Below are 72089 nucleotides of genomic sequence, written 5' to 3'. Positions count from 1 at the left end.
TGATTTAATCATCATTTCATTCTAAGAGAGCTGCATGGTCACCGATGGTATCTGTTCTTTCGGACATGGCCGAAAGAACAGATACCATCTTCATATAGTTACGGCTAACCGGCCATTGACCTTCTTCTTCTGCGCAGGATGCACACGCATTGCCCCAACTCTTACTGGACTCGGTAAGATTGTCTGGCGCGAGTAATGGGTGTAGTGGGCAGGGGCACTACGAATGTAGTGTGTGGGCATTAAGTTGGGAATGTGGGTCTCATGGGCAGCCTGCAAAGGATAAATCCCTGGAGTCTCACTATCCTCTGCGTCCTCGGTAGCTCAGAACAGTCGGCTTTCAGCCGTGATACCGTGCGGACGGGCTCGGCGCGCCGGGCAGTGCTCCGCAGGTGTTGTTGTTTACCCGCTAGCGCGCGGTCGCGTCGTTGTATTGCCGTATAGTACCTGCACCGACCCGATATGGCGTTCTCATATCGAAAAGCTACAATCAAACTAACGTTCAACGCATCGTATACGAGACCGAAGGCCCATGAAATTGAACGGTTTCTACGAGACATCATGCACATAGAACCACGAGAACTGATAGGAATTCATCTGTCTATTGTAACCAGCACAGTGTACCTCAAACTGATTGACGAAGCGGCCTGCGACAGATTACTCCAACGATCTGCAAACGGCTTTCGCTTCTGTCACGCGGACGGTAACGTGAGCGTGGTAGGAGTTGACCATGCTGGTCTGGGGGTGCGTACCGTGCGCATCTTTGAACTACCGTTCGAAGTTCCTGCCAACCTAGTCGTTGATGGGCTAAGGCCATACGGCACAGTTCTGAGCCACACAGAGGAGAAATGGAACACATTCGAAACGTACCCTGTCCTTAACGGGGTACGACAAGTGCGCATAGAACTTAAGAAGCACGTTCCATCGTATGTTTCTGTTGGTGGCTGCCGCGCAATTGTTATATATGATGGACATCCGAGGACCCGCTCGGGCTGCGGCCAGGAGGGCCATGTTAGAACTGAGTGTCTGCAGCGCCGCCTCGTTCAGGTGCCCCGCAATGAACTTCCCCAACGATCCACTATGACCTCTTTCCCGCTAACATATGTGGAGGCGGCACGACATGATGTGATGGATGATCAAAACCTGCTACCTCCTCAAGCCGCTGCCAGCTCCGTTGGAGAGTCAGCGCCGTCGACGACGCCGCAGCCCAACGGTGCAGAGGTTCCTACAGCCTCTGCCCACCGCAGCGTCGTGGGCACCCAGCCACCGTCACTGTCGGGATCGGACACAGGGGTTCCTAGCGACCGAGACTGTGTCGAGCCCCGCCCTCCAGTGGATGTCGAATCTCGGACCCGAAAGCAAAAATCACCCAAGCGACACAAGAAGAGGCGCTTGTCAGCTGACGAACAGGACAGGGATGTGAAGCCGGCGGAAGACATCGCTGACTCGCCCACAATTGCAACGGACTCCAGCGGCATCATTCACCAGAAGGTGCCTGAAGACAAGGAACACTCTCCTAAATCTGGTGGCCCAGAAACCGAGGCGCATTGCGTCGACTCCCAAAATGTGGGCTCCTGTGAAAGCGACCAGCCCCCAATGACATCACAATCGTCTCTTGGTGATTGGGCAGACGATATGGAGGCAGATGATGCACAGAAAACATCGATATCTCCACCAAAGCCCATGGCTGACATTGAGCCCGGAGGGCTCTCCCAGTCAGGGACTCATACGGCACAGTAATGCACAGCATGCAGATGGATGGCTGTGTGGTGTGTGAGATCACTGTGGGCTTGCACCGGCACACTGCCTCCGCCACTTGATATGTCTCAGTCATACCGTGTGGGAACAGTCAATGTAAATGGTGTCCACACCACTGTCAAGACCCGCATGTTACACGACATGATCATAGCGGCAGACATTGCCCTTCTCCAGGAGGTCCGTCCCGAGCTGCGTTTAGACCTATACGGCTACACCACGTACAGCCTACCCGTAGGTGATGGCGCAGGAGGAACGGCCATCCTTCTCCGAGATGGCATAGACGCGACGGACGCGACGTACTTGCCGAACGGGCGAGGCATCGCACTCACACTTGGCGCAGTGCGCCTCATTAACGTCTACGCTCCCTCCGGTAATTCGCACCGTGGTGACAGGCATGTCTTCTATTCGGAGGAGGTAGTCCCACTTTTTTAAGGAAATATGGACCATTACATAGTGGGCGGCGATTTTGACAGTGTTCTGCGGCCCGAGGACCAGATACCGCATTACGTCCCATGCCCAGCTCTACAAGCATTGATACGTGACCTCGCGCTCCACGACACATGGCTCTTACATCATGGGACCCAGAGTGGATATACGCACTTTACCAGCCATTCTGCCAGTCGTCTGGACCGGATATACGTCTCGCGTGCCCTCCGCACAGCAACCCGTGATGCAGAACTCTGGCCGACGGCCTTCACGGACCATCTCGCGTACATCTGCACTGTCACCTTGCCCCGACAACTCACAAGACGCAGCAGGGGCCCGTGGACGCTGAACGTCTCCCTCCTTCGCGAGGAAGCGTGTCGGCTAGCAGTCACTGACACGTGGCGTCGATGTATCAGGCGCCTGCCCATGTATGCTTCCACGTTGCTGTGGTGGCTGGGATGTGTCAAACCTGCACTTCGAAAGACCTTGATGGCCTACGGGCGTGACAGATCGAACTGGCAAAGGGCAACATCGGAATTTTACTATACAGCGTTACGTGAGCTGGCGACGCAACCGCCGTCTCCCGAACGTCAGATGTCCGTACAACGCATCAAAGCTCGTCTACTTCGCATCAGGACAGAGCAGCTAGAAGGTGTCCGCATCCGTGCGCGAGTGCAAGACTGTATCCCCAACGAAACAGCGTCAGTGTATCACATTGTGCGCGAGAGGCGCCACCGCAAACGTCAGCTCATTACGGCGGTAAATACGGAGGAGGGCGGCCGCGCAGTGACACGAACGGACATCGCGCACACGTTCGCCAGACACTATGGGACCTTGTACATGGAAGATCCGCGAAATGTACGTGATTATGACGAGCTGTTGCACGATTTTCCCGCCCCTCGGGACGTGGCACCCGATGATAGTCTGCTGTTGCCCATTACACCCGACGAGCTGACATCGGCCTTGGCGCGTGGAGCACCGAACAAGTCGCCTGGACCGGACGGTTTACCCCTGGAATTCTACCGCACTTTTTACCACCTTATGGGTGACAAGTGGCTCCAAATGTTTCAAGACCTGATCGGTCCTGATTTCACTGTCCCCACAGAATTCACAGAGGGCATCTTGATCCCAGTACCGAAACCGAATGGTGGTTGTAGGTGGCAGGATTTTCGCCCACTCACACTCCTCAACAACGACTACAAGATCTTCGCCCGTATCCTCCGCGCGCGTCTCCACACCGCTATCGGGAATGCCATCCACACGGATCAGACATGTTTAGGTGGTGTCAGCAACATTCATACGGCGTTAGGAGCATACCGCGACGTAATTGCTTTGACGGCGGCCTGCAAAATACGAGGCGCCCTTGTCGCCGTAGATTTTGACCACGCATTCGACCGCGTCGACCACGCCTTCTTACGCGCAGTTTTGCAACACATGGGCCTCTCTCCGGAGTCTGCACAGGTGGTCCTTCAACTGGTCCACGGAGCGCGCTCCCGCATGATGGTCAACGGTTATCAGTCTGGTCACATTGTTGTTGGACGGTCAGTACGACAAGGGTGCCCCCTGTCGGGCATATTATTTGCTGCAGCGCTTGAACCAGCTTTGCATGGTCTACGGCAGCGATTAACTGGTATCTCCTTGCGGGACGTGACCTTTCGTTGTGGTGCTTTCGCCGATGACGTGGTGTTCCTGGCCAGATCAGAGGATGAAATGCATATGGCGCTACAGTGGCTACGCCAGTACGGGGCGGTCGCTGGGAGCGTCATCAACGTGAAGAAGACAAAATACATGGATGTCGGACGGGGCCTTTCCCACACAACGGCGGTGCCCTTTGACAAGGTGCCCGTACTCAAGTGTTTAGGAGTGCAATTCTATAGCAATATCCGCCACACGGCGGCGGCTACGTACCGTCGGCTCCTACACCAGACATGTGCTCTGCTGCAGGACAACAAACTGCGTCGCTTGGATATGCTCGTCAGAACATGTTATGTCAACACCTATCTTGTCTCAAAGCTGAACTATTTTGCGCATATCCTTCCCTTGACGGCTACGATGGCCGACAGATTTCAAGCAGCATATGGACATTTCGTAAGCACCGGTCTGGTTTTTAAAGTCCGATACGCCACCCTGACACTGCCGCAGCGGGCGGGCGGCATCGGTTCAATTAATGTATATAACCGTGCGCGATCGCTTTATCTCAACACAATGCGTCGCAAGTGGACCTCTGCCCACGCCACTCTGACGGGCACCCTGATAGCGGAAGTGGCACCACACTCTCTGCATCCCCCGGTTTCTGTAGGACACATTTCATCGGCACTCACCCACATCAGAGAGTTCTTGATTGACTTTAGCTACTTACGGTCAGAACTTCCGACGACACGTAAGCCCAGCACAAAAGACTATTATCGCCTCTATCAACAGCAGCAACCTGTAAATACAGTCTCCCACAAACATCCTGAAGTTGCCTGGAACACGGTGTGGCGAGCGGTACACACGCCTTTTCTACCTACGACGGTGCGTTCATTGTGGTACGTGGTTGTGAATGGGAAGTTCGCTACTCGTCAGAGGCTACATTCCATACATCTGACGGACGACCCCTTGTGTCCGACATGCTCAGTCGGAGTAGACTGCGATTTAAGAGATTAGTCAGGAATGATCAATACGCTAAGAATTGGGATACGGAAGTACAAAGGAATATCGAGATACGCTTGAAGTTCCCTAAGGCTATAGATACAGCAATAAGGAATAAGTCAGTAGGTAGTACAGTTGAAGAGGAATGGACATCTGGACATCTCTAAAAAGGGCAGTCACAGAAGTTGGAAAGAAAAACATGGGTACAAAGAAGGTAACTGCGAAGAAACCATGGCTAACAAAATAAGTGCTTCAGCTGATCGATGAAAGAAGGAAATACAAAAATATTCAGGGAAATTTAGGACTACAGAAATAAAAGTCACTGGGACATAAAATAAACAAGAAGCGCATGGAAGTTAAGACGAAATAGCTGCATGAAAAATGTGAAGAAATCGAAAAAGAAATCCTTGTCGGAAAGAGTGACTCAACTTAGAGCAAAGTCACAACAACGTTAGGTGAAATTAAACTTAAGGGAGGTAACATCAAGAGCAAAACGGGAATTCCACTGTTATGTGCGCAGGAGAGAGCGAATAGGCGGAAATAATACACTGAGGGCTTCTAAGCGTTCTATGAGACGAAAGCTTTTCTGATGTGACACAAGAGGAAACAGAGTCGATTTAGAAAAGGCAGGGGATTCAGTATTAGAATCAGAATTTGAGAGAGCTTTGGAGGACCTAAAATCAAATAAGGCAGAAGGCATAATAAAATTCCATCAGAATTTCTAAAATCATTGGGAGAAGTGGCAACAAAAGACTATTCACGTTGATGTGTAGAATGTATGAGTCCGGCGACATACCAGCTGACTTTCGGAAAAGCATCGTCCACACAATTCCGAAGATTGTAAGAGGTGACAAGTGCGAGAATTATCGCATAATAAGGTTTACAGCTCGTGTATCCAAGTTGCTGATAAGAATAATATACAAAAGAATGGCCGAGAAAATTGAGGATGTGCTAGATGACGATCAGTTTGGCTTTAGGGAATGTAAAGGCATCAGTGGGGCAACTCTGACATTGTAATTGATAATGGAAGCAAGACAAAAGAAAAGTCCAGGCACGACAATTTAAAGTGGTGTGAGATGTTAGAAATTCTGAAAAAACAAGGATAAGATCTAGAGAAAGACGGCTAATGTACAAGATGCACAAGAGCCAAAAGGGAATAATAAAATTGGACCCCCGAGAACGAAGTGCTCCGATTAAATAGGGTGTAAGGCAGGATGTAGACTTTCGCCCCTACTGTTCAATCCGTACATCGAAGAAGCAATGATGGAAATAGAAGAAAGGTCCAGGAGTGGAATTTAAATTCAAGGTGAAAGGATATAAATTATACGATTGGCTAATGAAATTGCTTTTCTGAGTATAAGTGAAGAAGAAGTACACGATCTACTGCGTGGAATAAACAGTCTAATGAGTCCAGAATTTAGGTTGAGAGTAAATCGAAGAAAGACGAAAGTATTGAGACGTAACAGAAATGAAAACAACGAGAAACTTAACATCAGGCTTGATGTCACGAAGTAGATGAGGTTAAGGAATTCTACTACCTAGGCAGCAAAATAAGCGAAGTCGGACGGAGCAAAGACATCAAAAGCAGACCAGCACTAGCAAAAAGGGCATTCCTGGCCAAGGAAGTCTACTGATACCAACGTAGGCGTTGATATGAGAAAGACATTTCTGAGAATGTACGTTTGGAGCACAGAATTGTATGGTAGTGAAATATGGACTGTGGGAAAACCGGAACGGAAGAGAATCGAAGCATTTGAGATGCGGTGGTACAGAGGAATTTTGTAAATTAGGTGGACTGATAAGATAAGGAATGAGGAGAGGAAAGGAATATGTGGGAAACACTGACAAGGAGAAGGAGCAGGATGATGGAACATCTGTTTAGACATTAGTTAGTGACTTCCATGGTACTATAGGGAGCTGTAGAGAGCAAAAACTGTAGAAGAACGCAGAGGTTGGAATATATCTAGTAAATAACTGAGGACGTAGGTTGCAAGTAATATTCCGAGATGAAGAGGTGTGCACAGGAGAGGAATTCGCATCAAACCAGTCAGAAGACTGAAGACTCGAGGAAAAGAAGTTAATTCAATCAAAAGGTACGCCCATTTATGTTATATATTTTGATACAAATTTAGGATACTTCTCGCTGAAGTAGAATCATGAAACTGGCAAGAAGCAAGGGTTTACAGAACAAGTAAAGTCTAAAAATATCAAAAAATTATCAAACTGTAGTTAAGTCACATAAAAATATCTTCTTGCCATTAGAACATACATTGCATTCATCATCATCCGTGAAAAGCATAACAGACAAACATTACTGCATGCAAACATAAAAAGTAGATCGTAGTAAATTTTTATCAAATATTCTATATCTACATAAATCAACTAAATTTCCCTGCTCACGTCTTTGTGTGTGTCGAGGCTAGTCTGAGAAGATACCGTAGAAATTTTGATGCGGTCTTGGATTTCATATACCGCCAGTATCCATGTATAAAATTAAATTTGCGTGGAACCTTCAGTGCGAGAGCCCTCTTCGCACTTGGCCAGTTTTTAAAATATTTGTGGTATTCTAAGTTCAGAACTCAGACGTCAGTTCTCAAACCAGTTCAATGCTACTAAGAAAAATTCTTGAGAAACTCGAGTTTGAATTATTACGAGCCTATTTAATTTCCCAAATTAAGGTCAAGTTTTCCATGGCAATGTGGCTATGTGGCTAGAACGCTTGCCTGTCACACTGGTGGCCTGGGTTTGATTCCTGTGTGATGTACGTTTATACACAAAGTTGTATTTTCTACAAGGATTTTAGTGAAACATAAAAAATACCGACTTCGGGAAAATTAAAATTTTCCTCGCGAATTAAATGTTCGAAGAGATTTCGGGATTGCAGCCGGTCGTCGTTAACTCCACTCCACGATATTTCATCGGGATACCTGCGAGTCATCTTCAGGTGAGCCAAGGAAAGCTGCCTTTGGTGGCTCATCTGAAAATCACTGGCTGGTGTCCAGCTGAGATACCGTGGAGTGAAGTTTACGACGACCGTAATGCAATCCCGAAATCACTTCGAACATACCGACTAAGCTTAGCAAGTCGACGCCGCGCAGGCGAAGACTAAGGCGTGGACTCTGGGCGTCACGGAGACCCCGAACTCCGGACTTCGACGTACGAGTGGCGGAATGATGGTGATGACGACCAACGTCCAGCGGATGCTGGAGGCTCCAGCAGTACGGTGGCCGTCTGGTTGTTGTCGCTGTCTCGAATGTTCCTCGTGGCTCGATCGGCGCGAATAAGTAACGCCACCGTGACTGTTTGTTTGGCTGTCTGTAAGCGAAGGCAGGCACCGCCGAAGGGCACAATGCTGCGTCGACAGGTTGTAACGTGCCCGGGAGTACTCATGGGGGTGGGGGACCCTTTAAACTGGTTGTCGTTTCTGCTTTTCTTGACCGTACGCCCTGTCCACACCACGTACCTGGTAATCCCGATGGGGTCACACTGTTCTGCTCCACACTGCTGCTGGCTTACCTGAAATTATTTATCGAAATATGCAAGTGAATAAGGGCGGTCACCCAACGTTAAGCACAACACTGTTCTACGTCTGGTATGAATATCTATATTCTGAGACGATATGGAAATCACAGGTTGCACTGTTTACATTTTAATTCAGAAGAGTTATCCCAAATGACAGTCTTGATGATTATCTCTCCATCTGAACGAGCGTACGCGTACCGAACACGGCGCGGATGATTGTTGATGATGCGGAAACCGAATGGTCGCACTTAAGTTCTTACGCTCGTCACGCATGCACAGATATTTGGTACCAGTCCTCCTTGACACTAGTAATAAATTTTATCACTGTTCACAAAGTTAAATTTACAGTTCAGAGTTCTTCAGTTGTACGAGCGTGCGTGTAACCGTCGCGGCGCGGCTGATTGTTGATGATGCGGAACGCGATGATCGAACGCACGTTCTCACTGGCACTTGACTGCACTCTTTTGTAAAAAAATAGTATTACTGATTCACACCAGTTCATTCTGGGAGACCGAACACGGCGCGGATGATTGATACTGTACGGTAGGACACGCATGGAGAGGATACACAAACCCGTTATCAGCAGCTCTGCTCATTTTTATATTACTTCTTGATGCACTTTCCTCTGAATCATTTACTCATTTTATCACTTTACTGTACCAACACTTGTAGCGACACTTCAACTTCCATGCTAACAATGCCTCTCATATGCAGAGCTACCCACAACACAACACAACATAACATTTCTGTGTCCCGCGCTCCACTCTCTAGACGTGACTGCCCGCGAAGATACTCGGCAACCAAGGCAGCGATATGACAACACGCTTACAAGGTCTTTACGAGCAACTTGCCACACGTTGATGTAACACGTGAAGCGTCTTTCAGAATGGCTGTGTCATAAACCAGATGTGGTCTGAATTCAGAGAAATAGTGTCTACGGCTATCGAGAAATACACTCCTGGAAATTGAAATAAGAACACCGTGAATTCATTGTCCCAGGAAGGGGAAACTTTATTGACACATTCCTGGGGTCAGATACATCACATGATCACACTGACAGAACCACAGGCACATAGACACAGGCAACAGAGCATGCACAATGTCGGCACTAGTACAGTGTATATCCACCTTTCGCAGCAATGCAGGCTGCTATTCTCCCATGGAGACGATCGTAGAGATGCTGGATGTAGTCCTGTGGAACGGCTTGCCATGCCATTTCCACCTGGCGCCTCAGTTGGACCAGCGTTCGTGCTGGACGTGCAGACCGCGTGAGACGACGCTTCATCCAGTCCCAAACATGCTCAATGGGGGACAGATCCGGAGATCTTGCTGGCCAGGGTAATTGACTTACACCTTCTAGAGCACGTTGGGTGGCACGGGATACATGCGGACGTGCATTGTCGTGTTGGAACAGCAAGTTCCCTTGCCGGTCTAGGAATGGTAGAACGATGGGTTCGACGACGGTTTGGATGTACCGTGCACTATTCAGTGTCCCCTCGACGATCACCAGTGGTGTACGGCCAATGTAGGAGATCGCTCCCCACACCATGATGCCGGGTGTTGGCCCTGTGTGCCTCGGTCGTATGCAGTCCTGATTGTGGCGCTCACCTGCACGGCGCCAAACACGCATACGACCATCATTGGCACCAAGGCAGAAGCGACTCTCATCGCTGAAGACGACACGTCTCCATTCGTCCCTCCATTCACGCCTGTCGCGACACCACTGGAGACGGGCTGCACGATGTTGGGGCGTGAGCGAAAGACGGCCTAACGGTGTGCGGGACCGTAGCCCAGCTTCATGGAGACGGTTGCGAATGGTCCTCGCCGATACCCCAGGAGCAACAGTGTCCCTAATTTGCTGGGAAGTGGCGGTGCGGTCCCCTACGGCACTGCGTAGGATCCTACGGTCTTGGCGTGCATCCGTGCGTCGCTGCGGTCCGGTCCCAGGCCGACGGGCACGTGCACCTTCCGCCGACCACTGGCGACAACATCGATGTACTGTGGAGACCTCACGCCCCACGTGTTGAGCAATTCGGCGGTACGTCCACCCGGCCTCCCGCATGCCCACTATACGCCCTCGCTCAATGTCCGTCAACTGCACATACGGTTCACGTCCACGCTGTCGCGGCATGCTACCAGTGTTAAAGACTGCGATGGAACTCCGTATGCCACGGCAAACTGGCTGACACTGACGGCGGCGGTGCACAAATGCTGCGCAGCTAGCGCCATTCGACGGCCAACACCGCGGTTCCTGGTGTGTCCGCTGTGCCGTGCGTGTGATCATTGCTTGTACAGCCCTCTCGCAGTGTCCGGAGCAAGTATGGTGGGTCTGACACACCGGTGTCAATGTGTTCTTTTTTCCATTTCCAGGAGTGTATATACCACATAAATTAATGAGCGATGGTACTGATTACCACGGTACACAAAACAGCTCAGAACACTCTTGTAGAGGCAACAAAAAAGCGTTCCAAATTTCAAAGAACGCAAAATCCCCAAGATTCGCGAAGTTTTACGGAAACTCGAAATTCAGTGTGAGACGCTTTCAGTAGTTTCCACAGCGAAATTCTGTCTCTAAATCTGGCAGAAAACCCAAAGAGATTCTGGTCATACGTAAAGTAGACTAGCGGCAATCAATTCTTGCACTGAAAAAGAAGAGTTAGAAGAATAAGAAGAAGAAGTAAGTATTCCGGAGTTCATATCTAGAACAACTACCAGCACGAGTAACTTAGAAGAATATTTAATTAAAATTGGGATCAAATTCATTCTTACTATCGTTCTAACTTAAATCTTTACAATTCTTGCACACAGATTTATTTTAATAAACTACAACAGATTGTTTTCATCTGACGTTCAGACACCATTGAAGGGAATGTCTCAAGAGAGTTAACCGGCCTGGTTGCGATTATCCCCAGCAGCTCTTGACTCTGAGACTGGAGAGTGATGCATCGTGCGCACACTGGCCGGTGCGCAGTTTTTTGCTGGCCTGACGTTAACAGCGTGACTCACCGCAGTGGACAGCGGACGTTCCGTCTCGCAGGCGGTCAGTGTGGCAGAAGCAGATGCGGCCGCGCCAGCTCGCGACAGAGTGAGCTGCGGCGCGGTTCGCCGTACATCTGCTGGCCTCTCACCAAACCCGTATCGCGGAGTTATGCTACGTGCCCAGTTGTTTGTGAGGTCTGAGCTACGCGTCTTCCTGGTGGGTGGACATTTCGGTCCGACGAGCAATCTCCAGTCTTGCGCAGAATATGCGAGGCGGCGGCGCAGCCTGTATCGACATTGTACGTCCAATGTTCGTTCACATTTTCTCGAGCGTATTCAGTGCTTGCATTAGTTTTCCTCCTATTCGGTGTGCCCAGCTGAGGACCTAAACTGAACCTGTGTACCGGTTCTTCCCTTCGTTTTCTCTCAATATTTCTTCATCGTTGTGTTACTTCCTTCATTCTTTTGTCCATCCTGTAGCTTGCCACGACGTTTCCTTTCAACATTCTTGATTTTATTAACGTTTTTGATCCTTATCCTGTCATGCAATGTGTCCTTATGTCTACCAGTTTCTTGTACATATTCCCGAATTTCTAAACGATAGGATTCTTAGACGATAAAACCAAACAAGAATTTTCTTTGTGAACCTGAGTATTGTTGTTTTTCTGGTCTTTAGTCCAGAGACTGGACTGATGCAGCTCTCCATGCTGCTCTGTTCCGTGCAAGCTTCTTCATCTCCAAGTAATTACTGCAACGTTCTGAATCTGCTTAGTGTATTCATCTCTTGGTCCCCCTCTACAATTTTTACCCTCTAAACTGCCCTCCAATACTAAATCCGTTAATGCCTCAGAACACGTCCTACCAACCGATCACTTCTTCTAGTCAAGTTGTGCCACAAATTCCTCTTCTCCCCAATTGTATCCAGTATCTCCTCATTAGTTATGTGATCTACCAGTCTGACCTTCAGCATTCTTCTCTAGCACCACATTTCGAAAGCTTCTATTCTCTTCTTGTCCAAACTATCTATCGTCCATGTCACACTTCCATACATGGCTACACTCCATACAAATACTTTCAGAAACGACTTCCTGACACTTAAATCTATACTCGATGTTAACAAATTTCTCTTCTTCAGAAATGCTTTTCTTGCCATTGCCAGTCTACATTTTATATCGCCTCTCTACTTCGACCTTCATCAGTTATTTTGCTCCCCAAATAGCAAAACTCCTTTACTACTTTAAGTGTCTCATTTCCTAATCTAATTCCCTCAGCATCACCTGACTTAATTCGACTACATTCCATTATCCTCGGTTTCCTTTTTTTGATGTTCATCTTATGCCCTCCTTTGAAGACACTGTCCATTCCGTTCAACTGCTCTTCCAAGACTTTTGCTGTCTCTGACAGAATTACAATGTCATCAGCAAAACTGAAAGTTTTAATTTCTTCTCCATGGGTTTTAATTCCTACTCCAAATTTTTCTTTTGTTTCATTTACTGCTTTCTTAATATATAGATTGAATAACACCAGGGATAGGCTACAGTCCTCACTCACTCCATTCCTAACCACTGTTTCCTTTTCATGCCCCTCGACTCTTATAACTGCCATCTGGTTTCGTACAAACTGTAAATAGTCTTTCGCTCTCTGTATTTTACCCCTGCCACCTTCAGAATTTTAAAGAGAGTTTTGCAGTCAACACTGTCAAAAGCTTTCTCTTAGTCTACAAATACTAGAAACATAGGTTTGCCTTTCCTTAATCTATCCTCTAAGCTAAGTCGTAGAGTCAGTATTGCCCCATGTGTTTCAGCATTTCTACGGAATCCAAACTGATCTTCCCCAAGGGCGGCTTTTACCTGTTTTTCCATTCGTCTGTAAAGAATTCGTCTTAGTATTTTGCAGCCGTTATTTATTAAACTGATAGTTCGGTAATTTTCACACCTCTCAACGTTGCTATATTTGGGATTGAAGTTATTATATGATTCTTGAAGTCTGAGGATATTTCGCCCGTCTCGTACATCTTGCTGACTAGACGGTAGAGTTTTGTCAGGACTGGCTCTTCCAAGGCTATCAGTAGCTCTAATGGAATGTTTACTCTGCCAAATTCTTCACACAGCATCATCTCTCCCATTTCATCTTCATTTACGTCCTCTTCCATTTCCACAATATTGCCCTCAAGTACACCGTCCTTGTATAGACATTCTATATACTGCTTCCACCTTTCTGCTTTCCCTTCTTTTCTGAGCTCTTGATGTTCATACAAGTGATTCTCTTTGATCCAAATGTCTCTTTAATTTTCCTGGACGCAGTATCTATCTTACCCCTAGTGATCTATGCCTTTACATCTTTACATTGGTCCCCTAGCCATCCCTGCTTAGCCATTTTGCACTCCCTGTCGATCTTATTTTCGAGAGTTTGTATTCATTTTTGTCTGCTTCATTTATTGCATTTTTGTATATTCTCCTTTCATCAATTAAATTCAATATCTCTTCTGTTACCCAAGGATTTCTATTAGCCCTCGTCTTTTTACTTACTTGATCCTTTGCTGCCTACGCTATTTCATGTCTCACGGCTACCCATTCTCCTTCTACTGTATTTCTTTCCCCTGTTCTTGTCAATCGTTCCCCAATGCTCTCTCTCTGAAACTCCCAAGAACCTCTGGTTCTTTCCGTTTATTGTTATCTTACGCTCTCCCAGAAACTCTGTACAACCTCTGGTTTAGTCAGTTTATCCAGGTGCCATCTCCCTAAATTCCCACCTTTTTGCAGTTTCTTTAGCTTTAATCTACCAATAGATTGTGGTCAGAGATCACATCTGCCCCTGGAAATGTCTTACAATTCAAAACATGATTTCTCTGTCTTATCGTTATATAATCTATCTGAAACCTTCCAGTGTCTCCAGGCCTCTTCCACGCATACAACCTTCGTTCATGATTTTTAAACCAAGTGTTAGCTATGATTAAGTTATGCTCTGCGCAAAATTCTACTAGGCGTCTTCCTCTTTAATTCGTTACCCCCATTCCTTATTCACCTACTACTTTTCCTTCTCTTCCTTTTCCAGCTATTGAATTCAAGTCCCCTAGCCACCAGTCACCTTCGTAAGTGACTATAAAACTTCGCTCCCGTTACTTGATAGCATCTGTGAACTTTTACGCTTGTAGATCCACAAATTTAGTTTGATTTCTTCTTCATCCAGATTCCATTTTCACTGTTTGCCCGTAGAATTTACCTCAATATATTTCCTTCTCTTTCCTTGAGACAACTGCTTTCTTTTAGATCTCTCATCGATAATGATTTAGGTGCGTCAGGTACTTCTGTTTTAAAACCTCTGTTTTACACGATCGCGCTTTTGCCTTTTGTGATAGGGAAATTTTATTGCATTTATGAGTCTGTTTAGTTTTCGTAGCTTTAGCTCTTCGTTTGTGAGCTTGATGAATTAGCCAGGCCCGCTCGATAAATTCACAAAAATATTTGAATTTGCCAAACGGGAGGTTCTCTCGAATCAACTAATGGAAGATTGATTCTTGCATTCCCAATTGATTTCTTCCACATGGTGCGTCATCTTCTTCATGGAGTAGGCTCACAGCGCGCTGCTTCACTGAAGCTATGAGGTACTCGGTCGTCCTACGTCTCTGCTAACGATTTATAGTTAATTACTTCTTTAACTAATATGCTTCCCTTATTCTGTTGATATTTACTTGCCATTTTATGCATCCTGGCATTTATACAGTGTATGTTAAATTCCTGTCTTGTAAAATTGTTTCGCATTTTATCTCCGAGGGTATATATCCTTTAGCTGTCTTCCAAAATTTCATTTCAGTCGACTATAGTCTTCTTTTGTCTTCCTTAGTTAATGTCCAAGATTCGCTTCCATATACTAGTATAGGGGTAGCCATTATTTTGTAGCATTTTAACTTTGTAATACTACATCTTCCTGTATTAAATTAGCAGTACCGTATTTTGTCGCTTTTCATGTACTAAGCAGTAATATTACTCTTGTCAAGTACTGATGTGCAATGAATATGAATTTTTATTTGGAGATATCTCCCAATAACTTTAACCTTAGACACATTGTGACGTTTCTAATCCCTTTCTGTAGAACTAAACTGTTGATGGCATAAGCCATTCGACTGACCCCCACCTTTATTTCGAAGGGTGCAGGTAGTTCCCCCCAAGAAAATTAAGTTTTCGTACATATCAGTCAGTCTTTGTTCTGTAATTTACATTGCTATTTATCCTTCAGCTTCTAATTCCTCCAAAAACGTTCGACACCGTATTATTTGTCTATGAAGTCAACAAATGTGATGTTTCTTTTTTTCTGCGAAATTAAAGAATAGTTTTTTTTAAATCGTGACTGTTTCCTACTTTATACAGCAGACACGTCAGAGTGTTATGTCTCTTCACAGTAGGTCTGTCAGCTGTCTGAGGTCTGAATCCAAACAGAGCCAGCGGTTGAGACACTGACTACTAAAATAATGGACGTTAAAGGCCTTTAACTTAGAGGTTCAGCAAAAACACTGTGGTTTGAACGTCTCAGTACTTTGCTTACACTGTGTAGTAAAACATGTGTGTGATAAAACAGTAAACTGTGGGAGATAGCGATGCATTCTGATGACGATAAACAAAGCTGCCGCTCGTGCCGTGTGTGGTGGAATTCCGTATCTCTGTGTGGACGCGCTTCACCTCGTGTGACGAAGTTGCTGCAAGAAACGGCCGATGCAACAGCCAGCTGGCGCCGGAAAGGTAGGAGCACAATTTTACATACCACCGAATTAACACCTTTGCGGATGGCTGTTAACACATGCACGCCATTGTGAAATTCTCTGTTCGTTATTCTACATACACTAGGCAGCAGGGTAAGTGTATCCTGAACATAGCCACACGTTCCCTTCTAAGATGGCCACGATAATCACGAATTGGGAATTCGTTCCATTTCCAAGATATTATAACAGAGATTGCGACACTACTCCAAGGCAACCATATGGAGTTTGTAATGGTACTTGAATTACGTAACCATTACGGCACCTCAACTCAACCTCTCGATACCAGCAATATTCTACAGTGTTTCTGTAAAGTAGTTGACATATTTCTGAGACAGCATTCAGATTTGATTTCATTAATGTAGAGGTACTTTGATACAGCGATATGTTTGTATTGCAATGATATTATTCTTATGTGTATTCATTCTTTTGTCACTATGATCTTTGACGTACTTGTAACTCCTGATTTTTGGCCGCGTAAGCGATTTTTAGTTAGTTGTTAGAGAGTCTGACCTTTAGAAAGTCAAGTCTTGGGCGTCATGTTGAAAAGACGCATATTGTAGCCAGTTTATATAAAATGTGAACTTTAACAGTGAGGAAGATGTTTTCAAGTATGTTTTGTATTGTGAAGTGATGTTTTGTGTGTTACGTGCCATTGCAACAAAAGCAATAAAAAAGAAGTGTAACTTGAATTCGGAGTGCTGATTACTTGTTTACGTCACCATTGTCCTGCAAACGTGTAATCTTCAAGAATGGTTTGTATCTATAAAACTTTTGAATATCGCATAATAAAACCTAGGCCTCTTTGCATCCGAGCTTGGAATCACCACCACCTAGATTTTCAACGATTGAGCCATGATTTTACAACGAGACCAGCGTTGGAAACACGAAAAGATGAGTGCCTAGTTTATTCATTATTAAATGAAATGACTTTATTAACTGTGCTCTAATGACACCTGCCACGTAATAACTTTGTTGTTGCCCGAAAATTCAGTATTTAGCAGCGTGGGCAACACCACAGTCATTATTAATTTTTGACCTTTGTTGTGGTAGGGTTGTTAGAAGTTGAAAGTAAGCGGTAACGAGCAAACTACGTGACTATACATCTGAGACGAAGTAATTGCTTATGTTAAGTTTGTAATAAAGTAAGTTGCTACGTATCCACTACGTTTTTATATACAGTTTTCCTGCCTACTCTTTGAGACCGAGGGCAGGAAGAGAAACTACATTATTTCGTATTTTACTGGATATCTAGCGGTATAATTTATTTTACAAAATTAATTTCAGCTAAGCCTTTCATTATTTTGTTCTCCACCTGATGTGTATCTCGCATACCACGGTACAGTGCGTGACGAAAGGTGCTTCGTACCGTAATTAACGTTTTCTGTATTCACGTATTGAACGAGAGGAAAAAGCAGCTCTCTAAAGATATATTCACAAAGTTTCAATTACCACCTCGAAAAACATAAAACTGCGTGATTAATTTTTGCTTGTTTGCGGGCAGATGCCAGCAGTCCTGGTAGAGATATAAATCCCCGTGCCACAGTCATAGCACTCCGCTAGTTAGCAAAGCAAACTGACACAGCCCTTTGATAAAGCAGAGCAGCATGCGGTAATTCGTTTGCGGTAGCGCCGGAAATGTTGCAGATTAGTCTCGCCAATTCAGATGAATTTTTTAACCGTCCCGTTTTCCCTGATACAGCTGCATCCCTTCCGTTCATACACAGCTTGATTTCTCTTATCTAATTCCCATGGAGCATTACCTGCTCCAACGATCAGCCAGAGGGTTTTGGTGAGAGAAACGTAGCCTATGCTCCAAGGATTCCCACTGAAATTCCTCGAGTACCTTTCGTTACAGCTTCACGTGGGCTATACAAACCTGTTACGCTTGCAGCAGAGCGCCTCTGTATTCAATCGATATCTTTTCTCGTGTCTACTTGATATGGACTCCAAATGCTTGTACAATATTCTAGAAATTGTCGCACTATTTCTTGTATGCAGTTCTTACAGATGCATCCTATTTTCCCAATTCTTCCAACAAATCTGAGTCTTCTATTCGCCGTCCCTAATGCTGAATTTATGTGTTCGAGTATTTTATACCGCTTTTTATGGCTCCATGCGTCAGTCGGTTATTGTTCGTCTGTCTGCCTGTCGTCCAATTATTAAAGAGCTTCGGACCGGTTGGAATATCACTATCTTAAACAATGTAAAATATTTTCCTATAAATGATACCTTTTTTCAGAAACGAATGGGAATAAAATTTTAACAAAATAAGAGTTGTAGGTTACACATTTCTAAACACTTTAACATAGGAGTTCTAAGAGTACTGATTAGTTTGAAGACAATTATTATTTTTGTAAAAACTGGGCATAAAAATTAAGAAAACTCTCTACACTTAGTTTTAAGATAATAATAATTTTTGTAAAAGTGGACATAAAATTTGAAAAAAGTTTCCTACACTTTTCTGTGTATTTAAAGCTCTACTTCTCTGAGATTTAGATACTAAAAAAACTCTTGTGGAAAAGTATGCACAACACCCTAATGAGTACACCCAGAAAATCTGAACAAATTCTGGCAAGCAGATACTGAAAAGAAATACACTTAATTCTTAAAAAATACAAGCTGTCAATGCACATGGTGTGTTGCCTGCATCCTCTTCCATCTCATCCTGCAATATCTATTGTCCAGCTTGTCTGTGCTGTCTTTCTCATGTTTCAAGGACTCTAAAAGCTCTTTCTCTGGTGCTATATGTCTTCCTTTATCTAAATTGAACATTTGTTTCACTGTGAAACGACCAACAGTTTGTAGTAGCCCTTCCGGGACCTCACATCTTGCAACATTCCCTTCGCTGAACGTTGGCACTGCATAAAAGCCCCAAAATGCAGTGTAGTAATTGCCAGAAACACTGTCTTGGAAATTCTGGCCCAGATTATGCTATTGATGGACTCGTTAGGATTCGGGATGCCACCAAGAAGGCATTTCTTCAAAAGATTTAACTCTGACAAATCTTTGAAAGTTTCTTTCAAGATCTCCTCTAGAGTAAAGGGAATAGCTGCTTTGTGAATAAATTTCTCACCGGTTTGTTGTGCTCTGTTGTATTTGCACCATCAATACTTTTGGAGGCCATAGATCGTGCATGGATTTATCGTTTGTTGAAGAGAGGTGAAACAAAACTGCCCATACAGCTTTTCTCATACCTTCTACGCTACTAACATTTCGTCTGATGGCCATGCCATAATAATTTGAATTTTTTTTAGGACAAATTCTATGAGTCTATTCTTACCATTGGATTTTCTGCACTCTCACAGTTTCTTTTCGTGGCAGGCAGTTTTCAGTCGTCGCAGCCTCGTACCCATTTGCCTTTGTACATGACCTATCCACTCCTGATAAGTGACAACTACAGTTTCTCCACGTGGCTTCTCTTCCTCAACTGCACTGAAAGCTTTTGAATCCCCATCTCCTAAATAATTGTCCTCGCAGGCTGGGGATTTGAAAAATCGCATTTCAGTCTGAGAACTGTCAAATGTACATGGTCATGTCCACACAGTGTTTTGTTAAATGAATGAATAAGACAGAAATAAGACAACGATATATATGTATTATACGTATATCATTGGATGGGGGAAATTCCGTTGATGACGATAAATGAAAAAAATTAAAATTTCAGGATTGCAACCTGCCCGGAGTTTATTAAGGCTCCTTTTTCTCAGGAATAGGTAGATATATCTATACGAAATTTATCACATGTTACGGTGAACGGTCTCTTGCCGGTGTGAAAGATTTAAGCTTCTAAGTGAATGCAGTCAAAACATAGGGTCATATATGTCAAATATCTTGATACTCGCTAAGTCACTCAGCAAAACATAAAGGGTACTTCCCTTTGACCCACAATCAGGAAATTTGAGAAGAAATAAGGTTTCACAGTACAAGTAACAGAAAAATTCCTAAAATTTATCCATTTCAACACTAAAATAATTCATAAAGCGTTTGTTAACAAATCTGTCACAATTGCAATACACAGGTTTGGCGGCTAGGTCAGTACCAACTGGATCATTCTCAAGCCCGAAATAATGAGGCTACAAAAATAGTGCAAAGTTGTCGCTGAACTGGGAAAACCAATTTAGAGTTGCAATAGAAGCAGTTGAAATGCAACAGAAGTTATTGTTTGAACTGAAATATAACTGTTGTGACAGTGCTTGACCATAAAACCGAACGTCAAAATGGCAACACAGTGTTTACAGAGCAATCGTAGATGACTGCCACAGTCAATGTGTGCCTACTTCGCAGGTCAAAATCAGACTGGAGGCCAACACAGCCAACAGTACCGGGAAATATGCGAGGGCGCTGGGGTCGCGCCACACGTGCAAACGCACTTCCGCAGCCAGTGGACACGTCGCGTTTTAAATGAGAATGTGTCGCAGCATCTTCATCACTCTTTATATCACTGTAGTAAATGACAATGGCAAATGTAGAGGTATTGAAAAAATAAATAATAATGTTGTGCGTACACGTTCATATATTAAAATATAAGACAGGGCGTTTCGTGTTCAACTGAGTGACCACGGGCAATGGGCACAACGAATTAAATAAGATGCATTGCAGCCCCTGTATTTACCATTAACAGTCAGTACAAAATGACAATAAAAATACTTTTCTTGCTCCATTACAGAATTTGTGTCACACCTCCAGATGCTTGTCATCTAAAAGTCTACATACATAAAAAGTTTACGTACATAAAACATTTAAACAGCAATACATATTGTATATAGCCGATACTAGAAAAACACCTATCAACTCATTTCAGAGCCAGATTAACTAGTCCTGGATGCAGTAGTAGATGTCTCACTAACTTATTCCTCTTACCCGTATGGGTCTTCCACACATTACTATCGTCAGACATTGTTATCTGTGCGTAACACATTTCATATGCCCCCCCCCCCCCCCCCCCCCGTTCCCACTTTTTTCCTTTCCGGTTTTTCGTTGGTTCACGATTGAGCTCAAGACGTACCCTCCCAGCAGTCCTTTTGCATTTCCATGTGGGTACTTGATACCATTAATGTTGAAGAAAGATGTCATCTACTGTTTATATTTTACTCTCTTTTGTGGTCCGCTGTAATCTTACTTTCCAGAGAGGAGACTCTTTTCACTTGTTTCACTAGTGTGAAACGTTTGAGGAGAAACGCTGACCAAATCGGCACTTGGCGCTACCATCAGAAACTGCAGCGTTTAGCATCACCACGCAATTTTGACACTACAACTGCTGGATCACTGCCGCTGGCAGAAATATAAAAAGAAAAGAACAGCGAAGTCGACAAATGTGTTCCGGATAAATCCGATGTGTGACGAAACTAAGCGACGGACCCATCGGAAAGCTTTTACTGTGCCACCTACCTGCAGTTACCATTGCTAGCAAAGTGGTTATCGCCAAGCGTGTACGTGCGTCGGTTCCCTTTCAACTCTTGCTCTAAGAGGGATAGGTGGGCTGCTAGTTTGTTGATTTACAGAATACCTAGTAATAAATCAATACTTAAATATACAGCTCTAAAAACGGCAGTATATTTTCAATGTGATGCCGATATTAATATGGTCCAAATATTCGATGTTTTTTCCGTCGATGTCTCGATACTTTTTCTCGAAATCTCGAGGGCCGATAATGATATATTTTATACATAGATATATCGGACACCAAGTATTTTTAAAAATATTAACAGTCCTAGTCGACAACCCAGGCCAGAGACGACGCATAGTGTGGTGGTTCTTTTTACGTATGTATTGTTGATATTTGTTTGTTATGTAAATTACTTACTCCATGGACTCAGTTATGGTACTTCTCGCAGTTAATTTGCCCGACAAGCTGTAATATTTCAGATTTATAGCACCAGTTTACTTTTGTGAAAAGTCAGTCCTGAAAATGCACAACCAAGGTTTTGTGGAGCTAGGCAACTGCTCATTCCCATTAGGGAGCAGATCGTTGAACAGTTACGGCAGTTGTAAGCTGATGCTGTCATCCAACCATGTAGTGCAAGTCAGTGTTCAAAGTTACCCTTCGCAAACTTTGAGGAAGTCAGTGTTCAAAGTTATCCTTCGCAAACTTTGAGGACGTCTTCGACTGTGGGTTGATTTTATATCGACTGTGAACTCTCAGGCAATGACAGACACGTACCCTTTGCCCCGCCTGAGAAACTGATGGACAGTTTAGGCGAGGGTCGTTCTTTTCCTGAGAGATACTTGGCGAGTGCTTAACTGCAATTACCTTTGAATGACTGCTCAAAGAAATTTTTGATTATTAACAGTCATCTCTGGTTGTTTGAATTTCAGCGCCTGCCCTTCGGCAGTGCCTCACAACCGGCGATTTTTCAACGCTTTTTAGAATAAGTGACTGCCTAGGTGCCTTCTTGGTCAAATTATCTGGATGACACTGTCGTGTCTGAACGTTCCGCAGAAGAACATTTAGCCAATCTCGAGTGCTTTTAACAGGTAGCGTTGCCGGCAGGCCTCAAGTGTCGCGAAGACAAGTGCTCTTTTTTCCAGACGGAAATAGAATATCTGGGTCATATCATAAGTAAATTAATGAACCTGCTTTCATAAGTCATTTTTTCTACAATGGTTCTTAGGTACCGTTAGGAAATCATAGGATTTATGGTAAATAATTTGAATTTAATATAACCTTACACTATTTCTGCCTTTTAGGGCTGAATATCATCTGTCTTAACAAGTTTATTGATTCACTGCCTAGTTATTCTCGTAATGACCTTTGCTTTCTTTCTGGAATTTTGTTCTTCTTGTGTGCAGCGCATGATTTTTACCTTCCGGAAGGTGTTGAGAAACGTTTTGAAGTATTGTTTGAAGTGTGATTGCAGTCTTGGTTGTGCTAGCCCCGTGTTGTATTTGTAGCACTTTGTAACACAAGATCTCTGGAATTCCTCTATAGTTATCTCTGAGCTCTAGTAAAGCAAAACTGTTCTGAGAGTTGTCTCACTTAAATATAACTGACTGGTGTGAAACCTTTTCTGCTGTCATTTGCCATTAATGGTCAGATCAAGCAGTTATTATAGGGCTCACCTTTTCCTCATGAAAGACAGCGGGATTTAGATACTAATTCTGAGGCACTGCTACTTCTAGGAATGTTTTAGTTGCGTACATACCGAAACTGGTCATCAGTGAGTGACTCCAGGTGCACTCAATCCTTATTGTCACGCATCAAGTAATTATCGAAATCCTCACATGTTTTGACTACTGCCGGCCGTTGTGACCGAGCGGTTCTAGGTGCTACAGTCTGGTACCGCGCGACCGCTGCGATCGCAGGTTCGAATTCTACCTCGGACATGGATGTGTGTGATGTCCTTAGGTTAGTTAGGTTTAAGTAGTTCTAAGTTCTAGGGGTCTGATGACCTCAGCTGTTTGAACCATTTTTTGTTTTTTTTGTTTTCACTACTTGCAGCTGTTACCACTGTCCAACTTTTATCCCCTCTCATTGTTAAATGAAGTGTAGAAGCTTTTACCTGTTGGAGCTTCTACACTGACAAAACCATTATGTTCTGTGTTCCCAACTCTATCACTGAAGTACAGCACTTGAACAACTGTTTACTTAAAAAAAAAAAATCTTATGGGACTTAACTGCTAAAGTCATCAGTCACACTACTTAACCTAAATCATCCTAAGGACAAACACACACACCCATGCCGGAGGGAGGACTCGAACCTCCACCAGGACCAGCCGAACTGCTTACTACCGTACTCGTTTACATCTTGCTCAGTACATTATTCCACTTATGTTTCCTTTTGTATTGTCTACAGCAGTTTTATATTAACCGGTATCCACCTAGGTACAACTCATTTAATTTCTTTGACTTTCAAAAGGTGTTCTATTTCCTAGCAAAACAAGCCGGAAGAAATATCTTTTGATTTTTCAGTTTCCTTTCGTGATATGAGTAGTTCATTTTTAATAGTATAGTTGTATGTAGCTGAAAATACCCAAATTATTAATTATTTGTGCTATCCTGTTGTAAGAGGTCCATGATTAAGGAATTTGTTGCTAGAACACTCGAGCAGATGTAATTTCGATGGATTGCTCACGCGCTGCCTGCGATATGTAAGGTATAAGAGAATCTCAGACCAGAGAGCAGTGTTGACTGCAGTAGGAACTGTGTGGCAGTAGCAGTAAGTAGTTGCTAGCGAGCAGTCTGGTGTATCGTGTAGGCTGGGCCGGTCGTGCGGAGCGATGGCGGAGCCTGAGCGTTGTAGAGTAAGGTAAAAGCAGCCTCGCGCATATGTAGTATTGTTATATCAAGTCCCACGTAAATGCTTTTAAAAAGAAATCTCTTACTAATAATCTTTCTTATAAAATTTAACCTTTGACAATTATTCAACTCAATTTAAAGATTTTACTAATTTCTCCAATCCATGGTCATCCCGATTACTGTAAAGAAAAATCTGTTGTTTCTTTTTATACATGACAAATCTATCGGCCAGCATTGCACAGGGCTGTGGCAGAAAAATTTCTTATAGGAGCAGATACATGCGCGTTATCCGGCGACCTTATTGAGGTAAGAATTTTCAATTTATTCAGAATGATCTTTCAGGGCCATGATGCAGCGCTGCTGACGTCCAAAATTCACCAGTTTAAATTCACAGTCATTATTGAAAGATTATAAGTGAGCGACAATTTTTTTATTGAGAGGTTAGTCACATTGTATTATTGGTAGGTTACGAAATTTTACTATTGGGAGGTTTTGGCGTGTATCTTTTGGAAGGTTACGCTGAATGTGAATTATATACTTATATTCTTTTTACTGTTGGGAGGTTACACTAAATGTGAAAGATAATTACATATTTTTATAGTGGGGAGGTTACACTTGTCAACAACCGGCCAGGATCGTATTTTGTGAATTTATGAGAGGTAGTCAGTTATATATCTGCTCTTATTTACCTAATATTAAATGTAGTTTGCATCTGGCGCAACGCACTTACTAACTTGTCACTCTGTCTTTCACAGCTCATCGGCAATTTATTGCTCATTGTTGCAATTGTATTTGTTCCAATTTTGCTTTGTCTTTGTTTGATTTTGTGCTTAATTTTGATTTGTGAAAATGCCGCGAAAAACAGCTAACAGTACATCACGATGTGCAAAGAGTGAAAAAGCCGACTCGAATAATTTGACCAATAATACTAGCGACACTCAGTGTAATAGTGATAATCCCCTAATTACAGATAATCAGTGCGTGCCGATCACTAGTAATGATATTGATCGTAATGATGAGCAAACTAATTCAATTATGTTCACAGTAAATTTAACAACTGATGACGCAGCACGTTCCGATTCAATGAACGCTGCCCAGTTTGACACACCTTATTTGGAAAATTTACGCTGTGAACAGATGAATGTTTCTAACGATAATGAACAATGTAGTCAAAATATGCCAGATTTATTTGATTCCAATGTCGTGACCCACAGTGCACATCCAATTAGCAAACCTTTTCGTGAATCAGACAATGACCAAATGGTTACACAAAACGTGACACATTCCGATACATCACACAGCACAGAGAATAGAGTTGCTAATTTTGGCTTGCATCAAGTTATGGCATTATTGCTACAACTTAATGAATCGTACAAACAACGTAATGAAAATCTCAAACAGTGGAATGAAAAACTAGACAACAATTTCAGACAAATTAATGAATCGAACAAACAACTCAATAAAAAAGACGACCACCATTTAAAACAACTTAATAAAAATCTCAAACCGTGGAATGAAAAACTAGACAACAATTATAAACAAGTTAATGAATCGAACAAACAACTTAATTAAAGTTTCAAACAGTCGAATGAAAAACACGACAACATTAATGAACAGAACAAACAACTTAGTGAACAGATTACAGCCGTTGCCGTGCAACGTCATGATATTAAAGAACAATTACGTGAGGAAATTACGGCTTGTGCTAGCAACAGTGCATAGACCAAACCTAAGACTGCGGCTCATTGGCTGAACACTTAGAAGGTTTACTAAAGAGACAAAACACTTTTGTCCGCCCTATTCTGGAGTATTGCTGTGCGATGTGGTATCCGTATCAGGTGGGACTGATGGATGATATTGAAAAAGTACAAAGAAGGGCGGCTTCTTTTGTATTATCGCGAAATAGGGGAGATAGTGCCACAGACATGATGCGTGAATTGGAGTGGCAATCATTTTTCATTGCGACAGGATCTTCTCATGAAATTTCAATCAGCAGTTTTCTCCTAAGATTGCGAAAACATTGTTGGCACACACCTACATACGGAGAAATGATTATCACGATAAAATAAAAGAAATCAGGGCTCGCACAGAAAAATTTAAGTGCTCGTTTTTCCCGCGCGCCGTTCAAGAATGGAACGGCAGAGAGACAGCTTGAAGGTGGTTCATTGAATCCTCTGCCAGGCACTTTATTTTGAATAGCAGAGTAATCACGTAGGTGTAGATGTAGATAAGCCACTCACTTCCTTCTTTCACCCAAGCAAGCATGTTCCGCCATACACGGCTCAGAAGTTGCAACGATGGGCTTTATTGCTGTCGAATGACAACTATAAAATATTTTACCGCCCTACCGATCAACATTCCGGCGCCGATGTGTTACCCCTAGACAAGGATGATCAGTTCGACTACTCAGAAGTATCGTGTTCGCAGACAGATGCTCTGGACACTTCTGCAGTTCACAATTTTCAAAAAATGTTCAAATGTGAAACTTCCCGACAGATTATAACTGTGTGCCGGACCGAGACCCGAACTCGGGACCTTTGGCTTTCGCGGACAAGTGCTCTCTTGGTAGAGCACTTGCCCGCGAAAGGCAAAGGACCCGAGTTCGCGTCTCGGTCCGGCACACAGTTTTAATCTGCCAGGAGGTTTCGGTGAAGCTGAACGTTTCGCGCGAACATTCAAGGCACGATGAATAAATTCCGTGGGACTGACTGACGGGAACAGGCCTTGCAGCTATACTAGTCCACCCAGAGTGCCATGCCTCAAGATGGATCTTCCCCGGCCGAACTCCAGTCCGCCAACGCGCCCTGCTTCATCTGCCGCGCCCACCAACGAAGAGTACCGGCCTGTGCAAAAGGTTCTCATTTTCAGATCCAGGACGCAGTACTCTTCAGGACCTTCCGGTCTGGATAGCGATTGCAACACAGCAGTGCTTCGCGTGTCCTTGGACGCAACATGTTCTTAGTTTCTTCCCCAAAAGGGCCGCTGCTCAAGACACCTGAACCACCTTCGCCTTCTGAGACTCCGCGATCCTGCCCTTGCGTTTCGTTTTAGAGATTCAGTACGCAGCCAGGAGCCAGAGTCGCGTACTTAAGCGGGCCAGACGGCATCTTTGCACGAGGCGTTTGTCAAGGAGGTGGACCAGCCCTCATAGTCGAGGTCATCATCAAAGCAGCCCATGTCGCCATGAGCGTCGCCTGTATGCCTCGCCGCCTAGTTCTCCGACGGGTATCCTCCAGCGTACGAGACCCCAATCCCACGGATGTAGGCTTGCGCCCACTCTGCGTTTTGCCACGCGTTGCCACTGGGGCTCAGGGCGAATGCCCGGTTGCGGACAGGAGCTTATCGGCGGCTTCAGTCCTGGTTCCAGTCCCATTTGCTGCGCCTGCACCCAGTCCTCCCCCACACCATTGGTTCGCTCCGCAACCTTCTGCGGCCACGGCCAGGAGATTTGAGGGAGCGGCTCTGGTGTCATAAGCACAGCATGCACTACCATGCAGCACCACAGGCGTCGACAGGTCGACAACCCACTGCAGAGACGGCGTATAGCCCAGCAATTGCCGCACCAAGAAGTCGCAGTGACGGCCCCGCCAAAGAAGTGATAAGCGCCGGCGCCACAGCAGAGCGGGTGCTTCCAGGTTAACTAGACCACTGAGGAGACCGCCTTCTACTTGTGTACTTCATGCCACATCGTATGCTTCTAGCGAATCCACACCAGTTCGTCTTCATGAACGTTCTAGGGAGACCGGAACTGTTAACTATCCAGCATTAGCGCCTGGAATAGTCGTTGAACTTCAGGATCTGCTGCCTGAGTCGTTTTGTACAAAGTTGAGCATTCGTCAATAAATGTGTGTGTTCTTGTCACTAGTCGTTGAACTTCAGTGTTCTCCTCGTCCTCCTCTCATAGTGTTTTACTTAGCGCACTATAAAACAGATATGAAGATGGTCATTAAAGACCGAAACCGGTAGTCTAATGACAAAAAAGAAATTGTGACCATCGACGTAAAGTAAAGGAAATTTATGCACTATAAATAGCTGAGGGTGACGACGAGTAACATCGTCTTGTGTGGTTGAATCAGAAGTACGATACACCAATTATGCAGGCACGGAGTCTTTTACAAAGCACATCACTTTTGCTATTACAATCAGCGTGTGGCACATTTCACAGCCTAATCTCCTCAAAGCTCCGTTTTATGCTAATTACTGTACTGAAACTGTTCTAATAAATCAAAATACAATTTGGTTCTCGCCAAGAAGCGGTAAATGCAAATACTCCATTTCCTACACGGATTTAGAATGCCATGAGCAACGCACAAAATACCCTAGACTGAAACAGAAGAGGCATCTCTAGTATCTTCAGTAGTGCGAGAGTTCAGTTGTAACACTTCTGTAAATGTGCGATATTAATATTTCTCGATACAACTCAGAAGTGTCCTTGCACGGCCGTTCGAGGCTCGCGTCCCCGTTTGCAGATAACGTCAGAAAGCACTCCACTCGTGTAGCTCGACACAGTTCGGCAGCAGCACACACTGTCGGCTAAAGACTGACCGAATGGTTTTTCGACGCAGCTCTGGAGTTTTTTATGTAGTCTCGCATTCCGTCAGGAGCAGACAGCAAAACGAAACGATCGCTACTGTACAAACCTATGTCACATAACTCGATACTCGCTAACTCACTCATCAAAACATATAGGGTACTTCCCGTTGCCCTACACTCAGAAAATTTGACAAGAAGTAAGGTTTCACAGTACAGGTAAAGGAAAAATTCCTAAAGTTTTTCCATTTCAACATTTTAATAATTCATGAAGCGTTTGTTAACAAATATGTCACAGTTGCAATACACAGGTTTGGCGGCTAGTTCAGAACCAACTGCATCATTCGCAAGCCCGACATAACTAGGTTACAAAAAATAGTGCAAAGTTGTCACTGAACTGGCATAACCAATATAGTATTGCAACAGAAGCATTTCAAATGACACAGAAATAAATTGTTTGAATTAAGATATAACTGCTGTGACACTGCCTGATCATATAAACGAACGTCAAAATGGCAACACAGTGTTTACAGAGCAATCGTAGATGACTACCACAGTCAACATGTGCCTACTTCAGCAGGTCGGAATCAGACTGGAGGCCAACACAGCCAACAGTACCGGGAAATATTCGAGGGCGCTAGTGTCGCTCCTTTCTTGCAAATGCAGCCAATGGGCAAGCCGCGTTTTAAATGCGAATGTATCGATGCACCTTTATTACTCCTTATACCAGTGTAGTAAATGACAATGGCAAATGTACAGGTACTGAAACAATAAAAATAATAGTGCTGTGCTTACATGTTCATATACTAAAATGTAAGACAGGGCGTTTCATGTTCAACGAATTAAATAAGATGCATCGCAGCCCCTTTATTTACCAGTAACAGTCAGTATAAAATGACAATAAAAATACTTTTGTTGTTCCATTACAGATTTTGTGTCACACCTCCAGATGCCTGTCATCTAAAAGTCAACATACATAAAACGTTTACATACATAAAACATTTAAACAGCAATTGGTAATGTATATAGCCGATAGTATGGAAACACATGTAACCTATCAGCTTACTTCAGAGCCAAATTAATTGCTCTTGGATGCTGTAGTAGACGTCTGACTAACTTATCCCTCTTACTCGTATGGCTCGTTCACAGATTACTATCGTCCGATATTCTTTATCTGTCCGAAACACATTTCAAATGACCCCCCTTCCCACCACCACCACCACCACGTTTTTCCTTTCCGGTTTTTCGTTGGTTGACGTTTGGCCTCAAGAAGTACCCTCTCAGCAACCCTTTTGCATTTTCACGTCGGTACTTGATACCATTAATTTTGAAGAAAGCTGTCATCTACTGTTTATATTTTCCTCTCTTTTGTCGTCCGGTGTAATCATACTTTCCAGAGAGGAGAGTCGTTTCACTTGCTTCGCTAGTGTGCTGTTCCCAGTTTTGGTGCCAATCAAGTCGTTAACCCAGAACTGACACAGAAAGGGAATAAACTGCGAATTGTCAGTTCCTCTTGCCCCTATTATTATTGACCTTCCTGTGATGTAGTAAGTGTAAACAGACTAGGTCCTAGAGCAGCTAATAACCGTTTGTGACGTGTGTAAACGTAGAAAGCGTGATGAGTCTCAATCAAGTTAAAAGTAATATTAAGTGAAACTCCTGCCGTATCTGTCACGGCTTCCGTATCTCCTGACAAGAAATCACCTGTCTGAAGACCTTGTGTTTGCTAACGATGGCAGCGTCAGGGATCGAACCTACAGCAAGTGTTTCAGTCATGTGAAGGAAGGGGGAAGGCCACTTAAAAGAAAGGCGGTAAATCAGTTGAATAAATATATACTGACTATTTCAGGCACAACAGCCCTCTACAGCAGAGTACATCGACCCACTCTGCGGGATTATTAGTCACATAGCCAATCCTCTGCAAAAATTACAAGTTACAAGAGAAAACACTCAAACAACACGTAAATGTTCGTTCAGTCCCTACACAGTACTAACTAGTAACATGGGGGAAACCACCTTGAGAGGAAAATAAGAGATACGAGATTCGAATATCAAGGGTGGAAAGCACTGCAACTCTTAGTCAGCATCAGTAAGTGGAGTGCAGTCTACTCGCAGAGCAAGCTGTGTGCGTACATAATTACTGTGCTTTCGGTTGTCTCATGTATCTGTATACTCTCGCGGTATGAATGGGTCCTTACCGATATGATGTTACACCTGACAGACTCCAAATAATGGAGAACAGGGCGTTAAGTAAAGATTGTGGTACCTTCCTCTCTAATTCTTTATAACGATTTAACAGCTCCATCTCGAAACTGTGATAGATTCCGTAGAAATACTGGAACACGTGAGGCAATACTGACCTTACGACTTATCTTAGAAGAAAGATTAAGGAAAGACACACCTACGTTTCTAGCATTTGTAGACTGAGAGAAAGCCTTTGACAATGTTGACTGGAATACTCTCTTTCAAATTCTAAAGGTGGCAGGGGTAAAATACAGGGAGCGAAAGGCTATTTACAATTTGTACAGAAACCACATGGCAGTTATAAGAGTCGAGGGGCATGAAAGAGAAAAAAAAAAAAATGGTTCAAATGGCTCTGAGCACTATGGGACTTAACTGCTGAGGTCATCAGCCCCCTAGAACTTTGAACAACTTAAACGTAACTAACCTAAGGACATCACACACATCCATGCCCGAGGCAGGATTCGAACCTGCGACCGTAGCAGCCCCGCGGTTCCGGACTGCAGCGTTAGAACCGCACGGCCACCACGGCCGGCAGCAGCAGGTCAAACTCATAAACAGTGGACCACCCAATTACGAGGTTTAACTATGTACTGCAAATATCTATGTCGTTGTTGACAATCGTACAGTGATGTCAGGCTTCGTGACGCTGTAGCTTGAAATATTTGTGACGACAGAATTCGTGCTGCTATTTTGAAACAACCTGATCGTTCTGTAGATACAGCGTTACAGTTAATTGAGGCTCAGGACACTTATGTTTTAGCTAAATGTGACATGCAAACATCAAATATTAACTAACTGCCCGGTGACGGTGTTAATAGTGCTGTAGAATGTAAACAGTCCCTCGCCAGCCCGGCTCGTGTGACACAGCGTGTGACGTAACGTATGGAGACAAACAGAGCCATGCCGCTCTGGTGGAACGCCGGTACACAGAAAAACATAGGAAAGTCTTGCGCAAAGTGCTTTAGTGGCAATAATCGTTCTCGGTGCCCAAGCCGTGACGCAATTTGTTATTTTTGCGACAAGAAAAGGTCATGTTCAGTCGGTGTGCACGAAATAGCTGCGTGAACAGCAAATATCAAAGCAACATGGCTCTAAACCAATTCAGCCAGGAACAGTGCGACCCAGTATTGTGAAAGGTCGCTCAAGTACAAAACTTCGCAGCCTGGTGATTTTCATGTGCCAAGCAAGTCACGCCGACGCAAACACAAATCCACTACTAAATCTTTGCCCATTTAACCTGTCACGCATTGAAGTATCTGAGAGCAGACAGGAAGTAATAGTTCTGTCTTAGATGTGGCGTAGTCGGATCAAGGTGTTTGTTACTTTGACAGTAGCTAGGGAAGATGTCGAAAGTGCAAACTGACAGGAAATTACAGTTTTAGCAACTTTCAGCATGCCAGTTACTTTTCAAGGTGTAACGAAGACAGATGTCTTCAAGTGCTGTCTGCCAAATCTCCAAAGAATATTTTTGGCTTCGATTCTTTTGTCATTTTCGTATTGTCAATCCACAAGTCAGTGTTGCAAATTTTAGTAGACGTTCCTATAGACAAGTTTCAAGCTCTGAATGACACATTTAGTGAATTTTTTAGCGACGGTCACGATTGTGCGAATAGCTTTTAGCTCATGTGTGACTCAAAGACAATGCATAACCAAAGTTTTGTGGAGCTAGGCAAGTGCCGATTCCCATTAGGGAGCAGGTCGCTAAACAGTTACGGCAGTGGTAAGCTGACAGTGTCTTCAAGACACTCAGTGCAAGTCAGTGATCTTCCCCATTGGTCATCCATCGCAAACGTTCAGGATGTCTTCGACTGTGGTTTGATTTTAAGTCGACGGTGAACTCTTAGACAGTGATAGACACGTACCCTTTGCCTCGCCTGTGGAACTGGTGAACAGATTAAGCGAGGCTTGTTCTTTTTCTAAGACAGACTAGGCGTATGCTTACCTGTCATCTCGGGTTGTCCGAATTTCAGCGCCTGCCCTTCGGCAGTGCCTCAGCACCGGTGATTTTTCAACGCGTTTTAGAACAAGTGACTGCCAAGGTGCCTTCTTGCTCAAATTACCTGGATGACACTGTCGTGTCTGGATATCCCGCAGAAGAACATTTAGCCAGTCTCGAGTGCCTTTTTCAAGTACAGTTACCGGTAGGCCTCAAGTGTCGCAAAGACAAGTGCTCTTTTTACAGACGGAAATAAGAGAGTCATTCAACAATTAAAGAGACAAATTGGTCTGCGGAAAAAACTGTTAGTAGGGCAAGTTTGGTACTTTTATGGCTTTAAGTTGGCATCACTGGGATGAACCCTGATCAGCTGATGTATCAACATTGTTTTGTTTATAACCTCAAAAATACATTTCAAGATGGCGAGTCCAGTTGAAACGTCCACATTAGTTTAAAAAAGTTCTGTTATTCGTTTTCCACTTGCTGAAGGCGAGAAAACAGTGAATATATACTGTAGAAAGTGTAAAGTTTATGGTGAAGGTTGTACCAATCGTGCAAGTTTTTACAAGTGGGTAGAGCAGTTCAAATCTGGTCGCGACTCAGTGACTGACGAACACCGTTCTGGCCGACCAGTTGGAGTTTCAACTCGCTCACTTGAAAGTAGAATTGATAACATTTTCGTACCGACCGCCGTGTGACTGTGGAAATGATAGTTGATATGGTTCAAGTTAGTACTGGTACAGTTCATAACATAATCTGGAACAACCTGAAGTACAAGAAAACACGTGTAGGATCGGTTCCAAAGGAGTTGACGCGGATACACAAGGAAACAAGGATGAGAGTGTGCACAGAGCTAAAGGGACGTTATGAAAGAGAAGGTGAGCACTTCATCACCATATTTTAGCTTATGATGAAATTTGCCTTCACTATTATGAGCCAGAATGAAAAAGACAAAGCATCGAGTGGAAGCACACCAACTCATCTGCCAAGAAAAAATTCAAAACCCTAGCATCAGCAGGAGAAGTCATGTTGACGGTGTTTTGGAATGCTGAAGGTCCAGTTTTTTGTGATTATTTCGAAGAACAGAGTACAATGAACAGCCAGTACAACTCGGATTTACTTTTAAACAAGGTGAAGCCAGCCATGAGAGAGAGATATCATGGATATCAGAGGAGAGGTTTGATTCTCCAGCAAGAAAAATCACGCCCTCATATTGCTCAATCAACCCTTGAAACCATCGACAAAATGGGCTGGTAAGTACTGCGTAATCCCCCTTACAGTACTGATTTAGCATCTAGTGATTTCCCTTTGTCTGGTGCACTGAAGGAGACATTACGTGGGAAGAGGTTGCAGAACATTGAGGACGTGAAAAAGTTTGTGGGAAATTGGTTCAAACTCTAAGATAAAGAGTTCTTTGCAGCCGGCATAAAAAAGCTTGTAGCCCGTTGGAACAAGTACAAACTGTTCAAGGTGGATTATGTATAAAAGTAGAAAAAGTATTGTTTTGTAAAAATAAACACTTTTTTCTCCTGACCAATTAGTCTCTTTGATTGTTGAACGACCCTCTAAGAATATGTGGGACATATCATAAGCAAATTAATGAATCTGCTTTCGTAAGTCATTTGTTCCACAATGATTCTAAGGTGCCGTTAGGAAATCTTAGGATCTAGAGTAAATATTTTGAATTTAATATGACTTTACACTCTTGCTGTCTTTTTAGGACTGAATACATCTGCCTTAACAAGTTTATTGATTCGCTTCCTAATAATTATCTTAATGACATTTGCTTTCTTTCTGGTATTTTGTACTTTTGTGTACAGCGCATGATTTCTGCCTTTCAGAAGGTGTTGAGAATCGTTGTATAGTATTATTTGTAGTGTAATTACAGTCTTGGTTGTGATAGCCTCGTGTTTTATTTGTAGCACTTTGTAACACAAGATCTCTGGAATTCCTCTATAGTTATCTCTGAGCTCTAGTAAAACAAAACTGTACTGACAGTTGTCTCACTTAAATGTATCTGACTGGTGTGAAACCTTTTCTGCTGCCATTTGCCATTAATGGTCAGATCAAGCAGTTATTATAAGGCCCACCTTTTTCTCATGAAAGACAGCGGGATTTAGATACTAATTATCAGGCACTGTATCCTTCTGCTATTCCTAGGAGAGCTTTAGTTAGGAAGTTACCGAAACTGGTCATTAGCAACTCCAGTTGAATTCAATCTTTATTGTCCTATATCAAATAAATATCGAAATCCTCTCATGTTCTGACGACTTGCAGCTATTACCACTAAGCGACTTGTATCTTCTCCAGTAGTTAAATGAAGTGTAGAACCTTTTGCCTGTTGGACCCTCTAACTGACAAAACAATTATATGCCGTATTCCCAACTCTGTCACTGATTTACAGTACTCGAATAGCTGTTTAATACCGTACTCGATTACGTCTTCCTTGGCACATTATTCTATTTATGTTTCCTCTTGTGATGTCTACAGCAATTTGATATCAACCAGTATCCACCTAGATACAGCTCTTTAATTTCTTTGACTTTCAAAAGGTGTTCTGTATGCTACCACAGCAAACCTGAAGAAATATCTTTTGAGTTTTCAGTTTACTTTCGTGATACGAGTAGTTCATTTTTACTAGCATAGTTGCGTCAAGCCGAAAATACCCAAATTATTAATTATTTGTGCTATCCAATCACCCTGTTTTAACTTTTCGCTTAACTCCTGCTGCTGTGGCTATGGTCAGTTGCTACTCCTGTTTTTCGGAAATATTATCCATTTACCGAAATTATTGGAAACAACACGGAGCAGCTGTCATAATTCTGTCACGCACGCTGTGTCTGGACATTAGCAGTACAAGATATCTCTTAAAGGAAACACTCATATGTAGGCCATGAAGCATGACGTGCGAAAGTGTGTGGTGCTGTGCACCAGTATCCCACATACATGAGTGGCGCAATTGGTTGAACGAATCCCGAAGCTCTAAGGCGTGTTGTGTTATTCAAAGAATGACACAGTCTTCACCCCAGTGAAAGAAGCATTCTCAGTGGTGTTCCTGATATCATCCTCAGTTGCTGAAATAATGTTACCCTCTAAAAAGTTTCCTACACTCACAATAATCAGTACATATTCTTCTTTATGAATATCCTCCGTCGCATACCTCATATCACAAGTTACATTCCTGAGCCCTACGCTTGATGTAAAAGCAGTTGTTCTAAACCCAGAGAGTTCTGAATTAAACATATTGTATCATGAAAACTGCCTATCAGAAGTAACCTCACAGCCTTTCTTCGACTCTATAATTATCTACCTTTGCTTGTACTTTTCTCACTTGTCCGACTGTATATGAACTCTTTGGGTTGTCTGGAGACGCTTGTCCACAGTCTGCAGTATTCTAAAGCGGTCGGAAACTTTCACATTATATCTGGCTGACTTGTAGCGTCTCTGACCGCTTTTGCCAGATTTGTCAGTTTTGGCCACCGTGAACTGATCTGCCCCTTTCATAGCCTGAGTGACGTAAACTGCAACTCCAACTGCTCCAATTCAGCTTATGCTGTTGGCAGTCTAACTTTGAAGTATTTCCATCCAAGCAAGTTACTTCAGAGGTACGCAGTCTTCCCACTGTCGATCATTTTTTACTTTCAGACTAGTACACTGTATGTAGAAAGGGTTTAAAAATTAACTATGCAATAAAAAACACAATGAAACAGGCTTTAAGGTGTTTTATTTCAAGCCAAACCAGAGTGGCTATCTACAGTTGCGTCACAGCGCGGTTTCAAGTAGCTGTGGTGTAAATGGAATAATCGGGGGGTAATTAGGGTCAGCGTGTTCACAATGAAGAAAGTAATCACGCAGAGTTGAATCTACGCCTGTGGGCAGCTGCCTCTTCTCCGCATTCTTCTTCACATGCAGAAATCTTCTCACTGCCTCAGGAACAGGTGCGAGTCTTCCCTTCATTCGAATGACGAACCCTGGTCTCTCTGCCAATCCATGGTTCCGCCGGTAATCTCTCTTGTTTCTATACAGATCGACTATACTCTTCACTAGAAGCCCGATCCATGTGGTAGGTGGCGGATTCTCCTGTGAATGACAAAAAGAATTGTTTTTATTATGCTGCTTGCACGATAAACAATATATCTAGCACTTAAGGTATTACAAACTAGAGACATTTTGTACCAAGGGGGTGCCTATGAATTTTGCAGGTAATGACAAAAATAGAGATAAAACACGTGAACCGATTTAACTGAATCTTTCCATTGACAATATCACTTCTCCATAACCATTCCATCCAAATAAATTAAAACAAGTGTTACAACGTAGTGTACTGCTCTTATTCATATAAACGCATATTCTTTTTTATATCAAACTCATGATGATCTTTCTTCGTTTCCACCTATTCTTTATCGATGTATTGCTTTTGGCTTCAAGATGACCTTGTCAACCCTTATCACAACATCATAGTGTTTTACAGGGTTTGGGTGTAGGCATAGAGTTAAATGAATCCTACATTTACATTTATTACAACTGTTTTATGTAAGAAAAATTAATAAGAAGTCTACGTTTCTGTTTCTAATGTAATACTGTGTATTTAAGTGCTACATGAGTAACATACCGTTGCTTGTATCTCAGCTCTTAGATGTGCCATCGCAGTCTGCACTTCCTGCGACGGTGGCTCTCGGATAATCTTCCGTCTGCGCGGTCTGTTGGCAAAGATTTGCAGCCGACTGGGTGGAACTGGAACTCCAGGAGGATAGTAAGAGCCAGAGACTTCCTCCTCTTCATCTTCAACGTCAGGCAGGTCAAAATGCACAATTCTTGGTCTCGGACCAAACTGTGAAGAGAAAAAAATCATGTCAATAAAGATGTCTCCATAACATTATTGAAATTCATTTCTGCCTTTGTTCTTGGAACAGAATGACAGTAATTATTGTCTGATGTTGTACAAAGGGGGCTTCTGCTGCTTACATGAATTGGCTGAAGCTGTGGTTTATCAGCGGCGGCCTCTTCGCAGTCGGTGGTGGTGGACTCCACCTTCTTCTCATTCGGCTTTGGTCGAGGTGGCCGAAGGCGGCGAAGAGGCGCAGGTGTTGGCGGCTGATCGACCAGCCGGGGGTTCCCCTGGCCGGTAGCTGGCGAGTTGATTAGCGACGTCACTCGCGAAAACATCTGGAAACGTGAAACAACCAGGCTTTAGTAGCTACAGTGTTTGACGAGACGAAAATGGTCTTGTGAAATCTGGGTTGTTGACAAGGAGGATTGGCCTAAAGAAACAATGCAGTCTGATACGGTACTTTGCTCAATATCTAATACACGCCACCGATTATTACAATCATAAAGAATTAACATTAATAAATGCTGTACTTTAGATTGAAACACCAATTAAACTGAACATAAAACTAATCATTAAAAAACTACAAATATTTGTAGCAAGCAAACAATCATTGAGATAATGGAGTTACTGAATAGGTTAACGACGCAGTAACATGTTAATGATACACAGTGGACACTGTATATTTCATTATTTTTCATAAAAGCTTTGCTGCCACGTCAAATCAAATTAATCTGAAAATTTTTGAAGGATGTTGGAGAATTGATAAGTATAGTAATGGCGATGATCACCTTTATGGTTAACTGAAATTCTTGAGCCACGTTATTTCGTTTTCTGTCTGAAAACGACTGTATATATGGAATCTTCTGATGTTATTAGAACAAATCTTTTTCCACGTGTTCAGTGAGTAGTACTCCTAATTCCAGACTAATTTTCTGGACTATGAGCTGTTGCAATGCAGCTGCTCAGCAAATAGAGAGGGTAATCAGAAACGTAGAATGTAGGGCAGATGATGCCAGTTGAGGAATAATTTCACCTATTGATAGTGAAACAGAGATAAAGGTAATCGCTTTTGTTGCTCAGCAATGTCTGTCACTCAGCAACGGACTCAGCAGAACATTTGTTTTAGTTCTTTGATGGTTGAAATTCACGCGTGAACGTTGAAAGTAATAGTAACCCAATTCAATACTTCCTAAAGTGACCAGTCTTTGTGACTATTTCCCTAATCTTATCTGCTCATCCAGCACGTCATACAAAACCATTCCATCGCTGACATCCACATATCAGAACATTAAATTACTAAGTATGGGGGTGACAAATCCAAAAATATAGAAAATAAAAAGCACCGCATGGAAATAATGCTTGAGATATATGTATCTGGAAATGCTTTTATAAAAACGGTGTAGTATTTAATGTTGAAGTATATCACGCATGAGAAAATTTGAAGCAAAATGAACATTGTAGTTACAATCATCAGATCAAGTGTTCTTGTACGATCATTAGTAAAATAACAGCTAGATTTTTTTCATCATTAATGTCATCATTGCGATCCAAATTAACACAGAGTACATATTTTTGTTGTAGATCTGATGTTTCTTCTGCATAGTCAATAAAACTAATGTTAATTGCATTCAGTGTGCCCCTCCATCCCACAACCCCCCCCCCCCCCAAAAAAAAAAAAAATAATCTCACCGCCTGCTGCTTGTCCCCACATCAGACCACAGGTACGATCTTGTTTCAAAAGCTCCAAATGTTTCACTTCTGTCTTCCATTTTGTTTTTTCTTCCACAGTATTTCAGAATTATACTTTAGATTATACTTTAGACACAGCTTTTCACAAATCTGATTCAGATCTCATTGTTTATATTCTGCAGTGTTATCGTCTGCTTTATGTAAAGGAAGCACTTTGGTTTCGTGCAATCCTTGGCAGTGTGTATTTCTCACATCTGCTTATTTTATCGATTGCGCTTAGTAGATAGCAAAATTCGTCCACTTCTTTAAGAGTTTCTCATCCAATTTTAACATTTAGCAGTCTAACGTGTCTAGCTGATGCTTACTTTTCTTTGTGTGGATATTACAAACATCGTCTGGTACAGGTTCCGTTTCGTTGAGCATCTGTTTCCTAGCATGTCGATGCGGTCTATTATTCGCCTCAGTGCACACACAATACGCAAATTAAACATCTGTTGTTGAAATGAGAATTCTGCTTTCACCTTTGCTGCTTCTGAACGGTCGTACCATTTCCTGAGTGATGACCACACCAGTCTGCATCCCATAAACAGAATGCATTATTTTCTAACCCTTTATGTACTCGTTACCGAAGTGCCTAAGAAAAAACGAATTCAGTCCACTCCACATTCTCAAAAATCCTTCCATAAATCTGATAATTGAAGATATACATAACGTTATTTCGCAACTACAGATCTAGTTTCTAGGCAAGCAGGACTTGTACAGGTGCGAACCCCCCATCGAAATTACATACACGTCATAACATGCTTTGTCGTATTTTGCTTCAAAAAAGGTAACGAACCTTTTTAGTGCATCAATATCGGCTCTGTTTTGTTCTGGTTGTACCAAATTTCATGTGCACTTTCGGTTTCTGGCAATTGGATTTACTTTGTCGTGCCAGTATAGACTGATCGACTACAGAAGAAACATATTTGTTTTCCAATTTTGCATAATTCGCCGAGCTACGTTACGATCTGACAGGTTTATAGATTATTCTATCCTATTTTGAGCTGCCATGGAACTGGAAGTATCGACATACTATCTGAAAATGAAATATTTATTTATAGTTTATTGCAGAAAGACTAAGATTGCTAAATGACGCGGAAGAAAAGTTAATGACCTGAATTTCCTTTTTTGGTACGCACATATTTTTAAACCAATAAATAAGATTTACGTAACTACGTAAAACGTTACAGAATTTTCGGAAAGCGGTTAGTTAGTAGTAGTGATTGTTACGTGACGTCTTCATTCACACGCTAAATATAGAAAAGTAATAGTATTTGACTTCTCATGACAAGTTTCCGATATTTATAGTAAGTTATGGGTTTTGTATGTCAAGTTCAAACTCAAATTTTTCTGTGAAACATATTTTTGGAAAATCGCGGGCTAAATTATAAAATGTCGAGAAAATTGGTTTTTATTTGCTACAGAAAGTATTTTTTTTTGGAGGAAAATTCAATTGAAGACTCACATATTTATCGCTAGATTTCCCCAAAACGATTACTACGATTTTTTCCTGGCAACATGAGATGCACGAAAAAAAGGCGATGTGTTTGTGACTGGGACCTAACTTCGAATGAGACGAATGCTGTCACGAGCGAGAAGAAGACAAATTGAAACTATAGTTATATATCGCACGGAAAAAGAAAATGGATTTCTGCTCCTCTCGACTTGCACCATTATAGTATTTCGCGAACGTAGATAAAATTCGTTGATCACCTACCTCCTCACTTCTTCTCACAGCCCGAAGGATGCGAAACAGACTTCCTAGAAAGCGCACTTCGAAATCGACTCTTTCTTCGGAAGGTTTGTCAATGAGACTGATGCTACGCAACGGAGCGTTTGATTTTTTGCCCGGACTCATTGTTGACACTGACGTCATGAAGACACGTATCTGTTACAATCGTTCACAATCGGAGTCTGTGTAAAGTGAATCTAAGAGAGCGATGATGATCAAGAGGCAGTCTGTGAGAGGAACACTCGGTCGCGATCTAAAGGGAGAGACTGCCAGGGGTTCCTAATGTCCCGCTACAGTCGCTTGTATTCGACTCGTTTCGCATGCTTAAGGAGTAAATCATTTTGTATTTGGCGAACAATGACTGAACGCAACTATTTGCGTCTTTGTTTCAAAAGTGTATTCTCTTTATTTCCTTTTCCGATAGGTTGACCATCAAGAAATACATCCTTACTATGAGTTTATTGAACGAAAAAGCAATGTGGCTAACAAATCCCGACAGAGAGAAGTAGATCGCCAATGGACTGAACTTTATGAACAACGCACACCAGCTATACATCTCCATCGACATGTACCGAACAATTCTACCTCTAAATACATAAGTGCGAGTATTAACAAGTGCCTCAGATGTACTACATTTGGACTTTACGTATCTGATTCAAAGGGCTCTGAGCACTATGGGACTCAACTGCTGAGGTCATTAGTCCCCTAAAACTTAGAACTAGTTAAACCTAACTAACCTAAGGACATCACAAACATCCATGCCCGAGGCAGGATTCGAACCTGCGACCGTAGCGGTCTTGCGGTTCCAGACGGCAGCGCCTTGAACCGCACGGCCACTTCGGCCGGCTTTACGTATCTGAATATAACCTAAAACCTTTCTCTCTATTAAAGTTAGAAAAGCTTCACTAATTAAAAAACAAATATCTATGCTCTGCAAACCGCTGTGAAGTGCATGGAAGAGGATACTTTTAATTGTACCAGGTATCGGGGCTTTTTCCCGTCCCATTTACATATGGGGCGCAAGAATGATCGATTAAATACCTGGCGAAGAGTTCTCGGGCTTCCAGCCGGGTGGCGGTGTCTTCAAACAGCGACGTTTCGACGAGTGACATACTCATCATCTTCTGGCGAAGTGCCGAGACTTTGCGGATGCGGGTCCCTTTATACCTGCGGTGTGCCCCCCACCACCTGGCAGCGGGAGGCTGGGTCCAGAGGAGCCGGCGGGCGAGGTGGAGGGGGAAGCGGGTGCGCCGTTCGTGTCTCCGTCAGAGCATTCTGATTGCGTCTCGTGAGCTGGACGGTTCTTGTTTCGTTCCTGGCGTATTGCGGCTAATGCTGGATTCCAGGCCGCGCTCAGTTGATAGCCTTCGTCCCTGTTCACAAGGTTCTCGTGGACCCGTATTTCTATTGATTCTTTAATGACGCTATCCCAATAGCTCCCGGCTCGGCATAGCACCCTGGTGTTTTCGAAGTCAAAGGTGTGGTTTTCTTTGATGCTATGTTCAGCTATAGCAGATTTCTCTATCTGTCCAAGTCGAACATGCCTGATGTGTTCCTCGCACCTTTTTGAGATGCAGCGCTGCGTTTGACCAATGTACTGCACACCACATTCGCAGGCAATGTTGTATATACCAGGTGTGTTTAGTTTGAGTGGGTCTTTAGCTGAGCCCAGCAGCTCTTTCGTCTTCGGCGGTGGTCGGAAGACGGTATTTATGTTAGATTTTCTTAATAGCCTCCCGATTTTGGCTGATGTGGGCCCCAAATATGGAAGAAAGGCGAGTCTCTTGTTAACTTCCTCTTCCTCTTCCTGAACTTTGTCAGCCTGTCTCCTCTTGAAGGCCCTGCCAATCTGTGTTTCACTGTACCCGTTTTTCCGAAATACCTCTCTTAGGTGGTGTAATTCGTCTGAGAGGCTTTCTTTGTCACAAATGACGTGCGCCCTATGCACCAAGGTGGTCAGTACTGACTGGCGTTGCGCCGGATGGTGGCAGCTGGTTGCATGGAGGTACAGGTCTGTGTGTGTCTTTTTTCTATATACTGAATGGCCCAGCGTGCCATCCGCTTTCTTCCTGATCAGTATGTCCAGGAATGGAATACAGCCATTCTCTTCTACTTCCATCGTGAAGGTTATATTCTCATGTATGCCGTTTAGGTGGTCCATAAACTCCTCCAGTGCCTGCCTGCCATGCTGCCAAATCACGAAAGTGTCGTCCACATAGCGGAAGAAGTGCCTGGGTTTACGGTGAGCAGTTTGTAGTGCCACCTCCTCAAAGTGTTCCATATAAAGATTCGCGATCCCTGGAGCAAGGGGAGATCCCATGGCCACTCCATCCACTTGTTCATAATGCTCTCCATTGCACTTGAAGTAGGTGGTCGTAAGTGCATATTCAAAGAGCTTCACTGTTTCAGGCTCGAAGTGCCGATTAAGGAGCGCCAAGGCGTCTTGTAGCGGTACTTTTGTGAACAAGGAGGTGACGTCAATGGGCACTTCTTCCGCTAGGTGGACGACACTTTCGTGATTTGGCAGCATGGCAGGCAGGCACTGGAGGAGTTTATGGACCACCTAAACGGCATACATGAGAATATAACCTTCACGATGGAAGTAGAAGAGAATGGCTGTATTCCATTCCTGGACATACTGATCAGGAAGAAAGCGGATGGCACGCTGGGCCATTCAGTATATAGAAAAAAGACACACACAGACCTGTACCTCCATGCAACCAGCTGCCACCATCCGGCGCAACGCCAGTCAGTACTGACCACCTTGGTGCATAGGGCGCGCGTCATTTGTGACAAAGAAAGCCTCTCAGACGAATTACACCACCTAAGAGAGGTATTTCGGAAAAACGGGTACAGTGAAACACAGATTGGCAGGGCCTTCAAGAGGAGACAGGCTGACAAAGTTCAGGAAGAGGAAGAGGAAGTTAACAAGAGACTCGCCTTTCTTCCATATTTGGGGCCCACATCAGCCAAAATCGGGAGGCTATTAAGAAAATCTAACATAAATACCGTCTTCCGACCACCGCCGAAGACGAAAGAGCTGCTGGGCTCAGCTAAAGACCCACTCAAACTAATCACACCTGGTATATACAACATTGCCTGCGAATGTGGTGTGCAGTACATTGGTCAAACGCAGCGCTGCATCTCAAAAAGGTGCGAGGAACACATCAGGCATGTTCGACTTGGACAGATAGAGAAATCTGCTATAGCTGAACATAGCATCAAAGAAAACCACACCTCTGACTTCGAAAACACCAGGGTGCTATGCCGAGCCGGGAGCTATTGGGATAGCGTCATTAAAGAATCAATAGAAATACGGGTCCACGAGAACCTTGTGAACAGGGACGAAGGCTATCAACTGAGCGCGGCCTGGAATCCAGCATTAGCCGCAATACGCCAGGAACGAAACAAGAACCGTCCAGCTCACGAGACGCAATCAGAATGCTCTGACGGAGACACGAACGGCGCACCCGCTTCCCCCTCCACCTCGCCCGCCGGCTCCTCTGGACCCAGCCTCCCGCGGCCAGGTGGTGGGGGGCACACCGCAGGTATAAAGGGACCGGCATCCGCAAAGTCTCGGCACTTCGCCAGAAGATGATGAGTATGTCACTCGTCGAAACGTCGCTGTTTGAAGACACCGCCACCCGGCTGGAAGCCCGAGAACTCTTCGCCAGCTGTATACGCCGGGAAAGCATGCACTCACATTTACGACACCTCTACGGGGAGGAGATGCTCTGTAGCTTCAAGCTGCTGCAGAAAGAACGCAACAGGAAAGCCAAATTGCTCAGCTCACTGGCTTTCCTCCAACGTTGCCGAGACAAGAACATCTTGCCACGATTTGCTGAATTAAGACATCCTGTGAAAACGAAGAAAACCGAACGTATTTTACGGCGAGCAGGGATGGCCATTGTCAGGGAACGCATTCACTACACACGGCAAGAACTGGACAAGAATGCACGCATCCTGATCGCATGTCACCTGAAAATGGCAGAAGCATTACCGGCACACACTTGGGAGTGGGTTGACTGCAGCTCCCACGCCGACAGTGAGGTGCAGAAACGACATGTTGCCGCAAAACAGATCAACAAATTCGGCAGACTCTCTGGAGCTCAGACGACCCAGAAGGTGACAAATAGCACCAGAGCTATTGTAAATTTGACAGATAAGGTGCTAGATGCAGCCACAACTTCTGTCCTCACGAAAGGGTTGAACTTTGCACCTGTACCAAGGACCATACCGAAACGGGACATCATCAGCAGCGTAGAGGTAGCAATCCGGGGCCTACCCAAGGAGGAAGCTGAGCAGATCCGAAGGGAGACCTGCAGGATCATCGACAAATCACGACTCCCTAAAGCTAACATTACTGCGCAGGAGCGAGAGGCTATCCGCGCACTGAGGGATGATGCTGACATCATGGTCCTCCCAGCAGACAAGGGAAATGCGACGGTGCTGATTCGCACAGTCGACTACCAACAGAAAATCTGCTCTCTGCTGCAAGACCCAGCCTACAGGAAGCTCAACAAGGACCCTACATCGACGATGATTAGGAAAACCGTGGCGCTACTGAAGGACTCAGATCTACCAGAGGCAGTGCAGAAACGGCTGTATCCCAGAGCGCCAACGACACCGCGCCTGTATGGGTTGCCCAAGATTCACAAAGATGGGGTGCCTCTACGGCCGATTCTGGACACTATCAACTCGCACAGTTATGGACTGGCCAAATACCTGGCGACACTATTGAAACCACTGGTGGGACACAGCAGTCATCACGTGAAAAACTCCGCGGATTTCGTTAGAATACTGAAGGACATCCGAATACAGAGTGATGACCTACTCGTGAGCTTTGACGTCACCTCCTTGTTCACAAAAGTACCGCTACAAGACGCCTTGGCGCTCCTTAATCGGCACTTCGAGCCTGAAACAGTGAAGCTCTTTGAATATGCACTTACGACCACCTACTTCAAGTGCAATGGAGAGCATTATGAACAAGTGGATGGAGTGGCCATGGGATCTCCCCTTGCTCCAGGGATCGCGAATCTTTATATGGAACACTTTGAGGAGGTGGCACTACAAACTGCTCACCGTAAACCCAGGCACTTCTTCCGCTATGTGGACGACACTTTCGTGATTTGGCAGCATGGCAGGCAGGCACTGGAGGAGTTTATGGACCACCTAAACGGCATACATGAGAATATAACCTTCACGATGGAAGTAGAAGAGAATGGCTGTATTCCATTCCTGGACATACTGATCAGGAAGAAAGCGGATGGCACGCTGGGCCATTCAGTATATAGAAAAAAGACACACACAGACCTGTACCTCCATGCAACCAGCTGCCACCATCCGGCGCAACGCCAGTCAGTACTGACCACCTTGGTGCATAGGGCGCACGTCATTTGTGACAAAGAAAGCCTCTCAGACGAATTACACCACCTAAGAGAGGTATTTCGGAAAAACGGGTACAGTGAAACACAGATTGGCAGGGCCTTCAAGAGGAGACAGGCTGACAAAGTTCAGGAAGAGGAAGAGGAAGTTAACAAGAGACTCGCCTTTCTTCCATATTTGGGGCCCACATCAGCCAAAATCGGGAGGCTATTAAGAAAATCTAACATAAATACCGTCTTCCGACCACCGCCGAAGACGAAAGAGCTGCTGGGCTCAGCTAAAGACCCACTCAAACTAAACACACCTGGTATATACAACATTGCCTGCGAATGTGGTGTGCAGTACATTGGTCAAACGCAGCGCTGCATCTCAAAAAGGTGCGAGGAACACATCAGGCATGTTCGACTTGGACAGATAGAGAAATCTGCTATAGCTGAACATAGCATCAAAGAAAACCACACCTTTGACTTCGAAAACACCAGGGTGCTATGCCGAGCCGGGAGCTATTGGGATAGCGTCATTAAAGAATCAATAGAAATACGGGTCCACGAGAACCTTGTGAACAGGGACGAAGGCTATCAACTGAGCGCGGCCTGGAATCCAGCATTAGCCGCAATACGCCAGGAACGAAACAAGAACCGTCCAGCTCACGAGACGCAATCAGAATGCTCTGACGGAGACACGAACGGCGCACCCGCTTCCCCCTCCACCTCACCCGCCGGCTCCTCTGCACCCAGCCTCCCGCGGCCAGGTGGTGGGGGGCACATCGCAGGTATAAAGGGACCGGCATCCGCAAAGTCTCGGCACTTCGCCAGAAGATGATGAGTATGTCACTCGTCGAAACGTCGCTGTTTGAAGACACCGCCACCCGGCTGGAAGCCCGAGAACTCTTCGCCAGCTGTATACGCCGGGAAAGCATACACTCAGATTAAATACCTCTCTGTCTGTGTCTTCGCGATTCCTCCCAGGGCGATACGTGTACGTTGTACCGAGACAAATGCCTGTCGGTAGTCAAGAAACACTTCATCTAGCTGAAGGCGAGGTTCCATGACTTTCAGAGCGTCGTATGTAGGCGATTTCAATTGCACGTGATCACTGTTAACCGATTCAAAGCAGGTTTCCGTGAAGGACTTCATCCTGTTCAAGATACCCTATTAAATGTCTGCTGAGGACGTTTACTGAGACTATATAACAATGAGAGGCTCTCTGATCTCTGCCTGCATTCTATCATTTAGAATAGTTTCTTGTCAGCATATTATGGTTGAAAGAGGTGTTAGCTGGACATACGGTATAAAAAATGGTAGTGATTCCATCATTCACTGGATCTTTGTTTGACTTTTACGATCTCAGCTGTTTCTCAACGCCACTGACCCATCTTCATAAAATATTCCGGGCTATTTTGCTGCGGTCTAAGAAATTTCGCTTTAAAGCCCTACGTTTCGTCCCCATCTGCAGAGGACATTTCCAAGGGGGGTCGTAGCTTTGTTGAACGTCCGATTCACAGCTTGGCTCGCTACTGACTAACGCAAAATTCCGCTTCCGCTCAGTGGCGTGACGTCACGTGTTTTGAATACGCGAGCGCAGTTGGCCGTTGTCGACTGCCGTCGTCCGCTGGTGCCATCACGCCCTCCTCCATCCTATTAAAATTCCTGGGGTGTTTCACAATCTCTGTGGCTTCTCTGTATAGCCTTTCGTGGCATCCGTTTGTGGCTGCCAGTACTTGACTATGGTCAAAATGAATGTAATAGCCTTCTGGCTGTAAAGCAAGTTCCGCATCAGCTGATCTGTCAATCTCCCCTCTTCTGCAATTGCCCTTGTGCTCTTCGAGTCGTTCTTTTTGTAGTACCACGTACCCCCCCCCCCCTCCCCACAACTATACGGAATCCTATAAATACCAGCTTTTTCAAGCATCCTTGGCCGGTTTTAGAAGATCTTGTATTTCCGTGTGGATGTGTAAATTACCACGAATGTTCCGCTTTCTCAAATTATTGCTATGCGGCCAGTCGCGTCCTTAATGAATGTCAGGAAAGCTTTCGATTTCACCGGCGTTTGAGCCTCACTATGATTTCTAAGCGGTGGTCTTAACGCTCTTTTCACCTCAGCTAACGAATAATCACTCTTGAGCAATGCAGTGGTGTGATGTTTTAATAGTGCGTCAAGCACCTCTGGCTCACAGATTTTCCTTGCTCTATTCGCCAACGCTTTTATGACGCTTCACTTTTGTTGTGGATGGTAGTTCGAATGCCGGTGTAGGTAACAGTATGTGTGCGTGTGAAAATTAATAAATAAAGAAAATTTAATCTTCCGCCTGCCTCCTTCTCCGTAGTAAACTCAATCTTGGGATTAATCCCGTTCAGATGTCTGTGAAAACGATCCAGTTCCTCCCTGCCATGCCGCCACAAAACAAACACACCATCCACGCAAGGGAACCAAATATTCGGTTTATTGTTCGCAGTATTCACCCCACCCAGCCTCATTTGCGAGCCATCAGAGTTTCGCCGGATACCAATAATCTAATGGAACTGCAAGCATCATCGGCAAACTGAGCTACTGCTTCAGATTCATTCCTCTCGCCTCTCAGATTGTAGCTCCTTTTCACGGTTATGGCGTAAGGCTGTTCCGTTTCCATGGACCAAGGACTGTCAGTTGGCTTTTGATCAACTCAAACGGGCGCTGCTTAGTGACACACGTCTCATACATTTGATCGTCCTAAACCGGTGGTGTTGGCGGTTGATGTTTCATCTGTTGGTCTAATGGCGTTCTGTAGCATCGTGTCAGAGCAACGGATTGTCCAATACCATTTTCCTCCAAACTTCTAAGACACCTGAAAATTGCGGTCAGATTTAAAGAGAAGCATTTGCGATTGTTTATGGTGCAAGCAAGTTTCATCTTCCCTCTATGGAAGGAATTTCTACTTGACCGCAGATCATGAGTGTCGGATAGACCGTCGTGTTCCTGCTGCTAATAAGGCGAGTACGCCATTTGTTTGTTATACTTTTTTACGAGCTTCCAACAGGAGTGACTTATTTACGGATACCTGTGAAGTTACTAGATTATTTTCCTATTTCCTTGCGAGTTCGAGTGCTTACTAGGCACAAGCTCTTATTCTAATAATAGCATAGCGTACAGTACCGCCGTTGTTATCGACCATCGAATCGTATAGGCTATTGTTTGTTTTGGTTAGTGTAGCTCAGTGCCGTTTAAACCGTCAGTGAGAGAGCACTTCGAATTCCAGATGCTAATAAGCCGACTACACTGTTCGTTTGTTACATACTTTTCCGAGCTTCGAACAGGAGCAACTGCAGTAATGGATAGGAACTGTGATTGTTGTGTGCAGATGCGAGCTGAGCTGGCGACCCTTCGCTCACAGCTTCAGGCTGCGTTGGCTTCCGTCACACAGCTTGAGGCTGCTGCCAAGGGGCGTCACTGTGGGGGATCGAACGTAGGGATGTGTGGGACGTCGATCACGTCCCACGTGTCCTCCGATCAGTCCACTGCTGTGGCCGTCCAATGTACTGCCGGCGCTGAGGTTGACCCCTCACCTGTGGTCGAGTGGGAGATCGTTCCAAGCGAAAAACTTTCCGAGGGGACGATCGTAGGGCCTCCCCAGTTCGTTTGGCAAATAGGTATCGGGGGTTATCTATGGCTGGCGATGTCTGTGAGTCGGATGCAACCGTCCACCCAGTTCCAGAGGAAGCTTCTACGCCCGCAAGGTCTGGGAATTCACGGAGGGTGGGTTTGCTGGTAGTTGGGAGCTCCAACGTTAGGCACGTAATGGGGCCCCTTGGGAACATGGCTGACGAGGAGAAGAAGGAATCCATTATGCACTCTGTACGCACTCTGGGGGCAGTCATTTCGGATGTGGAAAGGGTGCTTCCAGATGCCATGAAGAGTAGAGGGTGTAGCCAATTGCAGGGGGTGGCTCATGTCGGTACCAATGACGTGTCTCACTTTGGATCAGAGGAGATTCTCTCTGGTTTTGGGCGGCTAGTGGAAATGGTAAAGATTGCCGGTCTTGCTTGTGAGATCAAGGCGGAGCTCACCATCTGCAGCATCGTCGATAGAACCGACTGTAGTCCTTTGGTGCAGGGGCAAGTGGAGGGTCTGAATCAGAGGCTCAGGCGGTTCTGTGACTGTGTAGGCTGCAGATTCCTTGACTTGCGACATCTGGAGGTGGGTTTCCGGCTTCCAATACACACAGGAACGGCTGCACGGGTAGTGGGGGCTGTGCGGAAGGAGCTGGGCGGTTTTTGTTTTAGGTTAGAGGGTCTCAGGGAACCACAGAAAAGGTGCGTCCATCTAAAAAGGGACAGGTAAAACACAGTAATTTAGATGTAGAAACGATCCGTATTGTAGTTGTAAATTGTCGTAGCTGTGTTGAGAAAGAACCAGAGCTTCAAGCCCTAATTGAAAGCACTGAAGCTCAGGTAGTTATAGGTACAGAAAGCTGGCTAAAGCCGCAAATAAGTTCAGCCGAAATTTTTTCAAACGATCTAACATTGTTCAGAAACGATAGATTAAATACAGTTGATGGTGGAGTATTTATTGCTGTCAGAAGTAGCTTACCTTGTAGTGAAATTGAAGTAGATAGTTCCTGCGTAAGAGCATCAGTACAGGCTATACTTGACAATAGGACTAAACTATTAATTGGATTGTTTTACCGAACCCCCGATTTAGAGGATATAGTTGCTGAAAAGTACAAAGAAAACTTGAGTCTCATTTCAAATAGGTACCACACTTATACAGTTATAGTCGGTGGTGACTTCAGTCTACCCTCGATATGCTGGAAAAATTATACGTTTGAAGCCGGCGGCAGGCATAAAACTTCATCCGAAATTGTACCGAATGCTTTCTCAGAAAATTATTTTGAACGATTAGTTCATGAGCCCATTCGAAGCGCAAGTGGATGCAAAAGTATACTTGAACACTTTGCAACAAATAATCCTGGAAAAATAGTGAGCATCGTGACGAATACAGGGATTAGCGACTACAAGGCAGTTGCTGGTAGGCTGAATGCTGTAACACCTACAACCATCAAAAAGAAACGCAAAGTATATCTGTTTAAAAAAAAGCTGATAAAAATGCTATTAACGCATTTTTAAGAGACAGTCTTCACTCCTTCCGATCTGATCATGTAATCGTAGAAAAGGTGTGGAATGATTTCAGAGAGATAGTATCTAAATTCAATTGAGAGATGTACACCACTTAAATTAATAAGTGATGGTACTGATCCCCCATGGTACACAAAACGGGTCAAAACCCTGTTGCAGAAGCAATGGAAAAAGTACGTCAAATTTAAAAGAACGCAAGATCCCCAAGACTGAAAAAGTTTTATAGAAGTTCGAAATATAGCACGTACTTCAATGCAAGATGCGTTTAATAATTTTGACAACGAAACTCTGTCTCGTAATCTGGCAGAAAACCCGAAGAGATTCTGGCCATACATAAAGCACACCAGTGGCAAGACGCAATCAATACCTTCGCTGCGCGATAACAACGGTGAAGTCACTGCCAGTGCCACTAAAGCAGAGTTATTAAACACGGTTTTCCGAGACTCCTGCACCAAAGAGGACGAATTCCAATATTCTTGAATTCCAATCGAAAACACTGGCGATATGGGAAACATAGAAGTGAATATCCTCGGTGTCGCAAAGCAACTTAAATCACTTAATAAGGGCAAGGCTTCTGGTCCAGATTGTATACCAGTCAGGTTCCTCTCAGAGTATGCTGATACAATAGCTCCATATTTAGTAATTATATACAACCGCTCGCTCGCAGAAAGATCCGTACCTAAGGACTAGAAAAATGCTCAAGTCACACCAATACCCAAAACGGGTAGAAGGAGTAATCCGTTGAATTACAGGCACATATCACTAACGTCGATTTGCAGTAGGGTTTTGGAACATATACTGTATTCGAACATTATGAAGCACCTCAGAGAGAACGTTTTATCGACACATAGTCAGCACGGATTCAGAAAATATTGTTCTTGCGAAACACAACTAGCTCTTTGTACTCATGAAGTAATAAGTGCTATCGACAGGGGATGTCAAATTGAATCCATATTTTTAAATTTCCAGAAGGTTTTCGACACGGTTCCTTTCAAGCGACTTGTAACCAAACTACGTGCCTGTGGAATACCGCCTCAGTTGTGCGACTGGATTCGTGATTTCCATTAAGAAAGGTCACAGTTCGTAGCAAAAGACGGAACGTCATCGAGTAAAACAGAAGTAATTTCCGGCATTCCCCAAGGAAGTGGTATAGACCCTCTATTGTTCCTGATCTCTATTAACGATGTAGGAGACAATCTTAGAAGCCGTCTTAGATTGTTTGCGGATGATGCTGTCATTTATTGTCTTGTAAAGTCATCTGATGAGCAAAATGAATTGTAAAATGATTTAGATAAGATATCTGTATGGTGCGAAAAGTCGCATTTGACCCTGAATAAATAAAAGTGTGAAGCTATTCACATGAGTACTACAAGAAATCAGCTAAATTTCGATTACGTGATAAGTCACACAAATCTGAAGGCTGCAAATTCAACTATATACTCAGGGATTACAATTACAAATAACCTAAATTGGAACGATCACATACATAATATTGTGGATAGACCAAACCTAAGACTGCGGCTCATAGGCTGAACACTTAAAAGGTTTACTAAAGAGACAAAACACTTTTGTGCGCCCTACTCTGGAGTATTGCTGTGCGATGTGGTATCCGTATCAGGTGGGACTGATGGATGATATTGAAAAACTAGAAAGAAGGGCGGCTTCTTTTGTATTATCGCGAAATAGGGGAGATAGTGCCACAGACATGATGCGTGAATTGGAGTGGCAATCATTTTTCATTGCGACAGGATCTTCTCATGAAATTTCAATCAGCAGTTTTCTCCTAAGATTGCGAAAACATTGTTGGCACACACCTACATACGGAGAAATGATTATCACGATAAAATAAAAGAAATCAGGGCTCGCACAGAAAAATTTAAGTGCTCGTTTTTCCCGCGCGCCGTTCAAGAATGGAACGGCAGAGAGACAGCTTGAAGGTGGTTCATTGAATCCTCTGCCAGGCACTTTATTTTGAATAGCAGAGTAATCACGTAGGTGTAGATGTAGATAAGCCACTCACTTCCTTCTTTCACCCAAGCAAGCATGTTCCGCCATACACGGCTCAGAAGTTGCAACGATGGGCTTTATTGCTGTCGAATGACAACTATAAAATATTTTACCGCCCTACCGATCAACATTCCGGCGCCGATGTGTTACCCCTAGACAAGGATGATCAGTTCGACTACTCAGAAGTATCGTGTTCGCAGACAGATGCTCTGGACACTTCTGCAGTTCACAATTTTCAAAAAATGTTCAAATGTGAAACTTCCCGGCAGATTATAACTGTGTGCCGGACCGAGACCCGAACTCGGGACCTTTGGCTTTCGCGGACAAGTGCTCTCTTGGTAGAGCACTTGCCCGCGAAAGGCAAAGGACCCGAGTTCGCGTCTCGGTCCGGCACACAGTTTTAATCTGCCAGGAGGTTTCGGTGAAGCTGAACGTTTCGCGCGAACATTCAAGGCACGATGAATAAATTCCGTGGGACTGACTGACGGGAACAGGCCTTGCAGCTATTCTAGTCCACCCAGAGTGCGATGCCTCAAGATGGATCTTCCCCGGCCGAACTCCAGTCCGCCAACGCGCCCTGCTTCATCTGCCGCGCCCACCAATGAAGAGTACCGGCCTGTGCAAAAGGTTCTCATTTTCAGACCCAGGACGCAGTACTCTTCGAGACCTTCCGGTCTGGATAGCGATTGCAACACAGCAGTGCTTCGCGTGTCCTTGGACGCAACATGTTCTTAGTTTCTTCCCCAAAAGGGTCGCTGCTCAAGACACCTGAACCACCATCGCCTTCTGAGACTCCGCGATCCTGCCCTTGCGTTTCGTTTTAGAGTTGCGTTTCGTTTTAGAGATTCAGTACGCAGCCATGAGCCAGGGTCGCGTACTTAAGCGGGCCAGACGGCATCTTAGCACGAGGCGTTTGTCAAGGAGGTGGACCAGCCCTCATAGTCGAGGTCATTATCAAGGCAGCCCATGTCGCCATGAGCGTCGCCTGTATGCCTCGCCGCCTAGTTCTCCGAGGGGTATCCTCCAGCGTTCAAGACCCAATCCCACGGATGTAGGCTTGCGCCCACTCTGCGTTTTGCCACGCGTTGCCACTGGGGCTCAGGGCGAATGCCCGGTTGCGGACAGGAGCTTATCGGCGGCTTCAGTCCTGGTTCCAGTCCCATTTGCTGCGCCTGCACCCAGTCCTCCCCCACACCATTGGTTCGCTCCGCAACCTTCTGCGGCCACGGCATGGAGATTTGAGGGAGCGGCTCTGGTGTCATAAACACAGCATGCGCTATCATGCAGCACCACAGGCGTCGACAGGTCGACAACCCACTGCAGAGACGGCGTATAGCCCAGCGATTGCCGCACCAAGAAGTCGCAGTGACGGCGCCGCCAAAGAAGTGATAAGCGCCGGCGCCACAGCAGAGCGGGTGCTTCCAGGTTAACTCGACCACGGAGAAGACCGCCTTCTACTTGTGTACTTCACGCCACATCGTCTGCTTCTAGCGAATCCACACCAGTTTGTCTTCAGGAAACGTTCTAGGGGGACCGGAACTGTTTACTATCCAGCATTAGCGTCTGGAATAGACGTTGAACTTCAGGATCTGCTGCCTGAGTCGTTTTGTGCAAAGTTGAGCATTCGTCAGTACACGTGTGTGTTCTTGTCACTAGTCGTTGAACTTCAGTGTTCTCCTCGTCCTCCTCTCATAGTGTTTTACTTAGCGGACTATAAAACAGATCTGAAGGTTGTCATTAAAGGACGAAACCGGTAGTCTAATGACAAAAAAGAAATTGTGCCCATAGACGTAAAGTAAAGGAAATTTATGCACTATAAATAGCTGATGGTGGCGACGAGTAACATCGTCTTGTGTGGTTGAATCAGAAGTACGATACACCAGTTATGCAGGCACGGAGTCTTTTATAAAGCACATCACTTTTGCTATTCTAATCAGCGGTCAGCACATTTCAGAGCCTAAATCTCCTTAAAGCTCCGTTTTATGCTAATTACTGTCCTGAAACAATTCTAATAAATCAAAATACAATTTGGTTCTCGCCAAGAAGCGGTAAATGCAAATACTCCACTTCCCACACGGATTTAGAATGCCATGAGCAGCGCACAAAATACCCTAGACTGAAACAGAAGAGGCATCTCAAGTATTTTCAGTAGTGCGAGAGTTCAGTGGCAACACTTCTGTAAATGTGTGATCTTCGTGTTTCTCGATACAACTCAGAAGTGTCCTTGCACGGCCGTTCGAGGCTCGCGTCCCCGTTTGCAGATAACGTCAGAAAGCACTCCACTCGTGTAGCTCGACACAGTTCGGCAGCAGCACACACTGTCGGCTAAAGACTGACCGAATGGTTTTTCGACGCAGCCATGGAGTTTTTTATGTAGTCTCGTATTCCGTCAGGAGCAGACAGCAAAACGAAACGATCGCTACTGTACAAACCTATGTCACATAACTCGATACTCGCTAACTCACTCATCAAAACATATAGGGTACTTCCCGTTGGCCTACACTCAGAAAATTTGACAAGAAGTAAGGTTTCACAGTACAGGTAAAGGAAAGATTCCTAAAGTTTTTCCATTTCAACATTTTAATAATTCATGAAGCGTTTGTTAACAAATATGTCACAGTTGCAATACACAGGTTTGGCGGCTAGTTCAGAACCAACTGGATCATTCGCAAACCCGACATAATGAGGTTACAGAAAATAGTGCAAAGTTGTCAATGAACTGGCATAACCAATATAGTATTGCAACAGAAGCAGTTCAAATGACACAGAAATTAATTGTTTGAATTAAGATATAACTGCTGTGACACTGCCTGATCATATAAACGAACGTCAAAATGGCAACACAGTGTTTCCAGAGCAATCGTAGATGACTACCACAGTCAACATGTGCCTACTTCAGCAGGTCAGAATCAGACTGAAGGCCAACACAGCCAACAGTACCGGGAAATATTCGAGCGCGCTAGTGTCGCTCCTTTCGTGCAAATGCAGCCAATGGGCAAGCCGCGTTTTAAATGCGAATGTGTCGATGCACCTTTATTACTCCTTATACCAGTGTAGTAACTGACAATGGCAAATGTACAGGTACTGAAACAATAAAAATAATAGTGCTGTGCTTACATGTTCATATATTAAAATGTAAGACAGGGCGTTTCATGTTCAACGAATTAAATAAGATCCATCGCAGCCCCTTTATTTACCAGTAACAGCCAGTATAAAATAACAATAAAAATACTTTTGTTGTTCCATTACAGATTTTGTGTCACACGTCCAGATGCCTGTCATCTAAATGTCTACATACATAAAAAGTTTACATACATAAAACATTTAAACAGCAATTGGTATTGTATATAGCCGATAGTATGGAAACACATGTAACCTATCAGCTTACTTCAGAGCCAAATTAATTGCTCTTGGATGCTGTAGTAGACGTCTCACTAACTTATTCCTCTTACTCGTATGACTCGTTCACAGATTGCTATCGTCCTATATTCTTTATCTGTCCGAAACACATTCCAAATGACCCCCAACCACCACCACCACGTTTTTTCTTTCCGGTTTTTCGTTGGTTGACGTTTGGTCTCAAGACGTACCCTCTCAGTAACCCTTTTGCATTTTCACGTCGGTACTTGATACCATTAATTTTGAAGAAAGCTGTCATCTACTGTTTATATTTTCCTCTCTTTTGTCGTCCAGTGTAATCATACTTTCCAGAGAGGAGAGTCGTTTCACTTGCTTCGCTAGTGTGCTGTTCCCAGTTTTGGTGCCAATCAAGTCGTTAACCCAGAACTGACACAGAAAGGGAATAAACTGCGAATTGTCAGTTCCTCTTGCCCCTATTATTATTGACCTTCCTGTGATGTAGCAAGTGTAAACAGACAAGGTCCTAGAGCAGCTAATAACCGTTTGTGACGTGTGTAAACGTAGAAAGCGTGATGAGTCTCAATCAAGTTAAAAGTAATATTAAGTGAAACTGCTGCCGTATCTGTCACGGCTTCCGTATCTCCGGACAAGAAATCACCTGTCTGAAGACCTTGTGTTTGCTAACGATGGCAGCGTCAGGGATCGAACCTACAGCAAGTGTTTCAGTCATGTGAAGGAAGGGGGAAGGCCACTTAAAAGAAAGGCGGTAAATCAGTTGAATAAATATATACTGACTATTTCAGGCACAACAGCCCTCTACAGCAGAGTACATCGACCCACTCTGCGGGATTATTAATCACATAGCCAATCCTCTGCAAAATTTACAAGTTACAAGAGAAAACACTCAAACAACACGTAAATGTTCGTTCAGTCCCTACACAGTACTAACTAGTAACATGGGGGAAACCACCTTGAGAGGAAAATAAGAGATACGAGATTCGAATATCAAGGGTGGAAAGCACTGCAACTCTTAGTCAGCATCAGTAAGTGGAGTGCAGTCTACTCGCAGAGCAAGCTGTGTGCGTACATAATTACTGTGCTTTCGGTTGTCTCATGTATTTGTATACTCTCGCGGTATGAATGGGTCCTTACCGATATGATGTTACACCTGACAGACTCCAAATAATGGAGAACAGGGCGTTAAGTAAAGATTGTGGTACCTTCCTCTCTAATTCTTTATAACGATTTAACAGCACCATCTCGAAACTGTGATAGATTCCGTAGAAATACTGGAAGACGTGAGGCAATACTGACCTTACGACTTATCTTAGAAGAAAGATTAAGGAAAGACATACCTACGTTTCTAGCATTTGTAGACTGAGAGAAAGCCTTTGACAATGTTGACTGGAATACTCTCTTTCTAATTCTAAAGGTGGCAGGGGTAAAATACAGGGAGCGAAAGGCTATTTACAATTTGTACAGAAACCAGATGGCAGTTATAAGAGTCGAGGGGCATGAAAGAGAAAAAAAATGGTTCAAATGGCTCTGAGCACTATGGGACTTAACTGCTGAGGTCATCAGCCCCCTAGAACTTAGAACTACTTAAACCTAACTAACCTAAGGACAACACACACATCCATGCCCGAGGCAGGATTCGAACCTGCGACCGTAGCAGTCCCGCGGTTCCGGGCTGAGCGCCTAGAACCGCTAGACCACCGCGGCCGGCATGAAAGAGAAGCAATGGTTGGGAAGGGAGTGAGACGGAGTTGTAGCCTCTCCCCGATGTTATTGAATCTGTATATTGAGCAAGTAGTAAAGGAAACAAAAGAAAAATTCGGAGTTGGTATTAAAATCCATGCAGAAGAGATATAAAATTTGAGGTTCGCTGATGACTTTGTAATTCTGTCAGAGACAGCAAAGGACTTGGAAGAGTAGTTGAACGGAATGGACAGTGTTTCGAAAGGAGGATATAAGATGAACATCAACAAAAGAAAAACGAGGATAATGGAATGTAGTCGAATTAAGTCGGGTGATGCTGACGGAATTAGATTAGGAAATGAGACACTTAAAGTAGTAAAGGAGTTTTGCTATTTGGGGAGCAAAATAACTGATAATGGTCGAAGTAGAGAGGATATAAAATATAAAATGTAGACTGGCAATGGCAAGGAAAGCGTTTCTGAAGAAGAAAAATTTGTTAACATCTAGTATAATTTAAATGTTAGGAAATCGTTTCTGAAAGTATGTGAATGGAGTGTAGCCATGTATCGAAGTGAAACGTGGGCGATAAATAACTTACACAAGAAGAGAATAGAAACTGTCGAAATGTGGTGCTACAGAAGATTGGTGAAGATACTAATAAGGAGGTATTGAATAGAATCGGGGCACAACTTGGCTAGAAGAAGGGATCGGTTGGTAGGACATGTTCTGAGACATCGAGAGATCACCAATTTAGTATTGGAGGGCAGCTTGGAGGGTAAAAATCGTAGAGGGAGACCAAGAGATGAATACACTACGCAGATTCAGAAGGATGCAGATTGCAGTAGGTACTGGGAGATGAAGAAGCTTCTACAGGATAGAGTAGCATGGAGTGCTGCATCAAACCAGCTGCACTGACCAACAACCTACGGATTTTCGGCCACAGTGACAGAGGAAGCTTATACGGCACTTACTTTGGTCACTCTGCATCGGTGCCAGGCGGGCACCCCTGTCAAAAATGTCTTCTCTCCTAGTAATATGTCTGTGTCTCTTGTCGTATGGCTCCATTCTTTAACGATTTACGCCATCTTCCGACTTTCTTAAATGATGCTTTCGGCAGATATTAAGGTACCTGTGACCTTGCCATCCGAAGGTCGTGTATTTAAGCAACATATTGGCAGGGTCAAAATTCCGAAAAGATTGATATTTTAACAGAATTTTGTATTTTCAGTTTTCCGACTTGTTAGATGTTCATATAATTATCTCAGGATTTCGATCATTGGACCTGTAATTTTTTCCGTCCTTTCGGGTCGGTGCGTTTGTTCGTTACCCCACAAGGGCTTGTAACTTACTTTGATGAGCCTGTATTACATAGCCTCTAACTTGATACTTACGAGTTACATTCCACGTGTCCATATTTAAGGCCGCGTTGACTTAATAAGAAACTTCTCTTCGTTATTTTGAGACGAATAGGAAAATAACTGCGAAAGAAATTAAAAGTTCTCTGTTTTCAGTATTCGCGTATATTTAAAATATCTGTTGTTCATGTGGTGTCTAAGCACAGCACGCACCATCAGGTAGCACCACAGACGTCAATACGTAGACAATAGCGCTGTTGATAAAATATTGATACCTCGATATTTTCCGGAAAACATCGATATATGTCGGAGATATCTTCTACATTGATATATCGATATCAAAATGGCAGTGTCGAGTGCAAACATTTTTATTTTACAGCTTATTTTTTTCACAATTTTCGGTACAAATTTGAAGCTGTTCTTTTGAAATCGTAGTAAATTACAATTTTACTTTAACGGTGTGAAGATCTTACTACTTATTGAGCTTTCAACACGTCCAATTTCTGTCTTTGACTGTGTGAAGCAAATATATGTGGCACAATTGTCCGATTACACAGGGATGGGGGTGGGGCGTGACACTGTGAATGAAATAAAAACATTTCTGATGTGAAGAAATAGCATTTTTTATATTTTTTAACTCAACTAGTATGCTATTTCTTCACATCGGCACTCTTCAGAAACAGTTGCTGAAAATGATGAACAAAAATCTAAATGAGAAGACTGTTCTTTGTGGTCAACGGAAATGTGTGAGGGAAAATGCTAACGAAATCGGCGCTTGGCGCTAACATCAGAAACTGCAGCGTTTAGCTTCACAACGCAATTTTGACACTACAACTGATGGTCACTGCCGTTGGCAGAAATATAAAGAAAATAAACAGCGAAATCGACAAATGTGTTCCGTACAAATCCGATATGTGATGAAACGAAGCGACAGACCCAGTGGACAGCTTCTGTTGTGTCCTTTGCCTGCAGCTACCATTGTTAGCAAAGTGGTTATCGCCAAGCGTGTACGTGCGTGGGTTCCCTTTCAACTCTTGCCCTACGGGGGATAGTTGAGCTGCTAGTTTGTTTCGATGTACAGAATTTCTAATAATAAATCAGTACTTAATTATGAGACTCTAAAACCGACCGTATATTTACAGTGCGATGCCGATATTAATATGGGCCGAAAAGTTTATGTTATTTTTTACCGTCAATATCTCGATACTTTTTTCGAAAACTCGGGAGCCGTTATGATACATTTTATGTATCCATATACCGGACACTCATTATTTTCAAAAATATTAACAGTCCTATTCGACAACCCAGTCCAGAGACGACGTATAGCCCAGCGATTGCTGCACCAAAAAGTAACAGCAGCGAAGCTTCCAGAAAAGTAATACGGGCCGGTGACAAAGCTGTGCGGGCAGTTCCAAGTCAGCGAAACTACCGAGAAGACCGCCTTCTACTTGTGTACTACATCACACATCTTCTGCTTCTACCGAATCCACACCAGCCCGTCTTCAGCGAACAGTCTAGTGGGACAAAAACTGTTTACCGTTCAACCTTAGCTTCTGGAATAGTAGTTGAACTTCAGGATTTGCTGTCTGAGCTGATTTGTACAAAGTTGAGTATTCGTCAATAAATGTGTTTTGTCATTAATCATTATCAGTGTTCCACTGTTCCCTCGACAAATGGTTTAAATGGCTCTAATCACTATGGGACTTAACATCTGAGGTCATCAGTCCCCTGGAACTTTGAACAACTTAAACGTAACTAACCTAAGGACATCACACACATCCATGCCCGAGGCAGGATTCGAACCTGCGACCGTAGCAGCCCCGCGGTTCCGGACTGCAGCGTTAGAACCGCACGGCAGCAGCAGGTCAAACTCGTAAACAGTGGACCACCCAATTACAAGGTTTAACTATGTACTGCAAATTTCTATGTCGTTGTTGACAATCGTACAGTGATGTCAGGCTTCGTGACGCTGTAGCTTGAAATATTTGTGACGACAGAATTCGTGCTGCTATTTTGAAACAACCTGATCGTTCTGTAGATACAGCGTTACAGTTAATTGAGGCTCAGGACACTTATGTTTTAGCTAAATGTGACATGCAAACATCAAATATTAACTAACTGCCCGGTGACGGTGTTAATAGTGCTGTAGAATGCAAACAGTCCCTCGCCAGCCCGGCTCGTGTGACACAGCGTGTGACGTAACGTATGGAGACAAACAGAGCCATGCCGCTCTGGTGGAACGCCGGTACACAGAAAAACATAGGAAAGTCTTGCGCAAAGTGCTTTAGTGGCAATAATCGTTCTCGGTGCCCAAGCCGTGACGCAATTTGTTATTTTTGCGACAAGAAAAGGTCATGTTCAGTCGGTGTGCACGAAAAAGCTGCGTGAACAGCAAATATCAAAGCAACATGGCTCTAAACCAATTCAGCCAGGAACAGTGCGACCCAGTATTGTGAAAGGTCGCTCAAGTACAAAACTTCGCAGCCTGGTGATTTTCATGTGCCAAACAAGTCACGCCGACGCAAACACAAATCCACTACTAAATCTTTGCCCATTTAACCTGTCACGCATTGAAGTATCTGAGAGCAGACAGGAAGTAATAGTTCTGTCTTAGATGTGGCGTAGTCGGAACAAGGTGTTTGTTACTTTGACAGTAGCTAGGGAAGATGTCGAAAGTGCAAACTGACAGGAAATTACAGTTTTAGCAACTTTCAGCATGCCAGTTACTTTTCAAGGTGTAACGAAGACAGATGTCTTCAAGTGCTGTCTGCCAAATCTCCAAAGAATATTTTTGGCTTCGATTCTTTTGTCATTTTCGTATTGTCAATCCACAAGTCAGTGTTGCAAATTTTAGTAGACGTTCCTATAGACAAGTTTCAAGCTCTGAATGCCACATTTATTGAATTTTTTAGCGACGGTCACGATTGTGCGAATAGCTTTTAGCTCATGTGTGACTCAAAGACAATGCATAACCAAAGTTTTGTGGAGCTAGGCAAGTGCCGATTCCCATTAGGGAGCAGGTCGCTGAACAGTTACGGCAGTGGTAAGCTGACAGTGTCTTCAAGCCTCTCAGTGCAAGTCAGTGATCTTCCCCATTGGTCATCCATCGCAAACGTTCAGGATGTCTTCGACTGTGGTTTGATTTTAAGTCGACGCTGAACTCTTAGACAGTGATAGACACGTACCCTTTGCCTCGCCTGTGGAACAGACGAATAGATTAAGCGAGGGTTGTTCTTTTTCTAAGACAAACCAGGCGCATGCTTACCTGTCACCTCGGGTTGTCCGAATTTCAGCGCCTGCCCTTCGGCAGTGCCTCAGCACCGGTGGTTTTTCAACGCGTTTTAGAACAAGTGACTGCCAAGGTGCCTTCTTGCTCAAATTACCTGGATGACACTGTCGTGTCTGGATATCCCGCAGAAGAACATTTAGCCAGTCTCGAGTGCCTTTTTCAAGTACAGTTACCGGTAGGCCTCAAGTGTCGCAAAGACAAGTGCTCTTTTTACAGACGGAAATAAGAGAGTCATTCAACAATTAAAGAGACAAATTGGTCTGCGGAAAAAACTGTTAGTAGGGCAAGTTTGGTACTTTTATGGCTTTAAGTTGGCATCACTGGGATGAACCCTGATCAGCTGATGTATCAACATTGTTTTGTTTATAACCTCAAAAATACATTTCAAGATGGCGAGCCCAGTTGAAACGTCCACATTAGTTTCAAAACGTTCTGTTATTCGTTTTCTACTTGCTGAAGGCGAGAAAACAGTGAATATATACTGTAGAAAGTGTAAAGGTTATGGTGAAGGTTGTACCAATCGTGCAAGTTTTTACAAGTGGGTAGAGCAGTTCAAATCTGGTCGCGACTCAGTGACTGACGAACACCGTTCTGGCCGACCAGTTGGAGTTTCAACTCGCTCACTTGAAAGTCGAATTGATAACATTATTCGTACCGACCGCCGTGTGACTGTGGAAATGATAGTTGATATGGTTCAAGTTAGTACTGGTACAGTTCATAACATAATCTGGAACAACCTGAAGTACAAGAAAACACGTGCAAGATCGGTTCCAAAGGAGTTGACGCGGCTACACAAGGAAACAAGGATGAGAGTGTGCACAGAGCTAAAGGGACGTTATGAAAGAGAAGGTGAGCACTTCATCACCAAAATTTTAACTTGTGATGAAACTTGGCTTCACTACTATGAGCCAGAATGAAAAAGACAAAGCATGGAGTGGGAGCACACCAACTCATCTGCCAAGAAAAAATTCAAAACCCTAGCATCAGCAGGAGAAGTCATGTTGACGGTGTTTTGGAATGCTGAAGGTCCAGTTTTTTGTGATTATTTCGAAGAACAGAGTACAATGAACAGCCAGTACAACTCGGATTTACTTTTAAAGAAGGTGAAGCCAGCCATGAGAGAGAGATATCATGGATATCAGAGGAGAGGTTTGATTCTCCAGCAAGAGAAGTCACGCCCTCATATTGCTCAATCAACCCTTGAAACCATCGACAAAATGGGCTGGTAAGTACTGCGTAATCCCCCTTACAGTACTGATTTAGCATCTAGTGATTTCCCTTTGTCTGGTGCACTGAAGGAGACATTACGTGGGAAGAGGTTGCAGAACATTGAGGACGTGAAAAAGTTTGTGGGAAATTGGTTCAAACTCTAAGGTAAAGAATTCTTTGCAGCCGGCATAAAAAAGCTTGTAGCCCGTTGGAACAAGTGCAAACTGTTCAAGGTGGATTATGTATAAAAGTAGAAAAAGTATTGTTTTGTAAAAATAAACACTTTTTTCTCCTGACCAATTTGTCTCTTTGATTGTTGAACGACCCTCTAAGAATATGTGGGACATATCATAAGCAAATTAATGAATCTGCTTTCGTAAGTCATTTGTTCCACAATGATTCTAAGGTGCCGTTAGGAAATCTTAGGATATAGAGTAAATATTTTGAATTTAATATGACTTTACACCCTTGCTGTCTTTTTAGGACTGAATACATCTGCCTTAACAAGTTTATTGATTCACTTCCTAATAATTCTCTTAATGACATTTGCTTTCTTTCTGGTATTTTGTACTTTTGTGTGCAGCGCATGATTTCTGCCTTTCAGAAGGTATTGAGAATCGTTGTATAGTATTATTTGTAGTGTAATTACAGTCTTGGTCGTGATAGCCTCGTGTTTTATTTGTAGCACTTTGTGACACAAGATCTCTGGAATTCCTCTATAGTTATCTCTGAGCTCTAGTAAAACAAAACTGTACTGAGAGTTGTCTCACTTAAATGTATCTGACTGGTGTGAAACCTTTTCTGCTGCCATTTACCATTAATGCTCAGATCAAGCAGTTATTATAAGGCCCACCTTTTTCTCATGAAAGACAGCGGGATTTAGATACTAATTATCAGGCACTGTATCCTTCTGCTATTCCTAGGAGTGCTTTAGTTAGGAAGTTACCGAAACTGGTCATTAGCAACTCCAGTTGAATTCAATCTTTATTGTCCTACATCAAATAAATATCGAAATCCTCTCATGTTCTGACGACTTGCAGCTATTACCACTATGCGACTTGTATCTTCTGCAGTAGTTAAATGGAGTGTAGAACCTTTTGCCTGTTGGACCCTCTACACTGACAAAACAATTATATGCCGTATTCCCAACTCTGTCACTGATTTACGATACTCGAATAGCTGTTTAATACCGTACTCGATTACGTCTTCCTTGGCACATTATTCGATTTATGTTTCCTCTTGTGATGTCTACAGCAATTTGATATCAACCAGTATCCACCTAGATACAGCTCTTTAATTTCTTTGACTTTCAAAAGGTGTTCTGTTTGCTACCACAGCAAACCTGAAGAAATATCTTTTGAGTTTTCAGTTTCCTTTCGTGATACGAGTAGTTCATTTTTACTAGCATAGTTGAGTCAAGCCGAAAATACCCAAATTATTAATTATTTGTGCTATCCAATCACCCTGTTTTAACTTTTCGCTTAACTCCTGCTGCTGTGGCTATGGTCAGTTGCTACTCCTGTTTTTCGGAAATATTATCCATTTACTGAAATCATTGGAAACAACACGGAGCAGCTGTCATAATTCTGTCACGCACGCTGCGTCTGGACATTAGCAGTTCAAGAAATCTCTTAAAGGAAACACTCATATGTAGGCCATGACGCATGACGTGCGAAAGTGTGTGGTGCTGTGCATCAGTCACCCACATACATGAGTGGCGCAGATGGTTGAACGAATCCCGAGGCTCTGAGGCGTGTTGTGTTATTCAAAGAATGACACAGTCTTCACCTTAGTGAAAGAAGCATTCTCAGTGGTGTTCCTGATATCATCCTCAGTTGCAGCGATAATGTTACCCTCTAAAAAGTTTCCTACACTCACAATAATCAGTACATATTGTTGAGTGGTAGTTAGGTAAATAAAATAGTGAAATCAAAGTGAACTAGAAATTAGAATATAAATGAAAAACTTGGTTTAGTTTGGAGAGTTACATACAGGCACACAGCGGGCGCAACAGCAGAGCAGAAGAGACAATGACCGCGAAGTCAGCAAGTTCCACATAAGCGGGCGCTGTCGATTCAGCCGTCAGGGCATCGCCCGACCGGCTCACGTGTTTCTCAGTTGTCGCATGTGAGCAAAGGCCCTCGCCTACATTCCAAGAGCCAATGACCGACGTTAAGAAGATTCTTCGAGAAGCTTTTCAACGTGACAGAAGAGGCAATGACCGGCTCACGTGTTTCTCAGTCGTCACATGCGATCAGAGGCCCCGCCTACATTCCAAGAGCCAATGACCGAGGTCAAGAAGATTCTTCGAGAAGCTTTTCAACGTGACAGAAGAGGCAATGGCCGTGAAGTCGTTCACCTCCAGTGAACTGAAGTGAATAAATACGCGAGACGCGGTGGGCCCGACAGATGAAGACAGATGAAGATGGGGACGAAGACGAAGACGGAGACGGGGACGGAGACGAAGACGAGAGACGAAGGAAGAAAAGAAGAGTAGCAGTAGTTTTCAGTCAGTTTCGGTGCTGAAGACCGTCATGCAAGAAGAGACTGCATCATGCACAGACGCACCAAGTTCGCCGCTGTAATGGAATAGCAAGCAGCAGCCGCGGCCCCAGAAGACAGAAGTTAAAAGGTATTTGAAGTCTGATTTTTACGTACCCGGGTGACTCGTGAGGACAGGAAGGAGACGGCCTCACCTCAGCAGTCACCTGTGAGCTGGGATGAAGACCTGACAGCCGAAGACTGGCAAGCGGGCGTCCGTGGTTCGAGTTCGGGACACTGGCCTTGCCCCGCCGCGCCGCTCCGCTGGTCGACGCACAACACACGCGGCCGCTTAGAGAAGAGAAACACTGGGACGCCACATCCAAGGTATCACCATCCGATGCACGACTTCGCTCGCAATAATTACACACCGCTACGCGTAATCAGACGCCGCCGCCGCCGCCGCCGCTGCCGCAGCAGAAGACTTCACAAACGACACAGCTGCCGCTCTCCGAACCAGAACATCCCGTAAGATACAGCTGTACAAATCTTCAATAAAAGTTATCTTATGTAAAAATGATGTTTCATTCGACCTCATACCCGAGCCAAGGAAGAACCCACCCTGCTCACAGGTTGTTAAGAGAGAAAAGTTAATTTATTTAATATTTTCACCCTGACAGAATGCTTTAGAATGCTCATCCTGACAGCATCAAAAGAGAAAACCCAGTTACATTGAGTGACAGAAGTGTGACATTTAGTAACACAACTGTTACAATATTCTTTTTTATGAATATCCTCCGTCGCATACCTCATATCACAAGTTACATTCCTGAGCCCTACGCTTGATGTAAAAGCAGTTGTTCTAAACCCAGAGAGTTCTGAATTAATTTAAACATATTGTATCATGAAAACTGCCTATCAGAAGTAACCTCACACCCTTTCTTCGACTCTATAATTATCTACCATGGCTTGTACTTTTCTCACTTTTCCGACTGTATATGAACTCTTTGGGTTGTCTGGAGGCGCTTGTCCACAGTCAGTAAAGCTCTAAAGCGGTTGGAAACTTTTACATTATATCTGGCTGACTTGTAGCGTCTGTGAATGCTTTTGCCTGATTTCTCCGTTTTGGCCACAGTGAACTGATCTGCCCCTTTCATAGCCAGAGAGACGTTAATTGTAGCTCCAACTGCTCCAATTCAGGTTATGCTGTTGTCAGTTTAACTCTGATGTATTTCCATCCAAGCAGGTTACTTCAGAGGTACGCAGTCTTCCCACTATCGATCAGTTTTTACTTTCAGACTAGTACACTGTGTGTAGAAAAGGTTTAAAAATTAACTATGCAACAAAAAACACAATTAAACAGGCTTTAAGGTATTTTATTTCAAGCCAAACCAGACTGGCTACATACAGTTGCGTCACAGCGCGGTCTCAAGTAGCTGTGGTGTTAATGGAATAATCGGGGGGTAATTAGGGTCAGCGTGTTCACAATGAAGAAAGTGATCACGCAGAGTTGGATCTACGCCTGTGGGCAGCTGCCTCTTGTCCCCATTCTTCTTCAGATGCAGAAACCTTCTCACTGCCCCAGGAACAGGTGCGAGTCTTCCCTTCATTCGAATGACGAACCCTGGTCTCTCTGCCAATCCATGGTTCCGCCGGTAATCTCTCTTGTTTCGGTACAGGTCGACTAGACTCTCCACTAGAAGCCCGATCCATGTGGTAGGTGGCGGGTTCTCCTGCAAATGACAAAAAGAATCATTTTTACTAAGCTGCTTGCATGAGAAACACTTTATCTAGCACTTAAGGTATTACAGCCTACAAACATTTTGTAACAAGGGAGTGCCTATGAATTTTGCACGTAATGGAAAAAAATAGAGATATAACACGTGAGCTGATTTAACTGAATCTTTATATTGACAATATCACTTCTCCATAACCATATAAACGCATATTCCTTTTTATATCAAACTCATGATGATCTTTCTTCATTTCCACCTATTCTTTAACGATGTATTGCGTTTGGCTTCAAGATGACCTTGTCGCCTCTCGTCATGACATCATAGTGTCTTATCGAGTTTGGGTGTACCCATAGTTTTAAATGAATCCAAAAATTACATTTATTACAACTGTTTCATGTAAGAAAAACTAATACGAAGTCTTCGTTTCTGTTTCTAATGTAATAGTGTGTATTTAAGTGCTACATGAGTAACATACCGTTGCTTTTATCTCAGCTCTTAGATGTGCCATCGCAGTCTGCACTTCCTGCGACGGGGGCTCTCGAATAATCGTCCGTCTGCGCGGTCTCTTGACAAAGATCTGCAGCCGACTGGGTGGAACTGGAACTCCAGGAGGATAGTAAGAGCCAGAGACTTCCTCCTCTTCATCTTCAACGTCAGACAAGTCAAAATGCACAATTCTTGGTCTCGGACCAAACTGTGAAGAGAAAAATGGTCATGTCAATAAAGAAGTCTCCATAACATTATTGAAATTCATTTCTGCCATTGTTCTTGGAACACAATGACAGTAATTATTGTCTGATGTTGTACAAAGGGGGCTTCTACTGCTTACATGAATTGGCTGAAGCTGTGGTTTATCATCGGCGGCCTCTTCGCAGTCGGTGGTGGTGGACTCCACCTTCTTCTCATCCGGCTTTGGTCGAGGTGGCCGAAGGCGGCGAAGAGGCGCAGGTGTTGGCGGCTCATCGGCCAGCCTGGGGTTCCCCTGGCCGGTAGCTGGCGAACTGAACAGCGACTTCACTCGCGAAAACATCTGGAAACGTGAAACAACCAGGCTTTAGTAGCCACAGTGTTCGCCGAGACGAAAATGGTCTTAAGGAATCTGGCTTGTTGACAAGGAGGATTGGCCTAAAGAAACACTTCAGTCTCATACGGTAGTTTGCACAATATGTAATATACGCCACCGATTATTACAATCATAAAGAGTTACCATTAATAGATGCTGTATTTTAGATTGAAACACCAATTAAACTGATCATAAAACTGATCATTATAGATTATTCTATACTATTTTGAGCTGCCATGGAACTGGAAGTATCGACATACTATCTGAAAATGAAATATTTATTTATAGCTTATTGCAGAAAGACTACGACTGCTAAAGGATGCGGAAGAAAAGATAATGATCTGAATTTCCTTCTTTTGGTACGCACATATTTTTAAACTGATAAATTAGTTTTACGTAATTACGTACAGCTTTACAGAATTTTGTGAAACCAGTTAGTTAGTAGTAGTGATTGTTACGTGATGTCTTCATTCACACGCTGAGTATAGAAAAGTAATGGTATTTGACTTGCCATGACAAGTTTCCGATATTTATAATGTTATGGTTATGGGATAGTATTGTATGTTAAGTTCATAATCAGATTTTTCTGTGGAGCATATTCTTGCAAAATCGCAGGCAAAATTATGAATTGTTAAGAAAATTGGTTTTTATTTGCGTTGAAAGTACTTTTTGGAGGAAAATTCAATACAAGAAACACATATTTCTCGCTAGATTTCCAAAAAACAATTAGTACGATTTTTTTCGAGCATCATGCTATGCACGGAAAGAACAATGTTTTTGTGACTGGGACCTAATTTCGACCGAGACGAACGCTGACATGAGCCAGAAGAAGACAAATTGAAACTATAGTTACGTAGGAAGCTCTTCGGAAAAATGAATTTCTGCTCCTCTCGACTTGCACCATTATAGTACTTCGCGGAAGTAGACACAAGACAAAATATTTGACTTCCAGTCTCTGTTCCGCTGTCTGCAACTGCAACCTAATTTAAAATTCGTTGATCACTTACCTCCTCACTTTTTCTCACAGCCCGAAGGATGCGAAACAGACTACCTAGAAAGCGCACTTCGAAATCGACTCTTTCTTCGGAAGCTTTGTCAATGAGACTGATGCTACGCAACGGATCTGTTGGTTTTTTGCCCGAACTCATTGTTGACACTTACGTCATGAAGACACGTATCTTTTTCAATCGTTGACAGTCGGGGTCTGTGTAAAGTGTAACGAAGAGAGCGATGATGATCAAGAGGCAGTATGTGAGAGAAACATTCGTACGCGATGTAAAGGGAGGGAATGCCAGGGGTTCATAATGTCTCGCTACAGTCGCGAATACTCGACTCGATTCGCATCCTTAAGGTTCAAATGGCTCTGAGCACTATGGGACTTAACATCCGAGGTGATCAGTCCCCTAGAACTTAGAACTACTTAAACCTAACTAACCTAAGGACATCACACACACCCATGCCCGAGGCAGCATTCGAACCTGCGATCGTAGCGGTCGCGCGGTTGCAGACTGTAGCGCCTAGAAGCGCTCGGCTACCCCGGCCGGCGAGGTAAATGGCTGTCGGAAGTCAAGAAATACTTCACCGAGCTGAATGCGTGGTTCCACGGCTTTCAGTGCTGCGTATGAAGGCGATTTCAATTGCACGTGATCGCTGTTTACCGAGTCAACGCAGGTTTTCATGAAGGACGTCAGTCTGTTCAAGATACCTTATTAAATTTCTGTTTAGAACAATTTCTGAGAATATATATGGAGCAAATTTTAAGTTGACAAACCAGAGTAACTCAAAAAATAAGCTTCACACGAAAAAGTATGTAGGATCCAAAGTTGATTATTTTCGAGGGTGACATCTGCTGACGCTAAAATTAGCCCGCCACCCCAGCCCCCTGAGGGTGGGGCAGGAGGCAGCTTTAATATTTCAAATGGGAAACCCCATTCTTATTGCAGAATCAGATTGTATATAAAAAAACTACGTCCATTTTGTCTTAATCATTTGTTTTGATTCTTGGTAGTTGGTGCAGTAATTCAAGAAAATCCATGTTCTCATTTTTGTGCGGAAAATGGTTACGAATAAATAAAAAAATGAGTTT

The sequence above is a fragment of the Schistocerca americana genome, chromosome 1 (assembly GCF_021461395.2).
Source record: "Schistocerca americana isolate TAMUIC-IGC-003095 chromosome 1, iqSchAmer2.1, whole genome shotgun sequence".
NCBI lineage: Eukaryota > Metazoa > Arthropoda > Insecta > Orthoptera > Acrididae > Schistocerca > Schistocerca americana.
Note: the sequence above shows the minus strand (reverse complement) of the source record.